Source organism: Rhizophagus irregularis, chromosome 22 (assembly GCF_026210795.1).
Source record: "Rhizophagus irregularis chromosome 22, complete sequence".
NCBI classification, from domain to species: Eukaryota; Fungi; Glomeromycota; class Glomeromycetes; order Glomerales; family Glomeraceae; genus Rhizophagus; species Rhizophagus irregularis.
Window position 1 is genome coordinate 2,770,610 of NC_089450.1, and position 60,948 is coordinate 2,831,557.

The following is a 60,948-nucleotide window of genomic DNA, read 5'->3' on the forward strand; positions in this document are numbered from 1 at the left end:
ATAAGAAAATTGAAGATATTAATGAAGAATTAAAAAGCAATATTATGGAATTTATAAATGCACCAATTAAGCATAATAATCTAATTGTAAAATCTCATCCAAAAGCATGCTATACGAGTCATTTACTTGATTTTACCAGTGAAGAATTAAATGAAATTCTGGAACTAGAAGATTCTCAAGGATTTCTTAAATTTTTGGAACAAAAATATCAAAGTTCTCAAAATGAGTTTGATTATCACTCCATAAAACCGAAAATAAAGTGGGTTTCATATTCACAAATTAAAAATTTAAAAAAAATAGCAGAAGGAGGATTTGGTATTGTTTATAAAGCTTTAATTAATGGAGACATTGTTGCTATAAAAAAAGTTTTATATTCTCAAGAACCAAATAAATATTTTTTAAATGAGGTAATTAATTTTTAAATTTATTTTTTTTAAAAATATTTAATATACTAATTTAAATTATAAAATTTTAGTTCAAATCACTTTATCAATGTTATGATAGTAAATTTGAATATATTATTAAATGTCATGGTATCACAAAAGATCCTATAACAAAAGAATTTATGTTTATAATGAAATATGCAAATGGAGGAGATTTACATAATTATTTACAAAAAAATTTTGCAGAGATTACATGGAAGAAAAAATTGCACATTTTGTGGCGAATTTCAGATGGGTATTTATAAATTAATGTTAATTAATAATGATTTTAAAATTATTTAAATAAAATTTTATTAATAACCAATTTTTTATTTTAGACTTCAAACTATTCATGAAAAAGATTTCGTACATCGAGATTTTCATAGTGGAAATATATTGGTTGAAATAATTGAAAATGATTCATGCAAAATAGATCAATATCTAATTGGAGATTTAGGATTATCACAGCCTGCAAATGAAATTCCACATGATAGTAGTATATATGGAGTAATACCTTATATTGCACCAGAAATATTTAAAGGCGTCAAATTTTCTAAATCATCTGATATTTATTGTATGGGCATGATTATGTGGGAATTAACAACTGGCTGTAAACCTTTTGCTAATGTTGAACATGATGTTGATTTAATTTATAAAATTATTGATGGAAAACGGCCTAATATTACTGACGACACTCCCGAAGATTTTGCTAATTTAATGAAAAAATGTTGGAATCCTGATCCTAAAAAGAGACCTTCAGCAACGGATGTTTGTGAAATTTTTAATTCTTGGTCAAATATGGAAATGGATGCTGAATATTTTAAACAAGCTGAAGAAATAAGATTAGAATTAATAAAATCAAAAATGCTTGGACCAGATTTTAATGAAAAACCTCATCCAAAAGCAATTTATACAAGTAGATCATTAAGTTCTTTAACTGGTTCACCTTCAATTATAACGTTAAATACGAAATCAAGTATGTAAACATTATTTTTTATACAAATTTGGACAATACTTACAACATTTTAACATTTAATAATTATTATCATCTTAGATAATAAACTTATTGAAGAATCTGAAGAATCAATCAACAATGAAGGTATTAAGTTATTTTTTAATTATAATAATCAGTACATAAAGGAATTTATTAATTACTTGATTCCTTTTCTTTAGAATATATTACAACAGAATATGAGTTTGATATATATAAATGAAATCTAAAGGTACAATTGAAATTTTTCTATTATTGCTTTTTAATAATTGTTTTGGCATATTCAGTATCAAGATAAGATTTCAGAAGTAATCAAATAAATCCAAGGAAACAAGATGCAACTGAAGATTTTACCAAATAAATTTTTTTATCATTTTTATTTTATTTTATTTTATTTTATTTTTTTTAATGCATATTAAAGTTAGTAACAATGCTAACACAGAATCTTATGAATAGAAACTTTTGTAATCATGTTCTGCTTTTATTTAAGTTATTTATTTATTTTTCTTTTTTTATAGAAAATTTATTTATTATTACAAAATAAAGATTATAACTAGTCAAAATTGTAAATTTTAAAATTCTCACTAGTTGCTATAATTTTAACATCATATTATTTATTATCATTACCCCATGTGTTTAGCTACAAAAATTTATTGCAATTCTAGGAAAATTTTCAAATTTGATTTTTATTTACTGCATTTATATGTTTGATAAAGAGCCAATATCTCAAAATAGATTACATCAACAAAAAACTATGTATTAAACAATTATATGGACATATAAAAGAAATTTTTTAATTTTATTAATAAGAATATGAATACATAGCTTAAATATTATTATTTTAATATTTTCATCATTTTTATCTAAGCTATTTTCTTCATCATATATAACAATTACTAAAGAAAGTGATTTTTGTGGTACACGATTATGAAAAGGACTCTAATTCTTCCAGAAGTAAATTAAATCGTATGGTAAATATATGATATAATATTAGTTCATTAATATTTTGTTAATATTTTATAACCGTTTCTAATGCTTACTTTTCGCTCCACTGGTTAAAATCAAAAAAATCAGACATATGGAAAATTGGCCAAAAATCAGACCAAAATCGACTAACATTACAAATCAGCACATCAGTAGTAGGAGAATATATATTCTGGAACAAAGGTGCATCTACTAAAGCCAAGCATTATCCTTTCAAAACTCCTATCTTTGCGCTTAAAGCAGGCCCAGGTATTACTTCCCTATTAATGTCGTATCTAATTTTTAAGGGTATAAATTCCCATATTCTGAGAGATATGATCATAATGTTACCATTAGCGTTCCCCTCAGAACAATTTTACCAGCGCACCCATTTCTTGGGATCATTTGTAAATAATACACCCACTTTGGCTAATACTGTTGGATTCTTACCAGAAGAACGACATGTACTCACTCAAGAACTTCTAAATAGATGACGTGCAGAAGATGCTACAGATGCGCGTTAATCAGCACTTCTCTCAACATTATCATCGCCGGAAATACCAAGTCAATAAATTAACTACAATGAGCACACATCACTACAAACAAATGGATCAGTTTAAATACCGTTTTCAAATATTAACCTATGCGAAAATACGAGCACGTCTTGACTCTTGAATAACAATTTAATGACTTCACAAATAATTATATTGATAATTTTAATGAAAAAATAATGAAGACCGTTCTGTTAAACTCCATGAAGATGAATACCATTTGGATACCAAAACTGAAAATTCAGTATATTTGTGCTCTTGAAAAGTCTCTAAGGCTTTAGAATTTGAGAATTGAAAAGGGTAAGTTTTGTAACTTTTGTTATGAAACTTTCGATTTATAGGTTTGATACTTCTGAAAAAACATGAGAATTAGAACATCGTCCTCATAAAAGAACAGCTAACAACAATCATAATCTCAATAATCCACAATTATTACATTTATCAAAGAAAACCTGTGCAGTACCTAGTTCTTCCGATACGGTAGATGAGGTACAAGAAATCGAAATAGATTTGTTTCCTGACCTATACAATTCCAATAGTTGCTCAAATTTTTACAGAGAACCTTCACTTCCTTCAAGTGAAAAATTGCGTCTAGCTTTTGATACTACCACAATGGACTCAACAAATACTGGACCTTTATCTAAACCATAGTTTATAACAATTTTCGAGTCCACAATACCCTTTAGATTATTCAATTACATTTATATTATACCCTACTAAACAACTTAAATTAGTTGAATCATTTTACCTCTTACAGTATAAGTAACGCCTCTGGGTGAAAGAAAAATACGGGTCTGGCGGTCTTCGGTCTCCCGGATTGTTTTTTTTATTTAATTTTCTCAGTAGCATAGTTTTACTGTGAAAATAGTGTTATCCGAAGGGTAAGGTCCTGGCATTGGGATGAATACTTAGTTCTTAATATCAGATAGTTCACTTACATAGCAGAAACTTATGATTTTAAGACAACACTTTCACTATGATGTAACATCATGGCTGTAATAACGTGACAATGCATTATATGTTAACGCAAAGTTACAATACACTTATAATGCTGTGACAGTATTGTTATAGTATCGTAAATGATACTGTGAATTTAAATTTTTCAATATTAAAAAATGGTAAACTATTTTTTATATTAATAAATTTCAGAGTTGTCAAAAACGTAATTATAATACTTGTAATTGCAATATTGCATAGTGATAACATTAAAACAGTGTTGAAACTATACTAAATGATCGTCAAATAATTATTAGTAACATTGAATATTCCGTATGTAAAATAATCTATTTTTGTTGTAAATCTTGTAAATCGTTTCATATGTAAAAGCGAATTTATTATGATTGATCCAAATGAAAAATAAAAGTTAAATATCTATATTAAATTGAAGTACATGGTCTAAATGTAAAATGAGACCAATTTGGACAACAATATATGGTCGTAATTTATCCATTTTACGATATATAGAATCATAAACTTCGTGGCCACGCTCAATTAAGGCAATGTATTACTAAACCTACACTAAAGATAACTTTAGCAAGGCTTTCTTTTGTGAAATAAAAGAAAATTCATACACTTTGCCAGCTGGTGGAATAGCTTATGACCTTTAACCTCAAGTCAATTTATACTTCAGTTTGTCTAAAAATAAAGTGCATAACTACACCAAGTCTAAAGAGTTAAGAACCAACCATCTGAAAAAAGAAAGATGATGGATATTAGTACTATTCATTATTAAAAGAAAAATTAAAGAAAAGAAGTTAAATAACTTATGAACAAAGATATCCAAGAAGATCAAAGAGCCAGATGCCTAAAAAAAATAAAGGAAAAAAAGAATAAAAAATTAAACAAGTTTTGTTAATTCAAGAAAAATTATTGAAATACCCACCGATATTTCATATCCAAGGAGATTCAAATAAGTGGTCACTAAAAAAAATAAAAGAAAAAATCATGGGAAAGGGAAAAGAAAGAATGAGGAAAGGACGAGAAAAACAAAGGTAAAGAAAGAAGAAAAGGAAAGAGGAAAGAACGAAGGGAAAAGAGTGGGAGAGAGGAAATGGAAAAGAGGAATTATGAATGGAAAGTAAGCTAATGAAAAAAAAATTTTTAAAAGCTTAAAAAAGCTTAGTCTGTTTATTTCGTATTAAAAATCATCTAATTATTAATATAATGTTTATTTATTAACAAATAGTAATGAACATTATATTATATGTTTTATGTATGATGCGGGTAATATGAAGTCAAAAAAATTTTTTACATTCTTCACTTAATCCATAAACATTTTCAATTTATTTTATAATATAGTACTAATACGAAGCCAAAAAAAATAAATAAACTTTTTTTTACTTGGAATAATAATATATGGTACTTTTAGTGAGAAATTGTTATCACATTTATATGGTACATAAATGATAATAATCAAATTTATTTTGAACGAAGCATAGTACAATGTGTAATTGATGTGAAGAAAAATTCTATACTAAATATATACTAGACTGTTAATCCAACACGATAAGATCTCAAATTATATTTTGCGAAATTGCATATCATGTATATCACGTGAAATATTACTAATATTCTTTTTTAACTTTTTTTTAACTTTTTTTAATTTTAAAAATGCAAAAATAATTTTCCAAGAAGAAAAAAAAAATAAAGTTTACCAAAAATATAGAAAATCAGAGGCTTTTCAAACTGAAGACAGCCAGGTGGATGTAGTGTTGTTAAGTTCAAGTTGGACTGGACCAGACCGAACCGGACCGATGGTGTCAATTCGGTTTGACTTCAAGATTTGAAGTTGATCGGTTTAGCTCAACTTGAAGAAATTCAAGTTGCGGTTTGGTCCGACTTGAAGGAGCCAAGCCGATGGGGTCAATGGGACCGATGTAGCTGATTGGCTGACTTTTTTTTTATTTGGCGATCACAATAAGAATTTTCATTTTTTTTATTTTTTTTCATTTTGTTTCGTTACATTATCGGATTATTTGAACTTTGAAAACCCAGAATTCAACACAAAAAAAAAGAAAATGTTAGATTTTTTTTTAAAATATAAACAAATATCCGCCCCAGTCCCTTCCTTCTCTTTATCTTTCAAGACCCGGATTCAAAGCCACGCACCATGCTCACCTAAAAAAGAGAGAAAGTAAACAGTAGTTTTCTTTAAAATATAAACGAAAAATATCTACTCACTTTCCCTTTACTTCAAAAAACCTGGAATTCAAAGATTCCTTCCTGAGTTCCTGTTTTTTCCTGTTCTTGTGCTGAATAGATAAGTTTCAGTCTTGAATCTTAATATAAACAGTACCTATTGATCATTAACAACTATACATTTTAGCAGTTTTTCTAGTTGCTTTTCTTATTCTGCAGTTCTTTGAAAGTTACTTTCACATTCACCTAAAAATAAAGAGAAATTTAATTATTAATTTTCTTTAAAATATAGATTATCATAAATATTTTTTCCTTTTCAAATAGTTTAAACAAAATATATTTTCCCTTCTCTTTTACCTTTGAAGAGCAAAGCGCATTCCTAAAAAAAAAATAGAGTTATAGAAGGATAAAATTGTTAGTAATTTTTTTTATTTATAAAAAAATTCAATCAATTACTCTTACCGAAAATTTACTTCGTAATATCTGGTAAATATCGTAAAATAAAAAAAGGGAAATTGACCGGATTTTTGATTATTATGATACGCAATAAAATCAATAATCTTTTTTTTAAGCAAAGGCAGAATGATTTTTTGTGTATTAAATTTGTTTTTTTTTCGAAATAGGAAAAAATCAAAAATAATTTCATCATGAGTACTCTAATAGGACATGATGAAACTGAAATGGATCCAATAGTTAATTTAGAATTGACTATTCCAATAATTGATGATGATGATAAGAAAACCGATTATGAGATATCATTAAGTTCAGAGAAAAAAAAATCAGCAAATTTACCTCCAGTTCATACACCAAGTACTGTTTAGCAACATTACAAAAAAGTTGATGATAATGGCGTTCATGTATATACAAAATGTAAATATTGTGATAAGAGATATAGTAAAAATTGTTCCACAACTACACTCAATGATCATCGGAAAAGAAAACATCTAAAAATTCAACCTGGTGGAGTAGGTTCGATCGAAGCAGCGTTTAACAATGCAAGCAATACTCAATCACAAGCTGAAGATCATGCAGATATTCTGGATAAACTAGTCAATTGGGTGATTGATGATTGCCAACCATTTAAAGTGGTAGATGGCGTTCTTTTTTGAGAATTTATTGCTAGTCTTAATTCTAAGTTTCGTGTTCCTTCATGGCAAACCCCTCGTAACAAAATTGATAACAAATATACACATTATAAAAATAATATTATAAAATTATTTCAGGTAAAATTTATAAATTAAATTTTTTAATTAATTATTAAATTTTATAAATTATTTGATTATTAATAAAATACATTTTATTACAGGAAAATAATTCAAAAATCGCTTTCACATCTGACATGTGGACATCAGATACTGGTGCTCCCTATATGGTTCTTACAGCACACTGGATTAACAATGAGTGGAACTTAAAGCATGCAATAATTGCCTTTCAAAGGTTTCCTCACCACATACACAGGTCGAAAAGTGTCAAATCAGTCACCAATCAGTCACCAATCGGGTGCCTGATTGATGCCTGATTGATGCCTGATTTCCGCCAAAATCCGACACCAATCAGTCACCTATCAGGCTGCCTGATTGTTGACAGATAGGTGACAGATTTATGACAGATTGGTAACCGATTGGTAACAGATTGGTGACAGATTGATGACAGATTGGTGACAGATTGGTGACCGATTGGTGACAAATGATAGTTAATTTTATGGTCAATCGATGGTCAATTTATAGTCAATCAATGGTAAATTAATGGTCAATTTATAGTTAATTTATGGTTAATTTATGGTCAATTTATGGTCAATTTATGGTCAATTTTATGGTCAATTTTATGGTCAATTTATGGTCAATTTATAGGTCAATTTATGGTCAAATAACCAATTGGTAAAATTTTCTAGTAGTAATCATATAACCAATAATAAAATTTATTACAGCACATAATAATATTTATTAAAATTATAAACTCTACAAATAATAAAATACATAGTGTCTTTATTTATTTATATTAATAAGTAGTGTAAATAAACATAAATAATTAATATTTAAAATAAAAACCATTCATAATCTTTTTTAAAAACAGATGTTAGTATATAACTGATAAAGTTAGTAATATTTAATAAATAGTAAAGAGTAAATATAAAAAGTTAGTAACCGTAGTAAAGTACAAATAAATAATAAATACAGTTAGTATTATGAAGAGTTTGATAAAATATATAAAAAAAAGAAAAATACATGATGATGTTAGTAAAAATAAAGAAATATAACATTACATTAGTAATATTAAAAAGTGATAAAGTTAATATTATAAAATAAAATATAGTCAGTACAATAAATTTAATGACAAAAATACAATAATTAATATACCTGTAAAATGTAAAGAGAATAAGAAAAAAACAAAACAGAAAAGAAAGAGCGTGTATATTTTTTGAAAAATAAACAAACTCGAGTTTGGTAATTTATATGCATGTTAAGATCAGGTCACGTGCATAAAGATCAGACCGAATTTTAATTGGTTAATAATAGATAAATATCACATCTCCAGAAAAAATTTCAATTTTTACCGTCTCTCACTTTTAAATTTGTATTAAAATTTACCTTAGACTTTCGGAGACCTAAATTTTTTTTAAAATTGTTTAATTTATTTAATGTAAATTTAATAAAAAGTATATTGTTTTTTAATTAATGGTATGAATTCTAAAAAATTCTCTATTAAAAATATCTCATACAAATTCTTAGAAAATTTCAAAAAAAAATTCTCTATTTCCTATACGAATCTTAGAAAATCTCAAAAAAAAAAAAATTTCCATCAAAAACACCCTAAAAAATTTTACAAAAAAGAAATCTCTATCAATCAAAGATATCCCATATGAACCCTTCCTATACGAACTCTTAGAAAATCTCTTAAAAAATTTTCTATCAAGGAATCTCATACGAATTCTTCCTATACAAACTCTTAGAAAATCTTTATCAAAATATTCCATATGAACTCTTTCCATACAAACACGTAGAAATCTAAAAAAAAAAAAATCTCTATTTATCAAAAATATCTTATACGAATCTTGGGAAATTTCTCAAAAAATTTTCTATTAGATATCCCATATGAACCCTTCCCATATGAACTCTTAGAAAATCTCTTAAAAAATTTTCTATCAAAGAATCTCATACGAATTCTTTCTATACAAACTCTTAGAAAATCTTTATCAAAATATTCCATATGAACTCTTTCCATACAAACACGTGGAAATCTCAAAAAAAAAAAAAATCTCTATTTATCAAAATATCCTATACGAATCTTAGGAAATTTCTCAAAAAAATTTTCTATCAGATATCCCATACGAACCCTTCCCATATGAACTCTTAGAAAAACTCTTAAAAATATTTTCTATCAGATATCCCATACGAACCCTTCCCATACGACCTCTTAGAAAATCTCTTAAAAAAATTTTCTATCAAAGAATCTTATACGAATTCTTCCCATATGAATCTACGAATCTAATGTATAGTTAAAATAAATTGGTCAAATAAGAAAGTGAAAAAGAGAGAAATATATTACCATATTTGAAATTAACAGAGAAAAAAATTTTTTTAATTTTTTTTTATCAATCCTTTTTTATACTGTATGCTGCATTAGTATCACGAAAAATTTTCCGATTTTTGATGATCTTTACATAGTTCTTAGAAAAATTTTCTATCAGATATCCCATACGAACCCTTCCCATACGAACTCTTAGAAAATCTCTTAAAAAATTTTCTATCAAAGAATCTCATACGAATTCTTTCTATACAAACTCTTAGAAAATCTTTATCAAAATATTCCATATGAACTCTTTCCATACAAACACGTAGAAATCTCAAAAAAAAAAAAAAATCTCTATTTATCAAAATATCCTATACGAATCTTAGGAAATTTCTCAAAAAAATTTTCTATCAGATATCCCATATGAACCCTTCCCATATAAACTCTTAGAAAATCTCTTAAAAAAATTTTCTATCAGATATCCCATACGAACCCTTCCCATATGAACTCTTAGAAAAACTCTTAAAATATTTTCTATCAGATATCCCATACGAACCCTTCCCATACGACCTCTTAGAAAATCTCTTAAAAAAATTTTCTCTCAGATATCCCATACAAACTCCTTCCATACGAACTCTTAGAAAATCTCTTAAAAAATTTTCTATCAAAGAATCTCATACAAATTCTTCCTATACAAACTCTTAGAAAATCTTTCAAAATATTCCATACGAACTCTTCCCATACAAATGCGTAGAAATCAAAAAAAAAAAAAAAAAAATCTCTATTTATCAAAAATATCCTATACAAATCTTAGGAAATTTCTGAAAAAAAATTTTCTATCAGATATCTCATACGAACCCTTCCAATAGCAACACTACAAAAAAGAAAAAAATATATTTAAAAAAAAAAGAAAAACCTTCTCCCTCGCTCAGCCCTCCCTTACCTCAATTCTCAAAGTCTGGCAATTTTTTTCGTCCATAAAAAAGAATTTTTTTTTTTCAAATCGGATAATGATCTAGATTACGGATCACATCTCACTCAATTCAGAGGTACACAAATTGCAGGAAAAGAAGTTGATCAGCAATATTGTTAACCAATTGCTACCCGATTGCTGACTATTTGACTTATCAATTTACCGACTATGAACAGGTTTTCGGACGAATAATACGATCCGGAAATAATTTTTTTTCTCAATATTTACAATTAAAAAATTTGTAAATCGGAATGCTGTTTATCTTTATTAAATGAATGTTTTTTTAAGCCAATCAGTCACTAATTGGCTATTCATTTGGTAGCCAATTTTCATATTAAAGAATAAATAAAAATCCTAAATTCTTGAAAACTATCAGATATTGCAAACCAATCAGTAACCAATCAGTCACCAATCGGTTATGTCAGATTGGTGACCGATTGGTGACTGATTGTCAATAGTAAATTTAATATATTTATCAAAACAAACTCAAAATAGAGATGCGATCCAGATGAAATTTTACAATCCGTGATATCATAGGATTAAATTCGGATAATCCAGATTAACTTCAAATTTTGGGTATCTCGGCATCCAACGATCGTACAGGGATGTACTATAGCTCATTCGAATCGTTGCATTGAGACGATTCGAATGAGCTATAGTACATCTCTGTACGATCACTAGATGCCGAGATAATTGGCAAAACGTGAAACATCGGCATTTTTATTTTACGATCATGCAAAATTTTACGTTTTGCCGAATATCTCGGCATCTAGTGATCGTACAGAGATGCATAATAGCTCATTCGAATCGTCTAAGTGCAACGATTCGAATGAGCTATTGTGCATCCCTGTACGATCGTTTGATGCCGAGATATTCGGCAAACCGTCAAAAATCGGTAGTATCGTAAATAAAAAATGCTGATTTTTGACGGTTTGCCGAATATCTGTGCATCCAGTGATCGTACAGAGATGCACAATAGCTCATTCAAATCGTCTCATTACGACGATTCGAATGAGCTATTGTGCATCCCTGTACGATCGTTTGATGCCGAGATATTCGGCAAACCGTCAAAAATCGGTAGTATCGTAAATAAAAAATGCTGATTTTTGACGGTTTGCCGAATATCTGTGCATCCAGTGATCGTACAGAGATGCACAATAGCTCATTCAAATCGTCTCATTACGACGATTTGAATGAGCTATTGTGCATCTCTGTACGATCGTTGGATGCTGTTTCAGATTAAAACGGATATCCTTAATCCATCCGGATGCATCCATTATCCGTTCGGATCGGATGGATAGGCGGATGATCCGAATTTTCGGATTTCAGATCGCATCTCTAACTCAAAAGCTCAGATTAAGCATAACTTGACTTGCTTTATAAAGCTATAATACTAATTTTTTGACTTTAATATAAAAATCAGATATTGTAAACCAATCAGTAACCAATCAGTCACCAATCGGTTATGTCAGATTGGTGACCGATTGGTGACTGATTGTCAATAATAAACTTAATATATTTATCAAAATAAACTCAAAAGTTCAGATTAAGTATAATTTAACTTGCTTTATAAGACTATAATGCTAATTTTTTAACTTTAATATGTAAATCAAATATTGTAAACAAATCGGCAATCAATTAGTCACCAATCGGTCATATGACCGATTGGTGACTGATTGACAATCTATGCCTGGTTGGTGACCGATAGGTAACAGATTGAAAGAATCGGTCACTAATAGGTAACCAATCAGTCACCAATCAGTCATATGACCGATTGATAACTGATTTTTCATATTTTGACCTGTGATACTGGATTACAGATTCAAAAAGCAATCTATAAAATCTTTCAAGACTTCTCTATTACAACTAAAGCTTTAGCAATTACTATTGATAATGGTGCAAATCAAGTTGCTGCAATGAGATTGCTTTCAACTACACTTTCAGATGAGTTGCAAATTGATTTTAAAATTATTAGATGTGGTGCTCACTCAATTGCTCTTGTAGTTAATGCTGGTTTGGGAAAATTTAAACCTATTATTGATAAAGTACGAGCTTTTATTATAGAAGTATGCAAATCACCAAAAAAGGAACAGGAATTAATTACTTTTGCAACAAATTTAAATGTCAAATATAAAAAATTAATTAGAGATGTCAAGACTAGATGGAATAGTACGTTTTTAATGTTAGAATCCTTTCTTAACAATAAAGCAGTAATTGTTTCATTAATTTCTATTGGTAGTAATTTTGCAAAATTAGATTTAAATGATGATGAATGGAAAGAACTCCAACTTTTTTGTGATTTTTTAAAACCATTTTTTGAATTTACTGAAGAAATGTCAGGCTCTAAATATCCTACTTTTGGAACTTTACTTCTTTTATTAGATTATTTATTGGAACATATAACAATAATTAAAAATGATACATCTATACCAAAATGGATAAAAGGAATTGCTAAAGAAATGCAAGAGAAATTTCGTTGTATTTCAGTTAATCTTTACAATTCAACAGCTACTTTAGCTTTAGTATTGGATCCTCGATATAAAACACAAATTCTTCCTAATAGTGTAAGTGTAGAAGATGCAAAGCAATTACTTTTAGAAAAATTCAATAGTTATCAAAATATGGAACAAACTCTTATTGCTGATGATGAAAATGAAATTAAAGAAGATAATGTAGAAGATAAGAGAAAAACATCAGGAATCTTAAGCCGTATGATTCAAAAAAAAAGAAAGTTTAATAATTTACAATCTCGAAATGAAATAATGGAATATTTGGCAATTCCTGTAGAACCTATAGATATAGATCCATGTGAATGGTGGAAACACCATAAAGTGCAATATCCACTTCTAGAGAAGATAGCACGTGATTATATTTGTATTCCAGCTACTTCTGTTTCAAGTGAACAAGCCTTTTCAAAATCAGGTGAATTGGTTAGTAAAAAAAGAAATAGATTAGGTGATCGTGCAATTGAAGCTTGCATGTGTTTAAATTCATGGATAAAGTTGTTGAATAATTAGGTTTAATATTTTTTTCTATTTCTATCTTTTAAATATAATAATATGTATAAATATAGGTATATAACTAATAAAATTAATATAAAAATATAAATCTAAAATTAAAATACATAAAAAATATAATAAATTTATTATCAACCCCATCAGTCCCATCAGCTTCGTGGTTCGGTTTGACTTGAGTTAAGCTGTTGACCCCATTGACCCCATTGACTCCATCGGTTCCATCAGCTTCACGGTTTGGTTTGGTTTGGTTTGACTTGAACTTTTAAGTTGATGGAGTCCGGTTCGGTTTGGCTTGACTTTTTATTAATCCAGCTTGACTTGAGTTTTAAGTCGGACCAAACTGGACCGTTAGCATCACTAGGTGGATGTTCATTTTTCCTGTTACTTTACTGCTAATATTATTAACATCTTTCTTTTTTTAGGTTTTATTTCATTTTGGAGGCTCTTGTGAAATTGGAGGTAGTACTTTTTTTTATTATTTTGTTGTATTTTTTTTTCGTTTGTGGTGTTAACGTTAAATTTTCTTTTCTTTTTAGATTTTTTATTTGTTTCAGCTTTTGAATTTGTTAGATTTTGGTAGGAGAGGGTTCTTTTTAATTTTAACGAACATTTTTTAATGTTTCATTCATTCTTATTTATTAGACGGGTAAGTCAGAACTCAGCAATTTTGATCTGAAGCTTTATCTTCTGTAAGATTTTTCTTAATCTTTATTTAACAAAATTTTTTACATTTTCTTTTTTTTTAGGAGACCGGTTCTTCTGAACTTTAGGCGCCTGGAATTTCACATGTGGGTTTTTTCTTTAATTCTTTATTTAATGAAACATTTTATTAACATTTTGTTCGTTTTTTTTTTTAGGCTTTTTTTAGGATTCTGACTCCAATCTCTGGAGAAACTGAATATTCTGGTACTAAGTTATTGTACCAATAACTTCTTATTATTAAAGAATTTAATTATTATTTCTATTTTGTAGAAACTCCACCTTTGATTTTTGGGTTATGGATGGATTTCTTAATAAGTTTTAGATCACTTTCGAAATTTCTTTCAAAAAAATTTATTAACTACTACTTGGCTCTGATTTATCACCAGTTGAATCCTTGGAAATAGCTTCAAAAAAACTTATTTTAATTTTATAAAAACTTGGCTCTACTGGAACCTAAGTAAGTTTTCAGAAACTTTTTGAAACTATTTTAAAAGTGCTAAGTTTGACTTTTTTTAATTTTTGTAGGATTCATACTTCTATTTTTGGGTTACGAGCAGATCTGATAAGTCTAGTATTAGATCATACTGCATAGGGGTTGAAATATTAGACAGCCGGACCAATACATGGTAAGATTTGGTCTCTTTTAATCTTTTAATCTACTTTCAAAATTTATTTTTGTAATGATAACGTATCTATTTTTTTTTGTAGGCTTCTAGGTTTCAGATTTGACGGGACATTAGATGGTAAGTTTCAAAATTAACCTTTATTTTTTGATTTTTATTTTTGTTTTATTGGGAACGTGTTTAACTACATTCTATTATTTTCTATCTTATAGGTTCTGGCTGGTTTCAAACTTGTACCTAGTAAAAATTGAAATGGTAAGTTTTGCATAATATAACCTACCATTTACATTTTAATTACTACAAATATTAATGTTCCTTTTATTTTTCTTTTTATAGGTCCCAATCTTTTTAAATTGCTTCGTTTGAATACTATTTCTTTAATGAGATGTTGTGACGGGCTGTTCACCACCGCAAGATGCTGCCACCATCTTGGTCACAAGGGTAAAGGTTAGTAGGGTTAATAATACATATACCAAAGGAAAAATAGATTTGAGCTTGGTTTAGTGGGTTTGGTTATAGTAAACTATAGCTGTAAATATTCGAGCATAGTTTCCCGTTCGATTGAGATTCAATATTTATATTAGTTCGTTTAATGTTCGATAGAGATATTAACATTATAGATTTAATGTTAAAGTTTGAGTCTTATAATAAGACATTTAAGTTTGGTATTATATAAGTTTGGTTTTCTTATCTTAAGATAATACACTGTTCGTATACTTTATTGTTCGATGTTTATGTAAGTTCGTAAAGTTCAATATTATGGTTCGATATTAACATAGGTTCGTTTGTTTTATATTATCAACATACTTCAAATTTTATAAGTTCGTTATCATTATTTATTGTTCGTCATTTATACATATAACATATAGTTACAAAGTTCGGTGCATAGTTTCCTTACGCACTTAATTTATTTCAGTATTAAATTTTTAACTTTATTATTTTTCTTAGAAAAATACATAAAGAATTCAGTTCGTTACGAGACTAAATTTCTAAGTGTTGAAACTCGGAAAAAGTCTTCCCTAAAATCAAGAGGAAAATTTGAGTTATTTTATACCAGTTGGGGTTTCACTAATTTCTATGTGATACTAAAATATTATTGGTATTTCTAAGTTACAATTGTTTATGCTTCACTAAATGTTTATCTATGACTCATATTCTTGACTGTACTACTATTCAGTTAAATGATCTTCTTGTATTACTATCTGGTTAATTGATTGTCAAGTCAGATGATTTCCATGCTGATCGTTAGGTCCTTGATTGATCGTCTGGTCGGGTACTTCTTGTCGATCATCCGGTTAAATGATTATCCTGTTTATGTAATCGTTATTATTATTTGAAGTCACATGATTGTTACTTCTTCATTAGTTCGGTTTTGGTTTGCCTACCACTTTTGTGGTTAATTATACGTTAAGGTGTATTCTGGCACTACAATGTCAATTATTGAAACATTTACTAACTAATTTTAAATTTAGACACTTTATACATTTTACAAGGAATTTTAACAATGTATAATTTAATAGGTGCAATGTAATATAGTAGTGTTATTTACTTTATTAAATATGTGATTAAAGTATGTTTACAACATTGTAAATAATAAATAACTGTATTTTGACTGTATATTCGCAATAGTAAAATAAGTATAGTGAAATCGTTGTTACAGTAAATTAAAGAAGCATAGTGGCGATGCATTTTCTCACTTTTACAATGCGTCGTATGACGTTTAATAATGACGCACAAAATGATGGCTTAATCATGTGATTTTGGTGTAGTAACAACGTTGTTTGAAAACATGATGTTTCTGCAATGTAGTGCTTTATGTATCTTATAACTTTAGTTGTATTAGGAAATAGTAACCACTCTTTAGAATAAAATAAATAAATAAATATTTTTATAATATTACATTTTTCATCATTTTAAGTTTACACGAAAATAAATACTTTCGATAGATGATAAAAGTGCTAAGTTCAGATGCACTTATTCCATCAGCAGATACAACAAAAAAATGATACATTTAAAAAGTTTTAAGTGGAACAAATAAAAATGAAGAAATTATTTTCAAGTTATTTAAATATACGTGTAAAATAATTTTTAATAAATTAAATTATATCAAATTATTTAATTATTTAATAGAGTCAGATATCTTCAGGATAAATTACTGGATTCTATAATGCTTGAAAATTTGTTAAAGAAATAAATCGCACTCTATTTAAAAGAAATTATTATCTTATCAAGAAAAAAAATACCTTTTTTTTTGAAAACCAACAAAGGGAATACCAACTCACTGTGGAATAAAAAAAAACCAATAAATAATACGCATGTGTGATTATTCTATAGCAGTGATCATCACATTCCTTTGGCCGCTCCTAGAATTATTATAATTTCAGCCAGAGTTATAAATTGCAATATACATGTCATGTGATGGCCAAACGGCCTAAATTATTTCTCCCATTTTTCTAAAAACTGGGACTACGTTGAATGAATAATTGATAATATACAAGTTGGAGTATCCAAATCATACATAACAAAACAAATTAATTTTTAAACAAATAATGGATTTCAATATGGAGAATTAAAGTGTAACTTTCAAATAAATAATTAATTTCAATATTGGAAATACGATACTCACTCTTTTTTATTTTAAAATCTCATCTTATCATACAAACCGAAAAATGTTTTTATTTACTTATTACTATGCACCCAATATTGTTAAATATTAAAAGAAAAAGTTTACTTCAGCAGTCCGGTGAAAACTATCAATTGTTATGATATTCACGTAAAATTAACGTAAATATCCAAATCATCTAACTCACAATTACATTAGCTGGACCACAATAACCGGTCTATATCAATTTAATTTTGTAGAATAGTCCATAATCTAATTTAAATATATGTATTAATAATTATCGTTCAGCCAAATAGGATCATGCAGATTTTCATAGACTGATATTTTTATTAGCCATAGCAATAACACAATATTGATATAATAAAGTGGAGTAAAAAAATGGCGTAAATGAATATTCTGTAGGAAAAGTTTAAATAAAGCTTATAAAAATGAAATTTATAGAAAGCTTATTTATGATGTTATTAATTAATACATGATCAAAAATGTCAGAACGATAACACTTTTATTGGATGTGGGGCTATATCGGTCACAGGGCCCTTCATTGATTGGCGAAAATGGCCACTATGTGCCCATTTTCATCCAATCATTCGGTCCTGTGACCGATATAGCTACTCTCCCATCCAATAATATGTATATACAAATTCTATTCTTGCAATATATTTTAGGATTATTTTATAAATACAATTGTTATTTGTTATATCAATCAATTTCTTAAAATCCTAATCCTGATCATCAATCAATCCGTTGACAAATTGAAACTATATAATTTCTAAATATATCAATTTTCCTTGAAACGCCTCATCATACTTTATACTCATTAACTTCGCAAGATTTAAGATGATTTGTAAGATATTTTCTTTCTGCTGAAAATCATTTTGGATTCATGTTTATTTATTAGAAACTCTATTATTAGCCTTTTATAGTTATAAGTTATTGTGCTTTGACGGCCAAATCTTTACCAATCATCTGCTATAATTGGTTAATAATTATGATATTTATCAACGCAAAGCACAATAACGATATTATCGTGTGACCCATTGACTTTAGCTTAATTATAGTTTAACGTTAATTATAGCTTATTTTTGTTTTTTTAAAAATAACAAAATTATCGGCAATTATATTCAGTATATGGAGCACGATAATTTTATTTATAAAAAAAAATAGTTAATAGTAATTAATATGATAAGTAAAAGGTCGGTAATTTAAGACAATTATTATTAAGCTACTTCTTATCTTTACATCATTTTTATAATCAGTATAGTAATTAAACTTTACAGTGGCTTATAATAAACTAAATCATATAAAATAAATTACATGATCCAAATATTAGTGATTTAAAAAAACTTTATTGTTTTTTCTTATAAAGAAGGTCTACATTTAAGAAAATATTGTAAAATAGTTTATACTTGTGCAACTCAAGAAAATCAAGAAGCTCAAGGCAGGGCCGATGATATTCGGCATTTCACAGAAATTCACATAACTCACAAAATTATGTGATAAACACATTTATTACTCCTGATCACCGCATAATATCACAAAATTCTCAGGGGTTATATATAAAATCACAAAAAAATATTTTTCGATAATCAAAATCTCTTTTTCACTTTAAAAATGTCATTTAGAAAACACACTAAAACTAATAAAGCTAATGCTGTAACAATTTATACAAGAATTAAAGAACATCCAGATGTTTTTTGTGTTGAAAATAGTCTTTTGTTTTGTAATTATTGCGACCTTTCTGTGGAATGGAGACATAAGTCAACAGTAGATTCTCATTGTTTAGGAAAAAAGCACCTAGCGCAAAAAAAAATCTATGAAGCTAATAAAAACAAAAAAAATCAGCAAAGTTTAGAAACAACTTTACTTGCAGCTGAATCCAAAAAAGAAGTTGTAGAAAGTTTAATTCAAGCATTTGCAAATGCAAATATTCCACTAGAAAAAATTAATTATCTCCTCCCTTTTTTTAAAAAATATCTTAAAGAAGGAGGAGCAATTCCTCAAGCTCCAACATTACGTCAATTGTATTTGCCTTCTGTTTTTGAAAATCATACAAAAACTCTCCTTTCAATTTTTAATTCAAAACCTGTTTGTATTATAATGGATGAGCTTAGTGATGATTGTGCACGTAGTGTTGTTAATACACTTTTTGCTTATCGACAAGATACAAAACTAATTTCTGTTAATTTTTTACAATGGGTTAACAACACAACTATTGGACAAACACTTCTACCCATTTTACATTCTTACAATATATCTCTTAATATTCCACGTTTATTTTTATCTGATTCAGCCGCGTATATGAAAAAATGTTATCGCAAAGTTTTAAAGCCAGTTATGCCTCAATTAATTCATGTGCCATGCCCAGCACATATTTTAAATCTCATTGGGTAAGGAATTGCATAATTTTTTTAATTAAAAATGAGTTACATATTAGCGAACTTTATAATGAATATTTTTAATGTAATTAGAGAAACCTGGAGAGATTTCTCACAATTTTTACCATTAAAGACTTTTTTAGCTAAAATCAAGGAATCATTTGTCAAATCACCTGCACGAAGGAACCGTTATATAACTCATCTTAAAATGAATGGCATTAATTCTCCTCGCAAAATTCCACTTCCAAATCAAACGCGATGGAATAGTTGGTTTCGAATGGTTTTTTATGCAAAAAATCACATCCAGTATTGGGCTGATTTTTTTAGACGCGAATATGAAGAAGAATCACGAAATGAAACAGTAAAAACTATTTACACAACATTACAAAATTTACGAGATACTGGCATCATTACAATTTATATTTACTTTATTTCAATTTTTGCCAAAGAGTTTGTACAGGATTTGGATTTTTTTCAACAACAAAACAAACCAGTTTTTCCTTTTGTTGAAGGCCGATTACAGCAACTTACAGCATTTATTGAATCAAATATTACTGCACCTTATTTTGGTTCTGAAATTGAAAACATAATTCAACAACATTTATTTAACCCTGATGATTTTTACCCAATATTTCGTCAAGCTTTTCAAGTAGCACATGACAAATTTTCAGCTCACATTCCTAATCATCCTGCACGCTCACTTTTTAATGCATGTCAGGTTTTTAACCCACAATATATTCATTTAGGAAATATTCAAAGAAAGGATATTCGTCATTATTCAGCAATTATGGAACTTGATAATCCTTCTAACGGTCTATTATGTGAATGGGCAGTATATTGTGGGTTGGAATTTAATGAAAATTTGGATGAAACTAATTTAGGTGATTATTGGAAAAGTTTATCAGTTCGTTTGCCAATTCTTTCTAGCATTGCATTAGACTATATTTGGTTACCAATTTCAAGCTGTGCAGTGGAACGTAGTTTTTCTTTATATAATACACTTTTAGATTCTAATCGTCAAAGTTTATCTGAAGAGTCATTAAAACAACTTAATATGTTGTATTTTAATTGATCAATTACAAATAGATAAAGAAATAAATGAAATAAATTTTTTTTCACACATAAATTCACATATTTTATTAAAATGCGCCACAAAATTACACATAATTTATAAAAATTTGGTATCACCGCAAATCACAAAAAAATTTTTTATCACACACAAAATTTACCTTTTAGCGCCGCAAAAAATCATCGGCCCTGGCTCAAGGCTCGAAATTGAAACATATTTATATAACTCAAAAATATAACCAGGCCGTTTCTGTAACTCAAAGTCCAAAAAAATTCAAGTTACCACGAATTAGTAAAAGTGAATAATTATTTTGAATACTACATAAAATATACATATTAATATTATTAATCTTTATAAATTTTATACTTGTAGAATCAAATAATAAAAAATATTCTAATTTCCATTGCAAAGGGAGATTAATAAACAAAGTATTACGTTTGGCTAAAAAATCACAAGATACATGGTGATAGTAAAAATTATTTCAATTAGAACATAAAATCACATGATAGACGTTATAAGGTCATCAAATTAATATGATACCCGTTTGTTTGTTTTTTATGTTACATATGTGTGCATTCTGTCAATTAAATTAAAGTTCCGTAAAAATGCCCCTTAGTAAATTTATTGACCGATTTGCATAATTTATGGAGAGAAAATATTAAATAGTAATGTTAATAATTTTAAATTATAGGAACATTTCTAGTATTATAGCTTTAAGGATGATGATTCAATTATATACGTGATTACGTGATATAACTATTTTTATTAGTTTTAACTGCTCGCATTAATTTTTTGTATATTTCTGAAAGAACGAAAAATATTCGGCGGATGTTTAATTTTTTGGAGTCCTTAACGTACAGTGAAGTGTAAAATATTAACGTACAACTTGCCTGAGTTTAGGAGTTATGCGCTTGCACGTGATAGCGTTAAAGTTGCCTCCGGATAGTTCGTACATTAATATCGTACACTCCCTCTGTACATCTAATTTTCTATATTAAATTCACTATTAATCTTACTAATATAGTCAATAACTTGCAGTAAGACTCAGGTTACATTAGTGTAGATTTAGACAATAATTCATTATATCGTTAAAAAAAGAAATATAAAATAACTCGCCAAAATGGCAACCGTCAATACTTATTTCAGTACAATGTTTCACATGATCACAAAATTGCAAATCAGGTGTTCACAATTTTTCGAACTATTGACTTAATAAATTTACCTTAATAGTCAATGCGATCATTAATTTACACAAAAATAAAGTTCTCTTTTTCTTTTTGTTTATTGTCTAAACAACAAATGAATTACGCCACGTTAGTCTTTGTAATTGTGTCACAGATCAGTTCACCACGTTTGGTACGCCCAGAAGATAAGCTGCTTCAAAAAAAAAAAATTTTCTTATGATGTGATCGATGTAATACGTAACACAAACGTCTCAGGGCGTAATCTTATCGCTAAAGTCCGTTCTTAATTCATTGCTAAATATATTTTTGGTTTATATTATTTTTATCATGTTATTTTTATCATTTATCTCATGATCTAAATACTTTTATTCGTGAAAGAAAACCACTTTTAACTTCTCTAAATAGAAAGATATTGAATGTAACACGAGTTTATAATAGCCAAAATTTGCTCAATGAAAGGATTTAAAATAGAATATAAAATGTGAATGAAAATTTGTAACTAAATTTTAAATTATAATGTATGTATTGAAATGGATTTTTATATAACCCAACATGTTAAACTAAAATGTTGATTAAAAGATTTTATTACGATTGTATTACTCTTTTTATACTAGAGAATCTTCTGTTACTTTTGTCTGTAGTAGTAAAATTGAAAGAGTATAGATATAAAAATGGTTTCATTACTAAGAAAAGTATGTATTTTTTTAATATACATATATTAAAATAAATAAATACATACTAATAATTTTTTACAAATTAACTTTAAATAAAAAAAAAATTATTCTGAATTTAACTTTATAATATGTACAAAATTGTATTATCATTCTTATTTTTTGCGGCATCTTTGAAGCACTTTTGATGGACGTTTTGGTTATAAGTGGTATTGTTTACCGCCATAATGAAAACTAAAGTGTGATACAAAAACCAGCCGACTTCAGGATTAAAAATTGATACGACTTAAAAGGTCAAATAATTCCATGAAAAGCAGATTTCACAATATAAAATTCGGTAAAGTTCGAAATAAATAAAAACAATAACGCCATACTCGGTAAGTGCTCCAAATATAACGATATAACTTTATCTTATTCTGAGTTTACCGAATGTGCCGAGTTGTCTCCAGGAACCTTGCAGTAATAAAAACTAAAAAGAAACCTTATTCCCATAATCACATGCTCCGTCTTTAATGATATTTTTGGATTTTTGGAATTACTAATCGTAATATCATGTCGATCACGTTACCACACTTGGTCTTTGATTTATCCTTGCAGTTAATATGAATATAAATCGTTATTGCTCTTTAAAAAATACATAAATAGACAGAAAAATTATATTATACGGATAAACAACAATCAAATACTTAATGAAAATATTTTTCTTCGTCGTTTCTAATACCGACTGACCTACTACATATCAGTTTTTCCATTTCGAATTAATAAATAACTTTTCAGAAACAAATGTCTAACAACGCTTCATTCAATAATGCTCCTTATCAACAGCCCATGCCTACTAATAATGCCTCTCATAATCATGCTCCTTATCAGCAACCAATGTTAAATGATTCTTCAGCATATAATAACGTTTTTTATCAACAACAAATGTCTAACAACACTTCATTCAATAACGATAATTATTCCTATCAGTCTTCATCTAATAATGCTGCTATTTCTCCTAATCATAATTGTCAGCAATATGACGCTTCAAACTATATGTATCCTCATGATAACCATGTTCAATAATGCATCGTTTCCACCACGATATATTATTCAAAATCCACCTCAACCTAATATCTTTCCTCAAGCCAATCCATTAAGCATCACTTTTAATTCGACATATGTTATTATTATGCCAGTAACTAATTCAGATTCTCAAAATCAATTTCAGCAAGTTCATACTTATTTGAACAATACTTCTTCGACAATTAACTCACAAACTCGAACTTGATTTTAATAGGTCAAATTAATCATTAAGTAACTTTATCTTTCGCTCAAAATAAGTTGTGTAAATATTCTTATTTCTTTTATTTTATTTTATTCAATATATATATATTTATTTATTTATATTCTTCATATATTATTTATAATCTTCAATCAATAACTGAATATGTCGTTCTTACATTTTTATCGTTTGAAAATTTAACGAATCAATGTAATTATATTTCGAATTTTAAATTTATTAACTAGTTTGTGCCTAAAATATTTGTAAAATTGTAATACGTATTAGTCGGGTAAGGTAAACTTTTGATTCTCGTAGCATCAAAATTTTATAAAATGACGGTATCACAAATACAAAATAATACATAAACTTTACACATCCGTTACTTTTATATTGTTGTGGAATCATAAAGAGACAGTCTCGATGATGAATCATTATTGTATAGAATTATATATTAGGTTCTCATATCCCGGCCGGGTCTATGGAATGGAATTTCAGAATTTTAATTTTTTCATGTATAATTGGACAATAAAAATGCTCAAATTAGTATCATGTGATAAATCAATTTATTAGCAGCATATCACAATATTTTTTTTACATTTATTATATAATTTATTGATTTATTAAAATGAGTTAAAATATCTGTATATATTAAAGATGCAATTTTAATTTAGAATGGAAGGGAATTGTTTATCAGCAAGTATAATCAGATTTATTATGCTCAGTTACTCACACAATCAAATAAAATATTGTCTTTTATTTATTTAAATATTTATTATCAAAACAATTAATTCTTTATTTAAAAAAATTATTAATAATATAGAGAGTCTTCGCTTAAGATGAGTAGTGTGACGTTCCAACAATCTTTGTCATACACTAAAAATCAATATAAAATCAGATCTCCTATTAAAATTCTTTATAAAGGTCGTCCATTATCAAATTATATAGTCAAAATTAAATTGGTAACCATCATTTATTTTTATATTTATGAATTAAACTAATTCAAACGACTATTATTATTTAAAATTTGTTAAGCTTTTAATCAAATTTATGTAAACGAACTCTTATTCAAAATTATACGAACATTTTTTTAAAATAAAAATTTTATACAAAATAATACAATAAAAATAAACATTATTGAATAAATATATTAAATTAATTCGTGATCCATGAGTTAACTGCAAAAAAAATCAATATATGATTTCGGTGCAAATTTATGTCGATCATAATACTTATCCCAAAGTTTGTTTACAATAATTTTTTCACAACATTTTTCACTTTCATTTGACGTCACGGTCGTCATGCCAGATTCCCATTTTCTGCAGATCGTTTGCAGTTGACTCGTGGATCACGAATTAATTGTCCTTTATTAGTTTACATAATAAAATTTATATATTAATAATTAATACTATATCCATTTGGCAGCAATAACTGCTTTAATTCTCCAAGGCATACTGTCAGTTAATTTTTTATAATAATCCGGAGAAATGTCATGCTACGTATCTTTAACATACTCCCTCAAGCTCTTTGATATGGATAGCGCTTTGTGTGGATCATTGAAACAGCATCTTCACATGCAGCCATACTAGCAGCTTTTGAACGATGTGATGGAGCATTATCTTCTTGATAAATTTTATTACCACAAGGAAAATGCTCATCTAAAGTAGGTACAATATAATCATAATTTTATCATGAGTTTGACCTGTAACTGAACCATTATTTAATGGAACAATTGGTCCAAGTCCACACCAAGAGTCCCCAAAACATTCTGCTAGGGCTATGTTTTCGATAACTGCAATGCAATTAGGATCCATATTATAGTATATTGTGTCAATTCAGTTCTTCTCCTGGTTCGGTTCATACCTTTCTCTGCTGACGACCTTGTTGAAATCGAGTAAAAGTAATTTCATCTGAAAAAAGTACCCTTCGCCATTTTCTTGTTGTCCAATTTCTGTGCGCAAGAGCCCATTCAAGATGAGCCTGACGATGTGCTTCTGTCATTGCAGGTTTCCGACAGGGAATTCAGGCACTAAGACCAAACATTTTAAGGTTACAGCGTATAGTAATTGCAGAAATAGGTTGTTTTTTACGAACTGGCCAAACAGTTGCAAGCTTTTTTGCACAAAGACGAATTTCAACATTTTTTTGAACAAAAGCTTTAAGTTCTTGTCATGCTGGTGAGTTAAGGAGTGGAGGACAACCTGGTTGTTTTATTGGCGTCAGTTTTACTACATCCCAATTGTTCTGAAATTGTATAACCCGCGCATATCGAGTTTCTGGGGTGAATGGCTGAATGTTTACTAAAAAAAACAATGGGGTGATTTTTATTGCACATCTGAAATGTGTGTCAGGTTGACGGCGCAGTGTGGCGCAGCGATTTTTCCAAAAAAAATTAAATTGCAATTTTTTTATTTAAAATAAAACCTTTAAATTACTGCACTAGATGTATTTTCGTCCGCTCTGCAAATTTACTTAGAGTATATACGGGCGGTTTAGAAGGCTATTTTCGAGTTATTTAACAAAAACCGTTTTTTTGACAAATCCAATTTTGGAAATGATCGGCAAAGACGATAAAATCAGTTGTTATATACTAAAGTCAAAATCTACGTCCAAAACCTCCTTCCGTTTATAAGTGAATTTTGTAAAACAGATGAAAATACATCTAATGTGTAAATTTGAAAGCATTACATTAAAAAGAAAATCTTCAACTTAGATTTTTTTGAATTACTGCGCCACACTGCGCCGTCAACCTGACACACATTTCAGACGTGCCGTAATTGTTTATAGTTACGTCATCATATGATCATCATAATTTTTAGCAAAGCAAAATTGTCCGTATAATTCTGGTCGCCAGGTTTATGTTACTTGCTTCTTGCTATTTTAGGAATTGCCGCTCATGATATTATCGGATAAAAGCATAACAAGTTTCTGTTGAACTCTTCCATATTCAAGTCATACATCACTTAATGATGCTACATCCGAAAATAAAGAACATGACGGTTGCATATTTAAATGATTAGCTTGGTGATGGTAGTACAGTAGAGTGTCAATTTTTAGTATTTGATTGAAATAATATTATATAATTTAAGTGAATGTGCTAATTTTAAATGGAAGTATTTACCGTATTTTGCAGACCACAGTCTAAATACGGTACACTAAAGAGCTTACAGTTTTATTTTTGGATGGTAAGTCGGTAAGAACTTTGCAGAAACCTCTGGTTTTCACAAAATATGTTATACATAATCACTACATGTTACTAACAGATGGTATATATATGTTCTACATATTTTAATATACGTAATATGTTTGTAATATTAATAAAATAATGTTATAATATTTTTAATATATGTTGAAATTTAAACTTAAACTAATATATAAATGTAGTAAATATTTTTGTAATATGAATAAAATAAATTTACAATATTTTCGAATATGTACTTAAATTAATGATATAGTGAATAATTTGAATACATTGTTAATATATTTCAAATATGCTGTTGATATATTAATAACATATTTTGAATATTGTTGTTAATATATGAATAATATATTTTGAATATGTTGTTGATATATACTGAAACTGTGACTTTAACACTTCTAGCATGTGACTATCATGTGACTAACAGGCCAATCAAGGTATTTTTTTCGTCTCGATTGTCCAGTTCAGTGCATCACTACTTTATATTGGCTATATGAATAATTTTTTTTTTAATTTTAAATAATACAACTATTTTTTTTTAAAAAAATTTAAATTATAGATTTTATCCTTTTTATCCTTTCACTTCAACTTGACAATATAGAAGCAATAATAATGTTAATACAATATTAATCCATTAATGAAAATACTATCTGAAAATACGTAAAAATTTGATTGGCTTTGCCATTTATGATAACATTAATGCATTATTATAATATAACAAGTCACTCAGTCATTATTTAGTTGTTAATTTATTGATATAGCAATAATGTATAATAACGTAAATAAATTGTGTAATTAAACATACATAGGATATATTGGAGTTTACTTAAGAATCATAAACTTCGTAGCCACGCTCAATTAAGGCAATGTATTACTAGACCTACACTAAAGATAACTTTAGCAAGGCTTTCTTTGTGAATTAAAAGAAATTTCATACACTTTGCCAGCTGGTGGGATAGCTTATGACCTTTAACCTCAAGTCTGTTTATACTAATAAACCCAGAATGCTTGCATCACTAATAAAAAGTATAGTTAAGATGCTTCAAAAAATCCCTAAAAAGAAAAAATAAAATAAATGAACAATTAGTAAACATTCATCAAATTAAAATAAAAAAAAAATACTTTCATTATTGTTTATAATCACATAATATCAATTGAGATTAATTTGCATGACTCCAACTTGTACAGACAATCCCGGAAAAGTTACAGCCAAGTATAAGGGATATATATGATCAATATACCAATTACCATCAAAATTTTACACATCTACTAGATCCATTTAAAGAGCAAATATTTATCGGAAATCCAAAATTTTAAGCTTCTTACTCTAGTGGTATGTGAAAAACACAGAAATATAAAAATATTTGTGTTTCAACAAGCATAAAAGATTAAATAGTAGAAGTATTAGCAAGAGGAATATTGAGAATAGTCTACAGATAATATAGAAGAAATTTGGAAAGGATACCTCTGACCTTTGACGTTGGCTGCGAGAGGTGCAACAAAAATTTTTACATGAAAATAACACAACGTCTAAGAATTCAAGTAATTGTACTAACTAAAAAAGTAAATGATCCAGAAGATGAAGAATTGGTGATTTAATATATTATGATAACCGTTAAGGATGTTTAAATTGCTTTTTATTCTTATACCTAATTTTTTTAACATCAAAGAGTAAGAACCTATATAAAAAGAAACCCTTAAAAGTAGAAATAGTGAAGAGAGAAGTACAGACTTAAAGGAGAAGAGAGGATTACAATTATTCACACAGAGCTATATGGAAACAATTTTTTTTTTAAAAAAAAGAGATGATGAATTTGCACGTTAATTTTCCCTATTTACATGCAAAATACCAAGAAATTAAGTGAAGAATTTAGGGTATTATCAGATGCAGACTTTAGTTTTGTATAATAAGGTTCCAGTATACTTAGCAGCAAAGGAAGTTTCACAAGAAGAACTTGAACTTTATTAAAAAATAATACTTAGGAAAAGATATCGGAGGTGGAAAAGGTAAGTATAAAAGAGGGTAAAAGCATTTTATTGTTGAAGAGAAGGAGAAAAAGAAAAGCAATTACAGGGAAAGGGGAAGAACAAGAAGATGCATTAAATAGTAACGTATGCATAGTCATAGATAGCCCAGTTTCTTTTAGATAGATAAAATTAGTTTATATAAGGACTAAATGTTATTTAATTGCTGTAATAATTATATAAACTACACAATGGTTTTTACATTATAAAAAAGAAATGAAAAAAATTTTTATAAGAAACTTTTTTATCGGAAAAATGAGACTATATTTATATTAAATTATCACGTGTATCACGTGATTTAATACTTTTTTAAACAAAAAAGTCTAAAGTATAAAAAAAAGTTTAAAAAAAAGTTTAAACATCTTTCCTTCTCTTTCGTAATTCCCCCTCCTTTATTTTTCCTTATCTCTCTCTCTCTCGTACTTTCTCTTTCCTTCACTTTTTTTTTAGACAAATGTAAATTTCCATATTTTTTGAAAGTTCTTGGACAAGGTTTGGTAAAGAGGAATGTTTTTAGCCTGCCTCTTGAAATAATTATTAATATTTCATTTCTTTTCTTCTCTAGGCAGCTTTTTGGTTCTCTGAACGGGAAGTTTGGTGAGTGTATTATTTTTTTAAAAATTTTATATTTCGTCTTTTAAAAAATGATTACTAATTTCTTTTTTCTTTTTTTCTTTTATTTTAAATGGCTTGGACACATAGGATTTCAGTGAGAAATCAGCCTCGGGTTTTCTAATTTTAGAGAAGTCTGGATATGCAGCAGCACAGAACAGGTAAGTTCCAAAGAAGCACGCCTTCACTAACCAGATACGTGTTGGTATCTAACACTTTGAATAGAGTGGGAATGATTATTTTCGTTACCAGATCCTTCTGCGACTTGAAAGTTTTATTGATGTCGAGTTGACTGCTTGTAGGTATTTATTTTCACTTCGGACATCACACTAACGGAAATTTGAAACTTTAAAAAAGTTTTCTTTTTTTCCATTTTTGAAGGGAAATCAGGAAACTTGAATCCTAATTAGTAGTAAGTTTCGAAAAAAAGGAACTTAAAATTTCATACAAAAGACTTTTTTACCATTTTCTTTTTTTTTAGGGGAATTAGCTCCGATGTGACTTCCCAAGTGAGTTTTTGAAAAGGAATTTGAAACTATAAAAAAAAGTTTTTATAGCTTTTTTTCCTTTTTGTAAGGAAATTGGATCCAACTTGGAAAAACAGAATCCCAGATACTTGAGTTTCGAAAAAAGATGTTATAAAGTAAAAAGTTTTTTTAACGGGTTTCCCCTTTTTGTATGGAAACTAACTTCGTTGTGGGCATTGGATTCTCAAGTGAGTTCCGAAAAAAAAAGTTTCAAAACTTTATTATAATACAGCTTTTTATTAATATTTTTCTATTTTCTTTTGTAGGACTTTTTATTTCGGAACTCTTGTGAAAAGTCGTCAATTACAGTAACTTCATCTTTCACTTTGTAGGTCTCCTCTGATTCATTATCAGAATTCGCGAATTTCCTGAATCAATCATATGCACAAATTTAATTTAACGAAAAAGACAAGAAAAATCAAAATATCTTTATAGTACAATTGTTGCATTATTTTATATTATTGACACATGATTATTTTACTATTTTGTTATTATTACTTTGTTTTTAATATATTTTCATATGTATAATCGTTATAAAATTAAATATCTATTATATTATTGATACATATTTGACATATGATGACCATATAAAATTGGCATTTCGAAATAATGTTTTTATCATATCTTTGATACATATTCGACATATAATAGCCACATTTAAAAAAATATTTTTACCATATATATAACATATAGTTATTATATAAAAATTAGATTTCTATATTATATGTTCGGCATATTGTCAACATATAGTTAAAACAGAGTTAACATAAATATGAATATCATATGTTTGGTATATTTTAAAAATATCTCTAACATATTTTTTATATTGATAGGGTTTCTGCAAAGAATATCTTGCTAAATAATTATTTGAAACTATTTTTATTGATTATTCATATTTCCATATTATAAACAGATGATGAAAAGAATTGATATATTTTTTTGGTAATAGCACATCAATTATTTTACTGGCGTCATTGTAGGTTGCATTATATTTTATACAAATTCATTTAGGATATCTCGACCGATAACCCATTAGTTGGCACTGTGAGATTTGGAGAATTAAACGTTTGGTTTTGCTGGTACATATAATAATTTCCGGTATCTTTCATAATTTCTAGCATATTCAGTAGAATTAGTTTATAGGAACTCGAGTTATTATATATAATTCATATTATGTATAATTTGATGATTTATTATGGAAGAGAAAGATAAGTCACCTTTAAGCATGTTTAATTAATTAATTTACCTTTTTTTTAAAAGATTGCATTTTTTTTTGCTTTGATCAAAGCACAATAATATGCATCAATTACCATTGAAGTTTCTTATGTATCAGATAATTTGGATCGTACATCATCTCCTAATGATGCTATATCAGAAATGAAGGATATGACAGCAAGGTCATACATTGAATCATTTATTTATTTAGCTAGTAATCTTCCTCGAAGTGATCAAATCTTAGTGAAAGCGCATATTTTAATAGCATTAATTGAAAAAGTATTTATTTATATTTGATTCATTGTAATTATAATCAGTTAACATTATTGAATATACTGATTTCAAAGAATTTATACTCTAGAACTCACGGTTTTTATTTAGAAGGTGAAATGTTTTTCAAATATTAAATAATAATTTAAAGCCATTTTCATTGATTATTTTCTTTAATGATAGTAACAATCAATTTTGTATTGGTAAGGCGAGACTTTTGAAATTGGAAGAACATTTGGTAAGTTTCGTTGATGTGTATATTCCCGTTATATTATAAATTTACAAGTTACTGCATATAATTAAGGTTGTCTTGATAGTTCTAATTGTATGACTAATTGTGGATAGCATATTTTACGTTGAATGCTTTATTTCTAGATTACCATAGTATCATCATCATCCACATCCACGGTACATAATATACGGTACATCCCTTGTCATCGGTATTTCCTAACGATTTGCGTGATGAAGATTTGAAAATCTTTTTAGAATTGGAAATTGTGTTAGTACGAATTAATAATATTCTTTATTATAACAAAACTACTTACATTTATTAGCGGTACTAAAGAAATTTTTATGATTTTATGTAATTATTTTAATATAATGGGTTTTTGGGTCAACACCTTTATGAGATTATTTCTGTACAATATTTCCTATAGTTAAAGAATCCCCCAATATTAAATAGCGTTTTGTCAATTAATTATTTATAATAAAGTTTATATTATACAATATACTCTAAATATTATAATACATTTTTTTATTTCTTTCTCAGCATCAATGTTTATTTATCAATCTTATTTAGTTATTTAAGTCTCTAATACAAAGTCTGAAAAAATTATAATATTCACGTGCTGTGATTCATCTGTTGATTAACTTATTTATAGCAGGTTAAACTAAAAAAGAAAGAAAAACATTTCGTAATGATAATATATAGGCAAAAAATTTTTATTAATACCAGATCGAAGATTTTTTTTCCAAGTATGGTGGTACTTTGTTAAAATATAATTGCCGCGTGAGTGGCAAAATTTTTTTTTTTTTGCCATAGTTTACATTGGAATTCTTGTAGATTTCCATGGAATTTTGTAAAATCCATAAAAATTACATGAAAACTAGTCCGAAATTTTACGTTTTTATTATTGCTACTTATTAAAATTATCCAACTTTAACCCATAATATTAATTAAATTTCTTATTAAATTCTATAAAATAACCCGATAGAAATGTTCAGTACATGTTGCTCTATAATTTTATCGGTTTAGTTTTTTCTTTTTACTATTCAATTTACAATTTATAAAAATTTGAAGTCACATAATATTATAGATCCACAGAAGTGTGGATCCCATGTAGGATATGGTGATGTATGGAATTCCACATATTTCTGAACTTAATCCATATGTAATTACATGAACAGATCTACCTAAAAATTTTCATGATGGGTATTTAATTTAAACTTAATTCTTGGTTTGATTTTTTTTTATGTTCTTTAAAGAAATATAAATTTTCTTGAATATTAAGATTTAATTTAATACCATGATTAATTCCAGTAATTATTTTATCGCCATGTTGTTGATAATAAAATAGTACATGACAAATTATATAATAATTTTTCTGAATTTAAAGAAAAATTATTAGATGAAAAAATTTGAAGTGCATTATCGATCGATGCTAAAATTTTCGTGTTTATTGGAATTCATATTTCAAAAATTCAAACTAAATTTATGATTTGCCAGTTAACAGGTTTTTTCTTTGAAAAAAAAAAAAATGATTTTTTTTCGAGTAAAATTATTAGTATATGAAATTCATCAAGTATAATAACCAATAATTTTGGTGGATCTGGTATATCTTTTTCTTCCTCCAATTAAAACAAGATTAAAGAAGCGATTCAAGAATTAAAAATTTTCATGAATGTACTTGTAATATCTAACATGTCGAAAATACAATTATAATGTTGAATCCATTATCTAACTTTTAGGTGGTATCAAATAAAATATCATTATGACTAATTAACAAACAATAAAGGACAATTTATATTTTATAACGATTTGACTATGCTTTCATATATTGCAAAGGAGCAAACCACACTATCACATTTGTTATACTAAAATATTAATATTATATTAGTTTAATAAATAATTACTTATTTTAAATGAAATTCTTTATTTATTCATTATTATTATTATTATTTTGTTGCGTAATATTATTATCATTTTTCCGTTTCGTAATATTTGTAATGTTTTGATTTCAAATGCTAAAATAGATAATATTTGGGTCGAGATAATTTATTAAAACTTCTAATTTTGAACTTAACGAAGAGGGATCCACTTACAATATCTTTTTATTGCTGCCGGACCGAAATTTAAATTATTCGTTCACGTGATGAATGTAAATTAAGTAGTTACTATTCAAAGATAAAAAATAAAATAAAATAACATATTTATACTACAACTTTGTATACTTTGTGAAATAAAAATAAAAATAAAAATAAATAAATAAAATAACGTAAATTAGGTTAGTCATTATTCCCTGGAATCAATTAACCTTGCGTAGAATTCATTTTTTACCTGCATTACTATCTAGAGAAATAATCAACTATCTTGTTTTCTCAATAAAGGACATAACATGTATAATGCTCATCCCATTAAGTGTCATTTTTTTATTGGTCATTATTGGTCATCATTTCATTTTCGCGATTTCGGTAATAATCTAATCGGCATAAAAGCTAATTGACATTTAGTGGGAAAGAATACTTACTAAAGGAAGTGCATATTTTGGAAGTTCATAAAATTTCCTTTTATATATATGATCATATATATGTCTTCTTAAAAAATTATTAAACACTATTTTCGATTTATAAACTTATATAAACACATATAAACACTTTTTTCTATTTACGGTATAAACTTATAAATTCGAATTTATTTATAAGAGAGGAATCAAAAAAAAAAAACAACGAACTTTGTACTATTTTGCTATAAATCGAACGAGTGATGAAATAAAAACGATTTTAGTTACTAATTAAAATATCGATTATCGATAATATATTCAAATGAATCGTAACGTTTAAGCCGATAAAAAATTTACGATATTTAAAGACCTTTAAATATACCAAAAAAAAAAAAAAGAAAAGAAAATTTAAATGTGATGAACAGGTAAAATTAAGAGTCATAGTATTGTATATCATGCAAATAATTAGAATAATACTTACTAAATTTAATAACGAAAGAAGAAATCATCTTTATTATTAATTAAAAGATGATCCTTGTAATATTTGAATTACGAATGTAAGCGCAATTTGACGTAAAATTGTGTTTGTGTTATTATTAGTAGAAGTTCGTCCTCTACTTGTTCTATTAATTCCAGGTCTTTGACGTTGAATGCGCTGATTTCTTCTATTAATTATTTGACGACGATTATAACGATTTTGATTAATAAAAGGAACGTCTGGGTTATCCATTTTGTTTAATGAATTTAAAGAACGAAATTGGATGTGGTAGAGAAATTAAACTGGGCCGATATTTACAGAGAAATCGAGTAAATAAATGCCTACGAAAAATTTTTCTAAAAAACACTCCGATAAATGAAGCTTTTTATTATAAAAAAAAAGCCCAGACATGTGATCAACTTAAAAATTTTTTATAGGGAATTTTTAGAAGTATTACATATTATCATAAAAATAGTGCGTTGAAAAATAGTAATAAAATCATGAAAATGAATATAACAAATAAGGCGATATTTTACCGAATTAGTGAAATTGACTACTGGAAGCGATAGTATATGAATCCGTTCTAATAAACAACAAAAATCTTTTATTAGATATACATATTAAGTAATTGTTTTGATCATTTAAATACATTAAATACAAAAGATAGTAGTTTTTTGAATGACTTCTTTTTTGGTCTGATTAAGAATTTTAAAAAAAAATCCATCATGTTCATTTTTGTTTATACGCGTTTATTTTCAAACTTTCATTACGCGTAAAGTAACATCAGGAATTTTTATTAAACTATCTCATTGTTTCAATAGCAAGATAGGTCGATCCAATCTGCTAACTGCAGAATTTCAAATTACTGTAACCAATTACTAATTGTTATTGTCATACGATGTGGGAAATCAAGTATTGAAAAAAAATTTTTTAGCCGTCATAGAGATAAACTTAATAAGGATTTTAAGGAATACAATCCATGATCATATATATTCGGATGGTTAATACATAGTTTCAGATGTACGGTACTTATTGTTCGAGGCCGATCGGTGTCTACAGGTTGAATATAAGCACATATAATACATGGAAAGTATATTTGTTGTTTGTATCTCTCTTGAAAAATATTATGCACTAGGGATCAATAACGAAAGAATTTGTTTGTAAGAATAATGATACCAATAGTTTTTATTTTTTTCGTTAAATTGACAATAACGATAAATATAAAAAAGTATAATAAATAAAATTTATTTTCTTTTTTTATGCGATTACTGGTTTTAATACTTGTTACTGTATGTCATACAATGATAAGGAGTCGTTATAACGCGTCATCTTGATATAACAAATTTTCCCCCAAAATCTCTTTCACTCGGGATCTCTTTTTTTAGGAAAAAAAAAAGAAACAAATGATAAAAGATCAAATATTATAATCAATTATAATCATAATTTTCAGATTGATAATTTTCATACTGTAATTTTTCCTATTTTTCGTTCATTCGCATTATCTGTTATGTCATTTATGCATGTGCGATATAATAAGGAAACTTAATTCATATAGTTGTAAAACAACAATACAATTAACTATATGATCTGTAACTATTATTTTTCTGGAATTCAAAACTTCGAAATATGGTTACACTCTGTTATTATAATTATTACAGTAAATTTGGATTAATTGATCGGTAAATATGCTTGGCGCTATTTTTTTACTATAAATAATATACGGCACATGATAAATATTCACTTACTGTTACGTTACGTTATATTATTATTTTGATTATTAAGTCTTGGCTGGTTTATTTATTATTTGAAAATTCCATTTTTATATTACTGATATTTTATATTAAATAAGAATAGAGTTAAGCTAAAAAAAGAAATTCATTTGAGTTTTTTTTTTCATTACTATTGTTACGCACGGGCCTATTTGAAATAAAATGATTTTATGACCCATTTTTATAAAACTTATCATGATAACTTTTTAGTATTTATAACATTTATAAATTAATTTGTTAAACAAAAATTTCTGGAAGTAAGAAATAAAATCTCCGGCCTTTAAGGGAACGAATACATTTTATTTATGTAACAAATAAAAAACAAACAGAAATATTTTATTTTTATTTGATATCAAAACTCACCCAACCCAACCAACATTTTTTTCATTCACACACCCTTAAAATATATCTATCCGACTGGATATGCATTAAATCTGGTGATTTTTTTTTTTCTTGTGAAATTTTTCTTCCAATAGAAAATCCACGTGCGCATGTTTAAAATGTTAATAAAAAAGAATTCATTATAAATGGTGGGAATATTTTTGATTTTTGGTTACGCAAATAAATTAAATTTTGCATATTGCAGTTTTTGCAAATCCTAATATTTACATTTTTGGAATAAAATAAAGCAGATTATGATACGGTAATATTCTCAAAAATTTCGTACTCTACAAATACATTTTTATTGCTAATAAAATAGGAAAAAAAAAATAAAAATAAAAAAATAAAAAAAACAGTCTTTTTGTTTTTTACTTTTCATTTCAACATAGAAGAGAGAAATATTGAGAGAAATATTGAGAGAAAGGGTAAATATTAAATTTTGATGTCTTTAAGGAAAAAAATCGTCCTTGATATATATTTTTCTCAGCATAAAGAAAGATAACATAGAAGAGCGAAATATTTCAAGAAAGAGGTAAATAAAACAAAAAAATTAAATTTGATAATAGATATGTCCTTAATATATACCATGTTTTCTCAGCATAAAGATATACCATTTTATTAAAGATTATATAAAATTAAAAATAAATTAACATACATGCAAACAATAAAATCTTCTTTTTGTTTATTTTGTTTTCCTTTAACGATGAACTTTAAAAAATTATTTTAGTAATTGATATTATTTGTTTATAGTTTAGTTATATTTACTTTAAAAACATATACATTTTTTTTATCACAGAATCTACTGATCATAATCTGTTTGTTGATTGCATTGTCAATTGATATTCCCGTTTTTTTTTTCATTGTAATTTACCGTAACAACCATAAACTTTTAATTAATAATTGAATTTCATAACAAATATTGTCATTGAGACTGCGCTTATTATGGCACAGCCCAAAAAGTATAATAGTATATTTAAATTATTTTATTGGACGTGTACGATATTAATGTACACATCCTAAGTTGCACGATAACCTAATGTAACACACTTTAATTTTGTGTAACATACTGTATATCTTAGAAATTTTTTCGTTTAAAACATTAATTATATTCAATAAATAGAGTAATACGTTGACTTACGTACATTGAAGTTCTGTATATTGAAATTTTGTATATTTCATCTATAAAACAAATGAAGTTCAGTTAATGTACCAACTATATTGTTTAATCTACAAAAAATCAACTTTTTTTTTTATTTTTAACCATTTAATTTCAGAAATTTATCTTCTTGACTAATCTAAATATAATTTTTTTGATTTAATGAAAAAAAAGAGTTAACTTAGTTGCAAAGTTCCATGAAAGTTCTGTTTAAAAATTTCGAACTTTACAAAATTTATTTTTTAAAATTTTTAAAACTTTTTTAAAAATAAAATAAATAAAAAATCGCATATATTATCTATAAAATTTTATTTCTATCTTCGCTTCCTGCACAATAAGTTGTTGATTACTTGCAATATATGTGCTAAAAAATTTTTTTTTTTAAAAAAAATAACAAACTATTAACTAATTACCAAAGAAAAAAAAAACTCAAATTACTAAACATTATATGAATTATTTATTTATTTCCTATAAAGACAATCCTAAGCATTTCTTTCAAATTTACAAGTTTTTGAGCAGAAATTACGAATTTTACTAGCATTGTACCATAATCTCAATTTTATTTAATGGGATGTATATTAAAATTGTACACATGATGCCGTACGTTAAATCGTTAAGATTGATATTGTTATAGCCAGTTCTTTAGCGTTTACAAACGTAAACAAATGGAAAAGGGTAAGCAGAAGGTATATAGGTAGACGGGTATAATCAATAAACAAACTATATGTATAAACACTTAATAAACAATCCAATCAGACGTGTAGTATAGCACTGTACGTCGGCATATACTCCCATCACGAATAAAGGATAACAAATTTATATTTCGTTAAATTCAAACAACAGTTTATTTAATATAATCATTAGAACCATTTTATTAAGAAAACTCTTCTACTTGAACTTCATTCAACTACCTTTCGTTCTGCTACAAATGCTCCACTATTTATAATTATTTTACTCTAATTAATTAATGTTAAATATATCTAACATATTGCATATATTAAACATATTTAATAAATTAAACATATTTGATATGTTGCATATATTTGATATGTTGAACATATTTAATATGTTGCATATGTTAAATATGTTAAAACATATCAAACATTCGTAACATTTGAAACATAGATCAACAATCCCGTGATTAAATTGAATTCTGGTCACGTGATTGATCGTTCGTTACAATATCATATACCTCTTGATAAAAATAATTTCTTAATTCTGGCCAAGATTACATTATACTCGGAATTATGATAATTTCGGCCAATTCCTAAAAATGGTAATAAATTCTCCGCCAGGATTACCCATAAAGGGAAGGATCAACGTGATAATTTGATTCATGTAATAGTACTGTACGAATGATTTGAGACTTGAAAATCATTATGGTGAAATTGTCAATCTAGTCTTCGATTTGTTTTAAATATTTAAATTTATCTATCCCTTTGCATGCATCCTTTATTCAATAAGTCCCTTGTAACTTATTTTAAGTATTATCAAATAAATAAAGAATTATAAAGATTTAATTTCTGATACGAGAATTTGTCAAAAACTTTGGTCTATAGGTACCGTCAGAATTGCCAAATTGAAAAATTACGGCATTATGAAATGGGATCCTCCCGAAATCCCGACAACCATAATCCCGATGTGATAAAATCTTGACACTCCTATTCCCGACTAAGACAATATCCCGAATGATTAAAATACTGAAAGAATTATATCCCGAATAGTCCAAAATCTGGAATTCAAAATTCCTGAAAGTTCAAATTACTGATGAGTCAAAATCCCGACACAATAAAGAAAAGAATTTTTTTCATGTGACCATTTATGTAATAATATCGTAGTGATTGCACAATTGTTAATAATTTGCATAATTTGCCAAGGAGTTATTATGTCAATTACTACTGCGTGATCTCACTATATATTATACTGTAACATGTAAGTCATAAATCAAAATTGCAATTTTTTATCATTTAAATTGGAAATAGTGTCGCAAATTATATAGCCAGTAGGAAATGATCTTCCTAGTAAACAAAAATCAAAGAGATACTCAAAATTATAATATTGTGTCGGGATTTTGACTCATCAGTAACTTGAACTTTCAGGAAATTTAAATTCTGGATTTTAGACCATTCGGGATATGATACTTTCGGGATTTTGATCGTTCAGTATATTGTCTCTGTCAGGAATACGTGCCTCGGGATTTTATCATATCGGGATTGTGCTTGTCGGGATTTCGTGGTAAACCCTTATGAAATACTGTATGAATTTTACCATTTAAATATCTAACAAATCATCAAGAACAACATTATAAATTTACGGATTACAAATTATCTACGGCATAACCAAAAAATAATATTTACTTTCTTTGTGTAATTTTTGTATATTTGGCATTTACGGCATTACGGCGATTTAATATATTACGGTATAAGCTTCATATACCATAATTAATTCCGACGGCGGCAAGCATACTTTGGTCATAATATCTAAAAACAGGTTAAACACTCTTTTTACAGGAATTTATTTTGAACAATATATTTTAATTTAGAGATCTCATAATTGCATTTCTGCTATCAAATATACTAATAAACTTTTAATTTCAAGAATATCATGTACTCGATCATAAAATGGTAGAACTCCAAATATAAATTCTCTCAATCATAAAAAAACTATACATATCACTGTAAGATATATCTAAGGTAGATAAATAATTCGATAAATAAAGAATAAATGACAGAATTACTAATCTTCAATTCTACAATCAAACCCCTGAGGCTCTTCTTGAACTAAAATTTCAGTAAGTTTACAATTTATATAATAATTCTTGTGGATGAGCCTGTATAGAATTATTTGCTTGTTTTGTACTAAAGTGTTGTTTGCTTTTACAAATTCCAACATACCATTTTTTAATTGACTATCAATATTAGGTTCTTCATAGAAATAATTTCCATCCCTGTTCATTTCATAATATTCATAAATACATCTAATCCATTTAGATATATTATTTTCAAGCATTATTATGGTTAGTCTATTGGAAGGACTTGAATCCCAACATTTTTTCATTAACTTTATAAAACATTTTGGAGTATTTTTTACAATTTCAGGGCGTTTCCCTCTACAATTACTCAAAATCATGTGCTTCATGATTAAATGGAGGAATACCTGGTGTGAGTTCCCACATTATCATTTAAAAACTGTAAATATCACTTTGCAGAAATTTTCTAAATTGAAACCAAATCTTGACCAAATCGCATGTTCATATTAAATTTAAAGAAAAGTTATGGTCAAAACTCAGTTTCGACTTAATTAAAATTCTTCAAGATGCAGTTACTGCATATTAAGACGATCGATAGTTTATTTTAATCAATTTCATTTCGAAGTCATAAATAAATTAATAAAAAATTTTAAATTTATATTACCAAAATTTTAAATTTATATTATCGAAATTTTAAATTTACATTATCAAAATTATAAATTATAGTTAAATTAATATTATCAAAATTTTATCAAAATTTTAATAAATTAGTAAATTAGTATTATCGAAATTAAATAAATTAATATTATTGATATTATCAAAATTTTAAAAATTTAATAAATTGATATTATGAAAATTGTAAAAATTAAATATTGTTGTATTAAGGTACTATTTTCGAAACTTTAAATAATTAATAACTAAATATTATACAGCCTTGAAATAATACATATTATGAATATACGTATCATTTCTAAGATTGTGAATGTTACCAATACATTCGTCATCTTTACAATTGTAAATGAAATGTACACTATTAACTACATTAACCACGCTAATGGGAAAAATCTTTCTCCAGCTATTTTCTGCTCGTATATTGGCGAGTAATATAGCTTTATCCAATTTGTACTCTCAAACCTAGTGTTGTTAAGTCCAAGCCATGCCGAACTGAACTGATGAACCGCGCCGATGGGGTCAATTTTGCTTGACTTGATGCTCCGAAGTCATTCAGTTCAGTTTGACTTGAAAAAGATAAGCCGGTAGGGGTCAATGGGGTCAATGGAGTTGATGGAACTAATATTAGATTTCAATCTAATTTTCATAAAAAACGTAAGTAACGTTTCAAAAATTAATCCCTCTCCAGCTTCCCAGTTGGCTGTGTTCACCTAAAATAAGAGAAAAAATAATAATATCTTTTCTTTCAATAATAATATAAATTTCCATTCCCTTTACCCAAGGAGCTGGTACCAACCAACCCACCTTCCATGTCCAGAAACTGGAGCTTCAGACATCCAAAACTCCAATAAATACGCATCTAAAAAATAAAAGAAAAAAAACGTATACAAATAAATTAACCATTACATTCTCCCACTTCTAAATTCTAACCAATATACTTATCCGAAGTTTACAAGTCCAAACTTGGTATTTACGTCCTAAATAGTAAAGAAAAAGATATATATATTTAATGTTTTTTATGTAAAAAATTACTACACTCTAATCTGACTATTATACTTTCTATAGTTCCATGTTTGAAAGCCGGAAGGAAGTTCAGGTACCCAAAGAACTGATGTTCTTTCTGTTCCTACAAAATAAAGAAAAAGTAGTTAGTAATAAGTATAATGATTATTTCTTAAAAAAAAAAATATACACCATATATAAAATTGTTTCTGAGAGCATCAATTTTTTAAAACAATTTCTAATATACAGGCCAAATTTTTAGGTGGATTACAGTTTGACAAATGTATCATTTGTAATTTATAGTAATTTCATCTCTCTTCAAACAGCTGGCGAAATGAAAAGAATGGAATATAACATCTATAAAAAATTTTCCAGAAAAATGATTAAATATCTGAGTTGTATCTTCAGATGCATTTTTTTCATTTCCTTCATTTGATATTTGTAAAGATACCTTGTTAATTTTACTATAATGGTGTCTAATGGTAAGTATGATGTGAATTAAAATGAAGTATAATGACTTTGAAAGAGAAAAAAAGCGTGTGAAAAATTCATTTACAAGATACTAGCAATGTTTATTTAAGTCAATTACATAATATTTACTAACAAAAGAAAATAATTAAAGCATAAACTAACTTTATTTGACTATTTCTTTTATATTAAATTGAAAAAGTATACGAAAATAAGTGCTGTACATTGATTAAACTAGCTTATTATAGTATAAATCAACTAAATAGTCAGTGGAAATTAACTAAACTAACTTTTTATATTAAATTAAAAAAAAAGCATACGAAAAAAAGTACTATATATAGTCTAAATTAACTAAAAATACATACTGATGACATAATTAGATTAACTTTTTTATACTAAATTAAAAAGTAAAAAGTACTGTATTGAATTAAACTAACCAAACAGTCTAAATTAACTAAAATACATACTGTTATAATTAGATTAATTTGTACATGATTAGCGAAAAAAAATACCATTTAATTTTTAATCAAGAGATATTTAACAAATAAGACAAATAAACAATTATTTACATAAATATTCAATGATTTAAAAATGCCTCAAACTTGTGGATGTAACAGTACTAGAAAGGATGAATCTTCTCAAGAAAAACCCAAAACCAAACGTGGTTGTGGAATCTCAGCTCTGCGTCTAGAATCTTTACAAGAAATTAATAGAAATACGGACGATCTTGAAAATTTATTGGCTCCTTCACGTCTAAGATCTAGAAATTCGGATCTCTTAACTGAAGTTCCAAGATCCAGGAATTCAGATATATCAACTCTTTCAACTCTTATTGCAAGAACACAAAGTAAGAATTCTTTGGTTTTTGTTTTGATTGCTTAAAAAGCCACTAAAAGCCATTAACAATATTTATTTTGCTACTTACAGTCAATGGCTAGTCACAATTTTTTAGAAGAACTAAAATGTCTCTTCTTGCGCGTTAGAAATCCTCCAAAATGTGCTCTTGAAGAGTTGGTATGACAAAATAATCAAGTGAAAACTTAACTCAGTCAAAGGTTTAGAATGGTTAAGGATCGGGCTTAGACAATTTGGAGATTCAGAAACAAGTTTCTCAACGGGATAGAAAGATTGGTCAATTCATTCAAAGAAAAAAAACAAGTAAGGCAGGGCAAAAAAAAAATTTAGATTCTCGTGACCCGGCCGGGTCAGTTTTTCGAAAAATGGAAATTTTTTTTTTATAGTAAAATATTTTTATCATGTAATTTTAAGTTATTGGCCAATGTGGCGTAAAAAAATTTTACATATGAAAAAATTTTACAAATATAAAAAAAAATGCCGGCCAGCCGGGTCATTTTTAAAATTTTATGTCACGAGAATCTAAAAATTTTTTTTGCCCGGCCTAATTATTCCTTTTCTTTTTTATTTCAGCTTTTAATTGACAGATATCATGATATTTGACTGAAACATTACAATAATATTTTGTTAAAAAAGGTATGCCTGAAACAATTTTACCGCAAAAAGAAGATATTGATTTTATTGATGAAAAAGAAAATGACAGTGGTTGAATTCTGTGAAAATTTATGATTTGAGAAGAGAAAATTCGTTGATTTATTTAAATAATCTAGTTAAAAAGGCTGTAATTTTTAATTATAATACCAGAGATCTGGAAAGAACGAAAACTTTGGACATGATGACAAAAATTTTAGCAGTGCCATCTAGAAATGGCCAAAACTTTGCAAAATTATAAAAATTTACATTTTTATTAAAATATAACGAATTTTATTATAATACTGCATTTTACAATGATAAAAATATAAATTTTTATTATTTGCATTTTTTATCAGTCATTTCTATTACAATATATTATTACGATGAAAATTGCTATTACAATAATTAAATAAAATTTGATTTATTCTATCAAATAATAAGCTTCGTTAAATATTATTTAATATATCGATAAAACGTCTTTAATTAATTTTTTCGCCTAATCTTCTACTTTAGCAACTAATCTAATAATACTTTTATTGCAGTTCGAAGCTATTTCAAAACTTCTTATTGACAATAAGTTGGCAAAATTTTTACGAATCGTAAAAATTTCGCCGAGATAACATGCCGCCACGTGATCGATGCGAATTTGGGTCAATCTCGTGACGGCTAGGTTGCAAATCATCAAGTTTCTGCAAAGCTTTGCAGAAACTTTTAAAATCGAAACCACATCGTAACTATATCAAAACTTTATCATAGAACTTATCGTAAAGATTTAATACCATATCGTGACCAAATCTTGATTATAAGTTTACGCGGATCGTATGTATAAAGTTGATGCATATTAAGGAAATCGTCACCTGATTTAACCGGCTCGTGCAAAAATAGTATTGAAATCGAAAACATATAGTAAATGTATATTTAAATTATATTAAATGCATGTTTAAGTTATAGTAAACAAATATTAAAGTTGCAGTAAAGTTATAGTTTATTTATTTTAAAATTGATGTACTATAATAAACTTTATTTTAGAAATATTAAATTGTTCTATCCTAAATCTAATCATACGAATTATTCTAATCTATAAATAAAACTAAATTGTTCAATAAACATAGATATAAATTTCATATAACGTTAAATGTCCTCTTAACTCTATTAAAAACATTTTTTTCAAAATTTTTTTTTTTAAAAAATAAAGGTTACTTATTAAAATGCTTTTTAAAAAAAAAGTCTTTGAAAGTATTCTGAAACACACCTCTGGGGTTCCGGTAATAAAGGCGGGCTTGTGTCTTATGAAAAGATGAACAAAAATGTTATTAAAACATCTTTTTAAATTTAGTTTCGAAATTATTTTGAAACTCACATTTATCCTTTATAATTCTATCGTGAAGTTTTAAGATTTTCGCTTCTCATTCTATTAATTTTTTGCGAAACAAAGTGATTTCTGACATTGTATTACAAGGCCCTAGTCGTTGGTGAAATGATTATCAAGGAAGTAGCCGTTCTCCTTTTTTTAATAATGATAAGTAGTGGACATTTCCTATAATAACAATTAATTATTGGATCCCCATATTCCCATAAAGGAGGTATTAGTTTTATTTGATTTCTTTGAACTTCGGAAGGTATTTTAACGAATCCTTACTAAGTTTCATAATGAACTCAATCTTCCAGTAGTCAGGACTTGAATCCTACAAAAAGAAAATAGAGGAACGTCAACAATACGTTTTCTTTTTTAAGAAATCAAAAAAAGTAAAGTTTATGTTGAAACTTACTCTGTCTTTTCCGATGACCTAGTTTGCCTGAATATACAAAAAAGAAAGTTTAAAAATTTTGAAACACTAAACATATGAGCCAGAACCTATATAATAGGAAAAAAACGTTAATAAAATGTTTTTAAGGTCTGCATCTGGAAATAATTTTGAAACTTCCCGATTCTTCTGTGTCCAATCTTACGAAAAAAGACAAAATCCATTTTTTTTAAAGGTTCAAAAATTTTTTTTTCGAAACTTATCTGTCCTACACGTCTAAAGAAAAAAGTTGCAATGCTAATGAATGTTTCGTTAAAATAGTTAGCTCAAAGAAAACCTACTCACCAAATTCTCACATGTTTAAAGTAATCCGAAGAAATGGCTACTATCTAAAAAAAGGAAACAAACCATTAGAAAACATTTCGTTAAGAGAAACAAATTAACTGATTTTTCACCAAGAATTTACGCGTCCAATGTCTAACTATCACCCAAGTCATACTTGAAATATCGAAAGATAGATTATTGAATTCAGTCTTCAATAGTACAAAAGTATCGTATGGAGGGTACTCATCTTTAATCTAATCAACAGGGACTTTGGTTTAATTCAACTCTCACGATACCCTACGAATCCCTAAGCTTAGAAAAGGTATCTCATCGATATCTAAAAAAAAAAAGAAAAACAAAATCATTTAAAAAAAAACCTCCCATTGAAATCTCATCCCCCATCTAGAAAAGTCACCTAAAACAAAAGAATTAAATTCAAAATCATATACCCTAATTTTCTTTCCCATGTGTCCAGCCCATCTAAAAAAAAAGATAAAATTGAAGTTAATGTACAGTACGTTTCGTTAGAATAAATAAACTAAAACAGAGAAAAAACTTACCAAAAATGAAATCCCACGCGTCCAAAGAAACCCGAAAAACTACCTGAAAAGAAATGAACTGTTTGTTAAAATAAATTAAAGAAAAAAAATTTTTATCTAAAACTTACGAAATGTCACATAGGAGACCGAGGGAGCCGCCTAAAGAAAAAGAAAAAATTGAAATGTTATAACATTTCATTATCATTATAGAATTTGATTTTTTTTTTCTGGGTTCTCTTCAACTTTTTTTTAAATAAAATACGGGAGAAGAAGGAAAGGATGAGGGATGAAAAACGAAATTTTTATAAAAAAAAATTTAAAAATATGGTGGTTAAAAAACCATAAAAAAAATATTTTTTTTTTTTAAGCAAATTATAAAACAGTTTTTTTAGTAGAAAAAATTTTTTTTTAAAAAAAAAGATATAAAACAATAAAGGGAAGAAGGAATGAAGAGAAAAATGAAGGAAAGAAATGTGGGGAAATGAAAGGTAAAGGGCGAAAGGAAAGATTTTCGTTGGAAAAAAAAATTTAAAAGTTAAAAATAGTTTATTTTTATATTAATGATCGCTAAGTTAAAAAAAGTTTAGATCAAACTATTAATTATTTTATAATGTTCCGTGTATCACATGATACATAAGGCTTTTCCCGATGTTAAAAATTATCATACAGAATAAAATTTATATAAAAAATATGAATAAAATAAATTGGCAGATTCATCACTAAATAATATTTAATACATCTAAGAAATATCTTAGATTAATTTTCACTACTAATTCTTGATGTTATTTACCACCTATTCACCACCTATTTACCACCTATTTAATAGCATTTTACAACTTCGTAAAAATATGTTATCGACAATTTCACGAGATAATTTGATACCATGTCGCCACATGTTGGATAATAGATCGTTGTGATTTGATGGCGATTTTTTAACTGCATGGTAACAAATCACAGGTTTCTGCAAAGCATGTTTGACCAACCCGTACGGAGCACTAAGCGTGCTAGGTTAGATAAAAGAAATAAATAATCATTTGTATATAGATAAAGTAGATGATAAACAAATCAATGTAACACGTGATGTGGTGTTCAACACGCTTAAAATGAATTTGAAAAAAAGGATTCAAAGTGTTAGTAACAATCTTATATCATTACGTTTTATTTAATATTTAACTGATGCCATGATTTTTACGGCGCAACAGTAAAAATCATGATATTCCACAGTGACTCCGCGAAATAACTTATTTTTATTTCCTTTGTTCTTTTTTACTATAGAATCATTTAATTTTTTTTTTTAATTTCTTTATTAACCCCTCTGAAGATATTTAATTAATGTAATTTTAATCTAACAATATCTGAAGTATTGAAATTCTGCATAACCTTAGTGCAACTTGCCAGATTGTAAAAATTTAAATACAGAGATGAGCAATATATTTTGTTATTTGGAGATATTTTTCCGTTATTAAAAATACTTACCCGTTCTAAGAATACAATTCCCTATAAAAATTTTGTCCATTATTTCTGTAAAAACTCCATAAAAATGAGCTCTTCATGGATCCATTCATGGAAAATGTAAATAAATTGATAAATTCCGGGATAAAAGGTTATAATTCTTGAATTATGAGCCTTTTACGGAAAAGAGATGGAATATAAAAAATGGATCGACTTTTTTTAGGGATGGCTAGTTTAATTCTGATTATTTTCTCCATGATTAAGCCCATTATAAAAAAAGTCTTAACCTATAGAGGCTAACTTCGGCTTTAAAAAATTCGTCATGAATGATAAAAGGAAATTTTCTGTTCGTGTTCGTGCAAGAATTTTAAGCCAATGACGTGATGTTTTTCATATTACTTTTTTTAGAAATTTCCGGTGATAGATTCAATTTTTTTTTTAGTGGCTTGATTATCCACTTTTTTTATATTACTAGTGCAGTAAAAATAAAAATTAATTACGTACCTCGTTAATTTCATTTTTTTAGATATTGGCTTCCACCGACAAGAGATGGAACTACCTGAGAGGTGTGAAGAGTATGTTGTTAAAATATAAAATCAGACCCTTTATTATCCTTTATAAAGTTATTTATTAAATATGGCATGAATGAAATTGGTAATATATTAATTAGAAATTTTTATTACTCACATGGTGATAAATTCATAATTATCTCATCACTTAATACGTGATTAATGACAATTCAGAATTTTTCGAGTGTTACTGAATTGGCGTAGTAACTGTTTATAGATCTGCAATCACACTTCCATAGAATCCTTCATTTGAATAATAGAAAATCCCATTAATTCCGTAATTAGAAACTTTTCCATCAGAAAATAGCTGACTAAAGGGGAAATAATGGTCCAAATGAATATATAAATATTGTCGTATTTTCAATTTTTTTTTAAAAAAAAACTAACTTTCTAATACATCATGGAACTTGACCACTCAAGTACTATCAAAAATTCTTTTGAACTGACGCCAAGATTAAAATCAAGTCCTACTCAAATTTTGTTTACCCCCTTTGATATAGATAATATTAGTTGCGATTGTGGACGTACATACTCTGAAACACTTTTATTACAAAAATTCTGCAAATATTGCTTATTTGTATATATTAAGAATACAACCAATTTCGATGAATACTTGGATATTCACTATAGAAAATATCTAAGCATCGAAGAACAATTTGAAAAATGGCCTGAGAGCTTATACTTCAAGCAAATAGTATCAAATCAATCATTCTTTTATGATAAGTCATATGAAACTTGTGAATTATGTGGTCACAAGCATTATGGTATTATTTGTTCAGAATGTTATCCAATTTCTTTTGCGTGGTTAGAATCAACTTCTGCCATTCCAATTCTTTATTTACCTTGGTGGGATACTCATAAACGGTGTATAATTTGTGATTCAAAACTAAAATTTAACTCAAATAGTCAAAAATTGTGTACAAATTGCTTGACAGTTTATATTGGATGTAGATATTGTTTAACAACAAATATTGTTTTGGGGATTACAGAACAATCTCAATGTATAAAATGTAAAAGAATATCATTGATTAATGTTAATATGTCTGCTAACATGACATATATTGGAGAATACTTTTCTAAATTCAACACTCATAGCTTTAATCAAATTGCTAACTATGTTAGTAACATTGGTAAAAATTCTAATATATTAGAAATATATGGCCTTATAAAGAAGCTTAATTATTTTCATTTAAAGATATATTCTCAAATTGCAAATTTAGAAAAGAATGAAAATTCATTAAACGTAACTATACCAATTATGTTTATCCCATTCAATAATAATGAACGTCATTGTTATTGTTGTAAAAAAAAAATATTCTAAAACTATCTTATTCAAACAAAAATATTGCAAGAATTGCTTATCCTAGTATATTAAGTATGCAACCAGTAGTGTGGATATTAGATATCCAATTTGTAACTTGGATGCATGTAAAACCATAATTAATAATTGTTGTAATAAACATGAACCAAGAAATTTGGGGTTTCATATTCAAGGATGGTGTGAGAACTGCTCTGATATTTCATACTTTCAACAAATAGTTACAAATCAGAAATATTACTATTTATACAAAGGTTCAAATTTCTGTAGGTTATGTGGAAGTATCATTGTCGAATTCCAGTTATGCCCAAATTGTTATTTAATTTCTTTTGAATTTACAGAATCGAATTTTACTATTCCAATTCTTCATTTATCATGGTGGGATGCCTATGATCTATGTATAATTTGTGATCGGCTCCTAAAATCCAGATCTGATTGTCAAAAGTGGTGTTCAAAATGCTATATAATTTATACTGGATGTAGATATTGTTTAACAACAAATATTATTTTTGGAATTGTAAATCAATCTCAATGTATGAAATGCAAAAGAATGCTATTAATTACTACTATTAATGTGAATAATATAACAAATATTGGAGAGCACTTACTAAAACTCAACACTCATAACTATAATCAAATTGCTAATTATGTGAATAATATTGATAAAAATTCAAATCCATTAGAAATATATAATTATATAAAGAAGCTTAGATATTTTGATTTGAAGATATATTCTCAAATAATTGCAAATTTAGAAAGTAATGAAGATTCTATGCCAATTATGTTTGTCCCTTTTAATAATAATGAAGATAAATGTTATTGTTGCAATAAAGTATATTCTGAAACACCCTTATTCAAACAGAAATATTGTAAGGATTGCTTATATTGGTGTATTAAATATGCAACTAGTAGTTTGACTAATGGATGTGTACTTGATAATTTGGATGTATATGTAGTAGGCACAACAAATACCAATTGTAAAAATCATGAACCAAGAAATTTGAATTTTTGCATCCAAGGATGGTGTGAAAATTGCTGTGAGATTTTATACTTCAAACAGATAGTTACAAATTGTAAAAGTGATTTTTGTAATATAGATCATTTTTATGAAGAAAACCATTGTAGATTATGTGGAAAATTAATCTACAAACGAAATAAGCAAGATAATGTTGTAGGGTTTAAGTTATGTTCAAATTGTCACTTATTTTCTTTTGAATTTACAGAATCAAATTTCACTATTCCAATTCTTCATTTATCATGGTGGGATGCTTATGATCAATGTATAATTTGTAATCAGTACCTAGAATTGAACTCTGACTGTCATAAATGGTGTTCAAATTGCGTTGTAAGTTACACTGGATGTAGATATTGTTTAACAACAAATATTATTTTTGGAATTGCAAATCAATCTCAATGTATAAAATGCAGAAGAATACTATTAATTACTATTAATAGTAAGAATAATATGGCAAATATTGGGAAATACCTTCTAAAATTCAATACTCATAACTATAATCAAATTGCTAATTATGTGAATAATGTTGGTAAAAATTTTAATCCATTAGAAATATATGATTATATAAAGAAGCTTAGGTATTTTGATTTGAAGATATATTCTCAAATAATTGCAAATTTAGAAAGTAATGAAGATTCTATGCCAATTATGTTTGTCCCTTTTAATAATAATGAAGATAAATGTTATTGTTGCAATAAAGTATATTCTGAAACACCCTTATTCAAACAGAAATATTGTAAGGATTGCTTATATTGGTGTATTAAATATGCAACTAGTAGTTTGACTAATGGATGTGTACTTGATAATTTGGATGTATATGTAGGCACAACAAATGCCAATTGTAAAAATCATGAACCAAGAAATTTGAATTTTTGCATCCAAGGATGGTGTGAAAATTGCTGTGAGATTTTATACTTCAAACAGATAGTTACAAATTGTAAAAGTGATTTTTGTAATATAGATCATTTTTATGAAGAAAACCATTGTAGATTATGTGGAAAATTAATCTACAAACGAAATATACAAGATAATATTGTGGAGTATAAATTATGTTCAAATTGTTATTTATTTTCTTTTGAACTCATAGAATCAACTTCTACTGTTCCAATTCTTTATTTATCATGGTGGGATACTTATAATCAATGTATAGTTTGTGATTTAAGACTAGAATTTAAATCAAATTGTCAAAAATGGTGTTCAAATTGCTTTATAATTTATACTGGATGTAGATATTGTTTAACGACAAATGTTATTTTTGGTTATATTGATCAATCTCAATGTAAAAAATGCAAAAGAGTTATTACCATTGATATTACTGGAAGTTGCAATATAGATGAATTTCTTTATCTTACAAGAGTTAATATTATTAATGATTATCAATCTGTTGATTATTTTAATATTAACAAAATTTCTAATCCATCAGATATATATAGTTTAATTAAAAAATTTAATTACTTCTCTTCAAAACCAAAAATAGAATGGATTTCATATTCACAAATAGAAAATTTTACGAAAATAGCAGAAGGTGGGTATGGTAAAATTTATAAAGCATCGATCAATGGATATATTGTCGCTGTAAAAGAAATCTTAAATTCTCAAGTTTCCAGTAAATGTTTTTTAAATGAGGTAATTTTTTAATTTTAAAACCTTTTTTTTTTTCTTTTTTGAAACATGCATGTATAATTTTTATTATTAATTAGATAAAATCACTTTATCAATGTTACGATGATAAATTTGAATATATTATTAAATGTCATGGTATAACAAAAAATCCTATAACAAGAGAATTTATGTTTATAATGAAGTATGCAAATGGAGGAAATTTACATGATTATTTACGAGAAAATTTTACAAAGATTACGTGGAAGAAAAAATTATATATTTTATGGAGAATTTCGGATGGGTAGTATAATTTTTATAAATTAATTTTTATTATATAAATAAATTAATTATTTTTTTATCTATTTTATTTCAGCCTTCAAACTATTCATGAAAAGGATTTCATACATCGAGATTTTCATAGTGGAAATATATTGATCGAAATAATTGAAAATGAATTGTGCAATATTGAACAATATTTAATTGGAGACTTAGGATTATCACAACCTGCAAATAATACTTTATCAAGCAGTGAAATATATGGAGTAATATCATATGTTTCTCCAGAAATATTTAAGGGAGCTACATTTTCAAAAGCGTCAGATATTTATAGTATGGGTATGATTATGTGGGAACTGACAACTGGTTGTAGGCCTTTTTCTAATGTTAAACATGATCATGGTCTAGTTTATCAAATTCTCGACGGAAAAAGACCTAAAATTACAGATGAAACTCCCGAAGATTTTGCCAATTTAATTAAAAAATGCTGGAATTCTGATCCCAAAAAGAGGCCTTCGGCGAAAAAAATTTGTGAATGTCTTAACTCTTGGTCAAATATGGATAAAGATATTAACCAATTTAATCAAGCTGAAGAAATACGATTAGAGTTAACAAAATCTAAGTCAATTGGACCAGAATTTAATGGAACAACTCATTCAGAAGCAATATATACAAGTAGATCATTAGGTTCTTTTATTTCCAAATTTTTAACACCTTTAAAGCAAGGTAATTATAATATTGCTTTTATTAAATGGTCTAAAATTAATCGAATAATCACGAAGGTAACTTTGGCTAATATTAAATATTAACATATATTTTTTTTAGAATATGTAACAAAAGAATTTGAGTTTGATATTGATGATATTCAAAGGTACGACCAAAATGTACGAGTAATTTTTCTGATATTATCAACCTTACTAAATATGATTATTAATATATTTAGGACAAGTGGAGATTTTATTATTCAAAATTCAAGAGATCAGCATATACTTAATACTAGCAAACCACAGAGCAAAGCAATAAATCTTTTAGGAAAACGTAATATCGATGAAACTCACGTTAATAGTAAGCTTTTTATTTATATGTTGTGTATTAATAATATTATTATATGAAGTAATTATTTTTTATTGTTCACATTAAATAGGAAAGCATATTAAAATTAGTAACGAAATTAACACAGAATCTCAGGAATAGAAATTTTATTACGCAATTCAATTTTTGTTTTTTATTTATTGAACTTAACAATTATTTTAACCAAATACTTACGATTCACTTTATTGTCAGCGCATAATCATATAATTCATATTAAAATTTGTCTTCTACAACCTTGAATTTTTCTTTTTCTTTTTTTATTATTTTCTCTCCAAATTCTATAGAAAATTTTTCTTTATTGTTTTCAAATATACAGTAAATAAAACATTTATTTTATATATCATTATATTTATTACTAAGACACAATACAGGGGTAGGATACACGGATGCGTCGCCATCGTAGTATATTTAGACGGAGTAAAGTTTTGATTTGCGTACAATTTAAGATTTTTTTGTCCATAGTTTGGTCATCAAAGATTGCGTATTTTTATCAAAATTTTTTTATATGTAAAAAATTAGTTTGTGTATTTTTGGCCTAAATTTGTAATCTTATATATATAATACTATTGTACCGACATACTTATTCAGCTAACCGCATTGTAATAGCATTGTAATACTATTGTAATATTTAATTGATTTAAATGAAGAAAATTTCTAAGGATTGAAAAGTGAAATTTTAACTATTTTGAAAAAATATTATTGAAAAATGGTAAAATTATTTTTTCACATTAGTATTTGGTTTATAAATAATATAGAAGCCATGATAAAATAATTAATATGAACTTAATGTCTGAAATTTTATTTGTGTAATTTTGTAGGATTTTCAATATCAGGTGTCATAAAAAGTCTCTGTGTAACGGCAGTCGGCTAAAATTTTTCACCTGACCCCTATATATATATTTCTTGGTCCTTTATTACTGATAAAAGTTAAAGATTATGCTATGTGCCTATGTCACCACATATAAGCATTAACAAATACGCATAGCTTACACTTCAAAATATTTATGAAAAAGAAATTTACATTCCACATATGTTTATCAGATTTTTAGTTACTAGTATTACATTTTGTAATTATTGTAATTATTCTAACAATTATATTTATTTTTTTTTAAAAAAAAATAGATTGCTGTTGTTATCAAATTATCTTGTCCAATTGAAATTTAGTGTAATAGTTTTAAGCAATTTATCTCAAACTATGTTCAACCAAGTAATTTACATGTATTTATTTCAATAACTTAATAGTAAATAAATGTATTAAGTTAATTGTGTTGTAATATATATAATCATATTACTTGTACATTGATTATGATATCGAGTTATATCTCAATGAACAACAAAAAGAAAATTTCTATAAAGAACATAGAAAAAATTTATTTAAAATTAATTATCGCCAAAAAAAAAAAAAGGCTTAACTTGCCCGTGTGAATATGTGATGATTTAAAAAAAAGTAATTGTTGGGATGGGATTCGGAAAAAATTAATATATCGCGGTGGTGATACGATGTCGTATCCAATGCATCCACATGCATATCGATAATTTTAAACAACTACGCTGGGAATATTATTATTATCCTCCTGAATACCCTCATCTTATAGAAATAACCGAAAGGATTTTATAATTAAAATTAATATCTTACTATTATGTTAGTGTTTATTATATATTATATTTTAAAAAATATTCATTGTTCTTTATACCCTATGTCTTCGATTTTATGTTATAATGATGGAAAGTTCTTTAAATTTCTAAAAAAATTTATGGTTGTAAAATTACCTATCAAATTATTATGTATCACGTGCATATTGCTTCAATATAATGGCATGTATAAAAAATACCTTTTCTTTCGTTTAGTCATGCCTTCAGTTAGGGTAAATAAAACTCACATATGGCGGGGTTGGACGTAACTAACCAGGATTATTGTTATACACGATTATTACACAATTTATTTAGTGCTACTATAATAATCGTTTTAGTGATTTGTTGTAATGGTTTGGTTATATAAAATTATCATTATTGTTGTGATTATGTGATAATTAGTAAATTAAAATGTTTACAATAAGTCAATAACTCATGAATTTTTCATATGTTCTATACTGTAAGAATTGTTCTACTAAAACAGGAACTTCTAAGCCATATTTTTTAAGCCATATTATGCTAAGCCTAATGTAATTAATCTGGTTCAGCCCAACTTAAGGTCAAACTTGTTAAAACTCAAACCAGATTATATTGCATTAGCTTGAAATTACCAGTTGGAATTGGGCTACTAATTGGACCAATAGTTTCAACTCAAACAGAAACCTCAAAGCCAATTGGCTTGGACTAGCAATAATTTTTGATATTTAATAATATATTTTTATTTTTAAAAATTTAATCATTTATTACATATATTATAACCATTAAATTAATAACTCTAATAATAGCAAAGTTTGGTTCTAATGATTCTATAAATCTTTTTTAGATTCTATAAAATCTTTTTATTAAGTTAAAATTTATTTGTTAGAATCATTTTCCTTTTTTTTTTAATAAAGCAATTAAATATATATATATTTATTTATTTATTTTGTTTATTTATAAAGTCAGAGGACACTGCTTATTTTACTGAGTTTCTAAAATTCTCTAATAATATTTGAACAAACCTATCAATCTAGTACTGCCCAGTTCTCACATTATACTAAGCCTATGCTAAGCCATAAGCTCATAATATGCTAAGCTATAATATGTTAAACTACTATATCATGCTAAGCCCATATTGTCATATCATACTAAGCCATATTATACTTCCAAGCCATATTGTGCATATTGTTCATATATTAGTGTTTTATTCTTTTTTATTCATTCCTGACATTTGAAAAATTTATAAATGATAGATGACAAGAAAAATTAGTATATTTTGTCAAAAAATTTAATGAACTCATAACACAAAGTACACTCCCCGTCAAAAGTATTGGACCACTTTAAAATTATCACAAATTAGTTGAATAACCATTGCTATCCATTACAACTTGAATTCTTTTTGGCATACTTTCTACTAAATTTTCTGAAATTTTTGGTTCAATTTCTTCCACTTTTCCTCCAAATCAACCATCAATTCTTCAAGATTTTTTGGATGTGAGCATGTTTATAACTCCTGATATCCATGTTCGCAACCTGTATTATAATATCGATATATACAGAACCCATTATTTTGCCAGAAACTTGATACTGTAGAAATTAAACAACTTACATCGTATTTTTCATGAAGAGATGAGCGTCATTTTGGAACAATAAAAAATGAGATTCATCATTCCATATTATTGTATCTCACTCAGAATCCCAATCATTTAGGAAAATAATTCAAAGATTGCATTTACATCAGATATGTGGACATCAGATACTGGTGTGCCTTATATGGTTCTTACTGCACATTGAATAAATAATGAGTGGAATTTAAAACATGCAGTAATTGCACATACTGGATTGCAAATTCAAAAAGTCACCTATAAAATTCTTCAAGACTTTTCTATTGCAACTAAAGCTTTAGCAATTACCATAGATAATGGTGCAAATCACGATAAAATTGCTTGCAGCTACACTTTCAAATGAATTGCAAGTGGATTTTAATGTTATTAGATGTGGTACTCATTCTATCACCTTTGTAGTTAATGTTGGTTTGGGAAAAGTTTGATAGAGTACGGGCCATAACACCATTCTAAACTTTTTTTTACAATTTGTTTCTGATACCAAAGGTTTTCTTTTCCAAGCGTGACCATAAAAGCCTTCAGCATGTAGGGTTTGCTTTATAGTACTAGAACTTACTGAAGTTATTGATGTCTCATTGAATTTTTCTGTAATTTCTTCTAAAGATTGTTATCTGTCCTCTTTAATGGTTTTTACAAGATGAGTATTTAAAATTTGATGTTCTGTCTTATATTTTCAATAATATTATGTATAGTTGACTTAGGGTGGTTAAGAATATCTTTAATACTTCATTCACTATGATCACATTTTCAGAGGTCATTCAATTCACCAAGTTTTCAGGTTTTTAGCATTAAAAAAATATATATTTGATATTAGAGGTCTGAGCTATGTTATGAAATATTTGAAAAAAATAAGCGAAAGAAAATGGTTAAAAAGTTTTCTCATTGCTTTACTAGTTTACTGCATCAAAATAGACATATAATAGACAACTTTCTTGGCCAGATTGAACTGAATAAAGCAAAATTTTTAATTTTTAAAGTTTATAAATGTGTTCTTTAAGACGAACAAAAAAAGTTGACTCATTTTATGCATTATATCAAAAGTTATGATCAATAAAATTACATTTGTGTAATGATAAACATGTGGTATAATACTTAAGTGTACATCAGCTTGGTCAGCTAATTGATTATAAACAGAATTAAACCTACAACCAGAAAAGTGAATACAAGATGAAAATACCCAAAAAGCACATGATAATTTATACCTGCCAATTAATCCAAATGATAAGGATTTTGATATATATTCACTTCAACAAGAAATATACAAATTTATATATACAGAAAGAGTTGGAACTATATTAATTATAAATGGAGAAAAAAATATCCAGCTATAGTTGTTAATTTGTACTTATTTTTTATATATGAGATTCTATCATATAATCAGCATACCAGTTGCAGCCTATTTCAATCTCCTGGCAATTAACACACTTACAAGTATGTCTAATAATTTAATGAATTTTAAAAAATTATTTATTTAAGGAAAAAAAAGTATTAGCAGTAAAGTGAAATCAACCTTCTATTTCAACCTTTAAGAATAATAAGTTAGAACTTTATTATTATTCAGTTATCTGATATACTATTCAACCTATAAATTTTAACTATACCATCACTCATATTCTATATTAGAAAATTTATAATTGCAACCATATGATTGTTCTTACATCTGGTGAAAGGTCTTCAAGGGGCTGTTTAAATAAAATGACAATTAACTTTGGTACTTAATTAAACAATACATTAATAACTGATAATAAAAACAAAAGGATCTATTTTATAAAAAACAACTGTTCATTACTTAAATTTTTGAAAATAGTGTTAATTATACAAAAGAAACCTTGGCAAAAGAAGCTTTTCCAAATAATCCTTTTGTAGTTAAGGAGGTTTCAGATAGCTCTTACTGGAGTAACTCATCATTCCCAATGGTAGCTTTATGTCAGTTGATTATAATAAGGAGGAAGAAGTAAAAAATCAAAACATCTTATAGCAAAACAAAGTAGTAAATTATAGTAAATAATTTTCCAGACAAAGATAGTACTCTAGAAAGAATAATTAGTTAATTAAAAAAGGAATGCCACAAAGTGAGAATCCGAAATTATCAAAATAAAGACTAACAATTTAAAGAAATAATAACCATTACAATAACTAAAGAATTTAAAGTTTTAACTCATTTTGGTAATATTGGTAAATTTTTGATGGTTTAATTATAACAATAAGATTTACTATTCCAAATGAAAATGAAAAATATTATAAGAATCCTCACAAATTGGATGGCATCTTGATGATTAGCACCATTTTTACTGTGACTTAATAATAATAAAGAAAGTTGAAGCCCCTAAATATTGATGTGTAGGAAAAATTAGTTGCAAAGTATTACCATAATAGCTTAACTCCTTTTTTATAGATATCAAAAAGAAACAATTGAAATAGAGCAGTAGTTTTATACAGCAAAAATTCTTCATATCTTTAAAATATTAAAAAGGTTTCTACGATCAGAACTAAATTAAGATACAATTTTAGAAAAAAATACAAGAATATATCAAAAAATTTAAATGGATCAAGTTGCTCAATTGGATCAAGTAGTCAAGGCAACTATTTAGCCTTTGGACTAGTTAATGATAAATAATTGTTACCAATCAACCTTTATTATCTACAAAAAGATTCAAAGAAAAAATTGAAAATTTTAATGTTAATAAGATAAAACAATAATTATTCAGTTCTTAATAATAACTTATAATGGGGTCATCTAAAGCCATATTGATTCACATAATCAAGAACTACTCATACATGTATATTACATGATTAAACGTACAGTAGCTTTAGACATTATAGAAAATTATTATAGAATGAATAATAAATTTTCAAAAGAGAAATAATTTGCACTCAAAGAGAAATTTGTTATATATATTGAATATTTAAAGTGCAAGTTTAAATGTAATAAAAAAAGGAACCCTATTAAATTTACTCATCATGAAATGGATTTAT

At 26.8% G+C, this 60,948-nt stretch overlaps 9 protein-coding genes across 9 annotated transcripts in view; 6 read left to right on the top strand and 3 right to left on the bottom strand.

Annotated features, from left to right (window-relative positions):
* OCT59_014791 (uncharacterized protein) overlaps positions 1 to 1,636 on the top strand; it is a gene marked incomplete at both ends in the record, with an annotated part of 2,667 nt that extends 1,031 nt beyond the window's left edge. The window contains 6 exons of the mRNA XM_066150249.1: positions 1 to 407; positions 476 to 678; positions 761 to 788; positions 1,173 to 1,398; positions 1,477 to 1,521; positions 1,596 to 1,636. The exon at positions 1 to 407 is cut by the window's left edge and continues 96 nt beyond it. Of these exons, the coding sequence (XP_066002434.1) occupies positions 1 to 407; positions 476 to 678; positions 761 to 788; positions 1,173 to 1,398; positions 1,477 to 1,521; positions 1,596 to 1,636 (950 nt within the window). The remainder of the gene's footprint in view (positions 408 to 475; positions 679 to 760; positions 789 to 1,172; positions 1,399 to 1,476; positions 1,522 to 1,595) is intronic.
* A 1,500-nt stretch (positions 1,637 to 3,136) lies between these two features.
* Positions 3,137 to 3,578, top strand: OCT59_014792 (uncharacterized protein; the record flags this gene model as incomplete). Its single annotated transcript, XM_066150250.1, has 2 exons — positions 3,137 to 3,171; positions 3,320 to 3,578. The coding sequence occupies 2 exons, from the start codon at positions 3,137 to 3,139 to the stop codon at positions 3,576 to 3,578; spliced, it is 294 nt and encodes a 97-aa protein (XP_066002435.1).
* A 20,017-nt stretch (positions 3,579 to 23,595) lies between these two features.
* Positions 23,596 to 23,877, top strand: OCT59_014793 (uncharacterized protein; the record flags this gene model as incomplete). Its single annotated transcript, XM_066150251.1, has 1 exon — positions 23,596 to 23,877. The coding sequence occupies one exon, from the start codon at positions 23,596 to 23,598 to the stop codon at positions 23,875 to 23,877; it is 282 nt and encodes a 93-aa protein (XP_066002436.1).
* An 11,281-nt stretch (positions 23,878 to 35,158) lies between these two features.
* On the bottom strand, positions 35,159 to 35,371 carry OCT59_014794 (uncharacterized protein; the record flags this gene model as incomplete). The annotated part of the gene is made up of 1 exon (XM_066150252.1): positions 35,159 to 35,371. One exon carries the CDS (start codon positions 35,369 to 35,371, stop codon positions 35,159 to 35,161), a length of 213 nt encoding a protein of 70 aa, XP_066002437.1.
* Positions 35,372 to 41,161: 5,790 nt separating this feature from the next.
* Positions 41,162 to 41,563, bottom strand: OCT59_014795 (uncharacterized protein; the record flags this gene model as incomplete). The annotated part of the gene is made up of 1 exon (XM_025324307.2): positions 41,162 to 41,563. The coding sequence occupies one exon, from the start codon at positions 41,561 to 41,563 to the stop codon at positions 41,162 to 41,164; it is 402 nt and encodes a 133-aa protein (XP_025186770.2).
* Positions 41,564 to 43,907: 2,344 nt separating this feature from the next.
* Positions 43,908 to 44,198, top strand: OCT59_014796 (uncharacterized protein; the record flags this gene model as incomplete). Its single annotated transcript, XM_025324308.2, has 1 exon — positions 43,908 to 44,198. The coding sequence occupies one exon, from the start codon at positions 43,908 to 43,910 to the stop codon at positions 44,196 to 44,198; it is 291 nt and encodes a 96-aa protein (XP_025186771.2).
* A 1,674-nt stretch (positions 44,199 to 45,872) lies between these two features.
* OCT59_014797 (uncharacterized protein) lies at positions 45,873 to 47,755 on the bottom strand (the record flags this gene model as incomplete). The annotated part of the gene is made up of 11 exons (XM_066150253.1): positions 45,873 to 45,882; positions 46,057 to 46,090; positions 46,165 to 46,171; positions 46,483 to 46,489; positions 46,574 to 46,600; positions 46,895 to 46,938; positions 47,005 to 47,047; positions 47,323 to 47,353; positions 47,434 to 47,472; positions 47,541 to 47,571; positions 47,753 to 47,755. 11 exons carry the CDS (start codon positions 47,753 to 47,755, stop codon positions 45,873 to 45,875), a joined length of 276 nt encoding a protein of 91 aa, XP_066002438.1.
* A 2,078-nt stretch (positions 47,756 to 49,833) lies between these two features.
* OCT59_014798 (uncharacterized protein) lies at positions 49,834 to 53,673 on the top strand (the record flags this gene model as incomplete). Its single annotated transcript, XM_066150255.1, has 3 exons — positions 49,834 to 50,676; positions 50,801 to 53,392; positions 53,467 to 53,673. 3 exons carry the CDS (start codon positions 49,834 to 49,836, stop codon positions 53,671 to 53,673), a joined length of 3,642 nt encoding a protein of 1,213 aa, XP_066002439.1.
* A 528-nt stretch (positions 53,674 to 54,201) lies between these two features.
* OCT59_014799 (uncharacterized protein) lies at positions 54,202 to 54,838 on the top strand (the record flags this gene model as incomplete). The annotated part of the gene is made up of 4 exons (XM_066150256.1): positions 54,202 to 54,370; positions 54,470 to 54,515; positions 54,588 to 54,709; positions 54,789 to 54,838. The coding sequence occupies 4 exons, from the start codon at positions 54,202 to 54,204 to the stop codon at positions 54,836 to 54,838; spliced, it is 387 nt and encodes a 128-aa protein (XP_066002440.1).
* Positions 54,839 to 60,948: the final 6,110 nt, after the last annotated feature.